Source organism: Euprymna scolopes, chromosome 31, assembly GCF_053919585.1.
Source record: "Euprymna scolopes isolate OS-2025 chromosome 31, ASM5391958v1, whole genome shotgun sequence".
Lineage (NCBI taxonomy): Eukaryota > Metazoa > Mollusca > Cephalopoda > Sepiida > Sepiolidae > Euprymna > Euprymna scolopes.
The window spans coordinates 91764180-91831677 of NC_136512.1; the positions used below are offsets into that span (position 1 = coordinate 91764180).

The 67498-nt window shown below is 34.5% G+C and overlaps 1 protein-coding gene across 1 annotated transcript; it reads right to left on the reverse strand.

Annotated features, from left to right (window-relative positions):
- Positions 1-48876: 48876 nt before the first annotated feature.
- Positions 48877-49269, reverse strand: LOC145255571 (uncharacterized). Its single transcript, XM_080114026.1, has one exon. It carries the CDS (start codon positions 49267-49269, stop codon positions 48877-48879), a length of 393 nt encoding a protein of 130 aa, XP_079970152.1.
- Positions 49270-67498: the final 18229 nt, after the last annotated feature.

Consider the following 67498-nt stretch of genomic DNA (forward strand, 5'->3'; position numbering starts at 1 on the left):
GGTAGTACATCTAAATCATTAAACGACCAAGTTCTCTCCGATTCTCTTTCCTCTGATCTTGAGCACATGGTACAATGGGGAAAGGAGTGGCTGGTTACTTTTAATGCATCTAAAACGAAGCTTCTCTCTTTACATTATCAACGTTCTGATCCTCATCTGGCATCAGTTGAAATGAATGGCTTTCGTCTTGAGGAGGCGTAAAGTTTTGACAAGCTTCTAGGCTTGACCATTACTCTTGATCTTAAATGGAACAGGTACATCAAATCTGTTGCCAAGGCCACTGAAAAAATGATGGGATCTTTCTATCGATCCAATAGATATCTCACTGCTAATACAATTCTCTGTCTATATAAGGGCCAGGTACGTCCAAGGATGGAATACTGTTGCCATATCTGGGCAGGAGCTGCTAGAAAGGACTTGTCCTGCCTTGATAGAGTTCAAAATAGACTTCGTAGCCTCGTAGGAGATATCCTTTTCTCTTCCCTGCAACCTCTATCTCACAGAAAAGATGTTGCAAGTTTGTCTCTGCTTTATCATTATTTTCATGGAAAGTGTTCGACTGAGCTTCAATCTATGGTCCCCCCTCGCCAAACTTTCACAAGAAACACTCGTCTAGCTGAAAACACTATCAATAATTCCCCCCACTCGTTATCTGTGCCTAAACCTAAACGTAGATTTCATGAACAAAGCTTCTTTCTTAGAACTGCACGCCCGTGGAATTGTCTTCCGTTTTCCTGCTTTCCAGCTGACTACAACATGGTTGTGTTCAAGTCTAACGTAAACAAGCTTTTGATGAGCCGTTCCACTTGCTAACAAATTTACCGAATTTCTATTATTATCGATTACTATATTGTCCAATTTCTACTGTACACTCTTTAACCCTTATCCTCGAATGGCCGTTTGGCCTTAATAAGTGGTAATGCCTATAGAAAAAAATATAGACATATTTTATAAATTTATATGTTTAAATATAGAGATAGGTTTTTAAGACAATATACATGCAAACATATACATAATAACATATATGTGTCTATATTGGTAGAACATTCCGTTCCCATAAGGTAAAGTACTTAGTTATCGTTTGGAATCAATTATGTTGTTGGTTTCCTTATGTAACGCTGCTTTACGATAATACTTCTCGTAGGTATATATCAACATTCCAATTATAAGCGTGCTTGAGCCATAGATATTTTTAGTTTATCATTTTTGGGTGCTTCATTAATAATCTGGGAAGGAGCTGCTAAAAACAGCCTATCCTGCCTTGACAGAGTACAAAATAGACTTCGTGGCTTAGTGGGGGATGCCCTTTTCTCTACCCTGCAACCTCTCTCCCACAGAAGAGACGTTGCGAGCCTATCCTTGTTTTATCGTTATTTCCATGGCAGGTGCTCGTCTGAACTCCAATCTCTGGTCCCCCCCTCGCCAATCTTTCACGAAAAACACCCGTCTAGCTGAATCCACTGTGAAAAATTTCCCCCACTCTTTATTTGTGCCTAAATCAAAACGTGGATTCCATGAACAAAGCTTCTTTCTTAGAATTGCACGCCTGTGGAACTCTGTTCCTTCTGCCTGCTTCCCACCTGACTACAACTTGGATGTCTTCAAGTCCAAGGTTAACAAATTCTTAATGAACCGCCCCCTTAAGTAAACACTTCAATAAATCTCCACACTAACGTAATGTACTTGCAATAACCCTTATCCCTGAGTGGCTTCCGGGCCTTGATAAGTGGTGACCACCGTGTAAAAAAAAAAAAGTATGCAACGTGCACCCACCTTTATCCAGTTGGTGGGATATTGTGCTTTTGTTCATTTAGTTTAATATTAAATGGCAGCGTTTTAGATTATGTTGACGGGTAACGAGAAGATGGCTCCTTCTTTTGTTTAGCAAAGTTATTTATGCTAGCATATTCTTCGACATTTTTCGCTGAGTATAGTTATAAATTATTAATTAGCGAAGCGTCGGTTTTTTAGTAAGTATAATTATTAAATTGTGGTGTATTTTTTTTTAACTTTTCCTTTAGTTCATACCAGTATAGACACATATATGCTATTATGTATGTTTGCATATATACGTTCTTAAAAACCTATCCCTATACCGAAGCATATAAACTTATAAAATACACCTATATTCTAGTATTTAAGAAAATATAAACAACGCAAATGAAAGAATAACAACCACTGAAATTACGTTTATATATATAGATATGAAAACGTTTGCTTTATTTATAGATATGAAAAAGTTTGCTTTATATATAGATATGAACACGTTTGCTTTATATATACATATGAAAACGTTTGCTTTATATATACATATGAAAACGTTTGCTGTATATATAGATATGAAAACGTTTGCTTTATATATAGATATGAAAACGTTTGCTTTATATATAGATATGGAAACGTTTGCTTTATATATAGATATGAAAATGTTTGCTTTATATATAGATATGAAAACGTTTGCTTTATATATAGATATGAAAACGTTTGCTTTATATATAGATATGAAAACGTTTGCTTTATATATAGATATGAACACGTTTGCTTTATATATAGATATGAAAACGTTTGCTTTATATATAGATATGAAAACGTTTGTTTTATATATAGATATGAAAACGTTTGCTTTATATATAGATATGGAAACGTTTGCTTTATATATAGATATGAAAACGTTTGTTTTATATATAGATATGAAAACGTTTGCTGTATATATAGATATGAAAACGTTTGCTGTATATATAGATATGAAAACGTTTGCTTTATATATAGATATGGAAACGTTTGCTTTATATATAGATATGGAAACGTTTGCTTTATATATAGATATGAAAAAGTTTGCTTTATATATAGATATGGAAACGTTTGCTTTATATATAGATATGAAAAACTTATAAAATACACCTATATTCTAGTATTTAAGAAAATATAAACAACGCAAATGAAAGAATAACAACCACTGAAATAACGTTTATATATATAGATATGAAAACGTTTGCTTTATATATAGATATGAAAAAGTTTGCTTTATATATAGATATGAAAACGTTTGCTGTATATATAGATATGAAAACGTTTGCTGTATATATAGATATGAAAACGTTTGCTTTATATATAGATATGGAAACGTTTGCTTTATATATAGATATGGAAACGTTTGCTTTATATATAGATATGAAAAAGTTTGCTTTATATATAGATATGGAAACGTTTGCTTTATATATAGATATGAAAAACTTATAAAATACACCTATATTCTAGTATTTAAGAAAATATAAACAACGCAAATGAAAGAATAACAACCACTGAAATTACTTTTATATATATAGATATGAAAACGTTTGCTTTATATATAGATATGAAAAAGTTTGCTTTATATATAGATATGAAAACGTTTGCTTTATATATAGATATGAAAACGTTTGCTTTATATATACATATGAAAACGTTTGCTGTATATATAGATATGAAAACGTTTGCTTTATATATAGATATGAAAACGTTTGCTTTATATATAGATATGAAAACGTTTGCTTTATATATAGATATGAAAACGTTTGCTTTATATATAGATATGAACACGTTTGCTTTATATATAGATATGAAAACGTTTGCTTTATATATAGATATGAAAACGTTTGCTTTATATATAGATATGAAAACGTTTGCTTTATATATAGATATGAAAACGTTTGCTTTATATATAGATATGAAAAAGTTTGCTTTATATATAGATATGAAAACGTTTGCTTTATATATAGATATGAAAACGTTTGCTTTATATATAGATATGAAAATGGTTGCTGTATATATAGATATGAAAACGTTTGCTTTATATATAGATATGAAAACGTTTGCCTGTGTAATTATTTTGAACACCACGTCAGAGTGGAAAATATACCTCCCAGTATACCACGTTTATTTGAATCATATAAGTTTGTATACTTGTTCACTGACTATTAATTTAACCAAGTGGATGTATATTTTATTTTGAAATAAATAAATAAATAAAAACGAGAACAAATGGACGGATGAAAGGGCGAGGAATAACATGAATAAAGCGTCTCAATAAAAACAGGGGATAAGGAAGTCTCTACCAGAAAAAAAATTAAGACTTAAGATAAGAAAACAACAACGATAAGGTTTTGATATTAATTCAGATCCAAGCAATATCTTGGGCCAATAAACAACCGCAAAGTTTAAAATGAAACCAATACCTCCTCGCTGTGACAGTTTGATATCATGGTATCGTACTTCCCACCTTTTCCTTCTTCCATCCAACCCTGCTGCTTTTCTTCAGCACACCTCCCTCCAAAACCTCTATTGTCCACATTCACAAACTATACACTCCCGTTTATTTCAGCCGATAATCACACTCGAATATATTTTATAACGAATGCAACCTTGATTCTCGTTTCATTAACATCTGCTTTTAGGTTTGATGATGTGGTCTCTTTAAATCAAAATTCCACTAAACATGTATGTACATATGTAATAATAATATTTGTATAATAAATGACTGTACACCAACTCTGTCCTCCATTGAGCACTCTTTAATATTCACGCGAGTTTCATCAGATTTACGTCTAAGAAAACCAATCCATACAACAATTGTACACAACACACACACATACACATACATATATGTATATATATATATATATGTGTGTGTGTGTATGTGTATGTGTGTGTGTTGTGTATAATTGTTATATGGATTGGACATACACATACATATATATATGTGTATGTATGTATGTATGTATGTATGTATGTATGTATGTGTATGTTGTATGTGTGTGTGTGTGTTGTGTATAATTGTTGTATGGATTGGTTTTCTTAGACGTAAATCTGATGAAATTATATATATATATATATGTATATATATATATATATATATATATATATATATATATATATATATATATATATATATATATATATATATATATATATACCAGTGGATACTCTAGCCTATTATTGCTACTCGTGCCCCACTGCCCTCTGCCAATTTCAGTTCCCAACCCATGGTCCGTGGATCCAAAGTAAGTCATCATAGTTGCTATTGCGTGACTCTCCATTGTATACCATAGATTGACTTACGTACCTTGCCAGTATCAGTCCATGATTGTCCTGATTTAAGCGTGAAAATCAAGCAAGACCAACAATAGAGTTTTTCCTCAGATTTACTCGCACATAACCAGTCAATTTCATTAAACCATTTGGATTGGGACGAACAAGTTCTAAACTTATTCACCAATAAAGGAGTTGGGCGCTCAACTTTGATAATTTCTCGCTTCTCAGCTACATTTCTCCGGACAAACGATCTATTTTTTAATCCATTTTGAATAACATTGACCGAGTTATTGGTCGTACCGGGCACGAGTGGTACTAATCGCATCTCCGACCCTGATATATATATATATATATATATATATATATATATATATATATATATATATATATATATATATAAAGCTGTGTGTGTGTGTGTGTGTGTGGTCACGAATAGACTCCTATATGGTTGACTATTTTAAAAAACTGATTGCATATAATCATAGATGTATCGAGACACAGGAATGGGTATGTTTGATCTAGCAGAACGATGGGTCATTAAAATTGTAGGGTCTGCGTTCGCACCTGGTCCACAAAGTATGGAAATAAAAAATTTAAAAATTAAAAAAAAACCTTTGCAAGTGTTTTTGATATAGATGTACATAAGAATACTTTGATAAGTATGTTTTAACTTAAATAGGGATGGTATAATAAAATTATGGGGTCTGCGTTCGCGCCTGGCCTCCATGGAATAGAAATAGGCACAAACTTTAATAAAGACTTGTCATATCTATCTGCGTAAGTATACTTTGATAATTATGTTTCAGTTTGAATAAATATGGTATGATAAAATTATGGGATGTTCGTTCGCACCTGATCTCCATAGAATGGAAATGTGACACAAAGTTTAACAAGGTGTTTTAATATAGATCCACAGAATATTGTGATAAGTGTTTCAGTGTGAACAGGTATGATATAATAAATTATTGGGTTTATCTATTTTATTTTTACTTTCATCATATTTTGCTTTGGTTTTGATACCCTCAAATTCGAAGCTATATCTTTACAACCCTTCTTTTTCATAACCTATCATACTTTCATAAATCAGGGTCTATTATATATATATATATACTAGCAGAAGTACCGTCATTGACTGGGTTCAAAAACAGTCTACAGAAAATGGACTGTGATTGATGAAAGTATGATAGGTTATGAAAAGGAGGGGGTTGTAAAGAGATAGGTTTTGATACTCAAAAATTTTACCCTAATAAATGTTGTACAAAACAAGAAGCGAGTCGAAGTTATTTCCTGTTTTTTTTGCTTTTTTTTTTTGTTTTTTATTTTGTTTTTTTTTGTGTTCACTTTCCGGCTGGGGCCACAACGTGTGTAAAAATGTAGAACGTCACAGGTCGAACACAAACAAAGATAGACTTTATGTGCGCAAAACCTGTTGAATATATACACTAAGTAATGGATATCGGATCTAAGATACCTGACATAACCCTTAGTCGAAATTCATAACACCAGACTGATTGACACATACACCCACCTGGACGGAAGAAGAAACATCTGCACGTTTCATACAAATAAACCTGCAAAGTTCACTTGCAGACATAGTCGATGAAAATACACCCGTTACCAGATGACATGGCCATATTGCATGATAAGACAAACTATTAGGATGGTCTTGCAGTTGTAGAAAAGTGAGTGTCCAAAATTGTTATATTAACTAATCTGAATTGCTAGCGAGAGAAAACTATTGCTTAGTGTGTTTGAGAGACCAATTTCCATCAGCCAAGCAGTATACACAAGATCTACAGTATATACTATTATATTTTATACATAAGTGTTTGTAATTATTCTTTTAAATAAAGCCGCAACATATAGCATGAGACAAAGTGATTATTTTCCGTACAAAAAAGCTGGTATTAAACCAGAATGTATTTTTAAAACTGATGTTATTACATATATTGATTCGTCTCCATGGAGATATTGATCGATAATAAAGGAAATATAACTTGATTTGGAGAAGATAATTAGATATATCAAAAAGATATCGACTAATTACTTATAATTCGATATTTATTAAGACGAGTTAAATTTAATGGAATTACATTGAATCTCACATGATTCCGTAGACAATCAAAACAAACGACGTCAAATATACTTAATGCTCTCTAGTATGGACGATATAACAAGGTGGTGTGTTTGCTAACAGCGGGCTTAGGTGTGAAAGTAACACTTAGAAGATAGGTCGACTGATGGTGTGGAGGTAATGCTTAGGAGATTGGCTAATTGATGGTGTGGTCGTGTGAAAATTAACATTAATTGAAAAAATTAGAACGAGGGATCTTAATCTAAATAATTCATGTTTTTTTTTGTTTTTTTTTTAGCTTCCTTGAATTTTTGTTTACATGTTGGATGTTATTCTCACAACGTTTCAGCCGATGTAACGCCTTATTTCCTTCAGGTTCGTCTCTTCGAACGCAGCAATCTTTATGTCAAACTTAGGGATGTGATTTGAAGTTCAAATGTAAACAATATATTTAATCGTTTAAAGAGGGTAGCTTGTTGCCGTTCAGTCTGCTATGCTACCCGAATTGAGAATTGAGTCTCTAATATCCTGATTGAAACTTAAAATTAATTATGCTTAGCAGTAGCACTAATATTCGATACGAAACTGGTCCTTGCGATTTCTGGGATCGGCGAGACACACTAGAAGAAGTTCGGAGGTTACATCGGTCGAAAGGTATAGCACTCAAAATAAGAACCGCAGACTGAATACACCAAACAATATGAATTATAAATCCTCATAAAATAAAATTTGAAACAAATAATTTTTCCAGAACATGATCAGAACATTTTGTTTCTCGAATGATTGAGAATATTCGAGAAATAATCGAGGAGATTCCAAGATTCGTACTATACTTAGAGGATCTTATTTCGTGGATTATAAGTTTTCCAATGAACTACTTCAGGGTTAGGACCAGCAGCCTCTGTGTACTTACAAGGGCACACGGTCAGCAGCCGTATTTGAGTGTAAGAGACGGATTACAATGCTACCTAAAAGACATTTTTACTTAATGGACACCACTTATCAAGGCCCAGAGGCCACGCTAGGATAAGGTTTAAGTAGATACTGAGACAACGCCATATTATTGGAATTTAAGCTTAACTATGCACCCAAATCACCATCCATGCTAATAATATACATAGATGAATATAACCTTCATCTTTAACAATCATTTGCTTTTGTTCTTACTATGGTTGCGTCGCTACAGCCTACTAAAATTTTTAGGGGGTGGGGCAATCATCTAAAAAGTTACCAAAAAATGGCTGTAATCATATTTTTTGTCATTTAAAAATGTTTAATGTCTTCTTTCCACAGGTCCTTTAAAATCATTTTACAATCTGTCTACACAGACTTTATTCAAATTTAAAATGATGACGTCATGTGTTTTAAAAGTAATATTGTCTTGAAAAAACAGTTGTGTTCTTGTCAAAAGTAGACATTTTGAAAAACGTTTTCGTTCAAAATAAAGCACCGTAGAAAAACTGACCAGATCGATACAAATCACAGACAACAGAGGAGATCTATTCAACACGTCCTTCGTTACAAAAAAGTAAACACTTCGTAAGATATCAGTAACCACTGTTTAATTATATTTTTTAACCCATATCATATTACATGTAAAAGTTAGATACTCTTAAACAGGCTCTTGTATTCTCCTGTACACTTTCTCTTTGAACTAGATTGTGGAACAATAAAATTGTCGCTCTAGAAAAGACAAGATGATTCCATTTCCCTTTGATGAAAACCGGGTTTCTTTTATTATTTCTGTTGCAGACCATTTACTAGTTGGCCAGTTGTGTACAAATCCCAAGAGCGATGGGAGTCTTCTATCATGTCTGAAAGTGAAACAATGTTCAACGAGCGAGATCAGAGATGCGCCACTAAACAACTCATACTCTCTACCGGTCTAATTTATGACAACATGACCATTGCCAGCACCATCAAAATGCAAATCCGGACGGTCTAACGCTTGAGCGCACAGCTCAACGCATCGGACAACTCACGGTTATGGACTTTGGTGTGGTTTCAAGTGAGGGCCACATCATGCCGCTTCACATCTTCAAATTCGGCTTGCAAGTTGACACCAAAGTGTACCTGTATGTGCTGAAGAGTGTGGTGATCCATTGGTACAATTTAGTGGGCGCTGGTAGACTCTGGGTGTGGCAGCAGGACTCGGCGCCGGCCCACAAGTTCAAAGAGACCCACGCTTAGCTTCAGGAGTGCTACGACTTTGTACCCGTTCTCTCACTGGCCCTCTTCTTCCCCAACCTAAACCCGGTGAACTACTTCGTTTGGTCATACATCGAGAACATCATCAACATGACCTCCTACAACACCGAAGACAGCCTGATCACCGCCATACGCCGATTATTCACCCAGCTCCCACCAACGTTTGTGGAAAAGACATGCACCCAGTTCCGGATCGGTATCGAGGTGGTGATTGAGGCTGAAGGCGGCTATCAGCTCTACTATATAATCAAATTATCTGAATTGATTTTTTCAATAAAAGTTTTAAAATAAAGGTGTAATTTTTTTCTTTTAGGGCGACAATTTTATCGTTCTACGCTGTATATGACGTCATATTCGTTACTACAGTGCGCAGCAGAAATATCTCTCACATTTTTACATGCAATCTTCCCAGTCGCGCTTATGCAGTTTCTGACAAATCATTAATTTATATGGTTGGAACTACGTATCAGTGTGTAGAATTCTTCAGACTGTTCGATCAGACAATCCCAAGGCCAAAGCATGTTTGCGAGCTGAACATGTAGGAGACTGAGTAACAGAAAGTCACACTCTTATATTTTAATGTTCTTATCTCACGGCTGTATTTAACGGACTATTGTCCTCTGATCCCTTAATGTCTATTTTAACGGCCTGTGACTCGTCTAGTTGGTGTGTATTACATGTAATTCGCAGTAAATTTATAATAATATACCTGTTGCTGTGCGGCCTTCTGTCTTTTGGACGCTGTCTGAGGAATTCACAAACGTCTTGGGGAGCTGGATTCTGTCTTAACAAGCCGCATGCAAGACAGACAAAAGGCGATGTATGTTTATATATAATGGTTTATTTCACTCCCAGCCATCTTGGCTTCTGAAGCATGGGGTGGGGGAATCGCCGATCGAGGACTTGTGACGTTTCTCTGCACCTATTTGGAGACCGTCGCCCCCTTGTGGGGGAGACCCGTTTAGCACATCTTGCTTGTTCTGTGTCTCAAATCCAACTCCCTAAAATTAAATCAGCTTATTCAAACCGGTACCCCTGGCATGTTACTTCCGATCCCAATTCGGATACTTCCGGTGCAAACTTATTGGTCACTAAGTTTGATACCTGCTACAACATTAGTCTTTGACCCTTTCTGCACCTGCAATGCTCACCCAATTGAGGACGGGCCATGCAACCGGATGCCAGGCATTCACCCACTATCTCACATATTCAAATCGAGTGATCATTTTTAAAGAGAATAACCGCCCTTTTAAGTGTAATTATTTACATCTCTCTTGCACTTGATTCATCGGGTATATTTGCCAGGTAACTCTTGAAATTCTTTTTCATTACTTCGGTTGTTTGTATAATTATTGGAATGATGGAAAATTTCTGTAATATTCCAGTTTGTTTTCATGTTATTTATAAAACCTTGGTACTTCGTTATTTTTCCCTTTTCAGCCCAATTTACTCCAGCATTATTGGGATCACTGACTTCTACTAAGGTTACTTCTTTCTTTTTTATTGCCCGATATTACTAAGCCAGGCTTAATAGTTCAGTTTAAATGTCGCACGTTTTTAATGATAATATTAACACCACTTAATATCAACTCCGTGAAAGAAATTTAAAAAAGAACTATGAAGAACGATATATGTTTTCTTGTGATGGAAACAATGTTCTTTCCACTGAAATCTTTTTTACATGCTATATGTTTGTATGATACTGTATTCAGTGCAACAATTTATCATGTAGGATTCTTTTCTCCAAAAACATAATTTCCAATACTTATCACGTGAACAATGTGCTTGCTTTATATATCTAGTTGACAAGAAATTTCTTGCAATTTTTAACTTTTAAATTCCGATGAACATGTCTCGGCTTAAACAAAAAATTATTGAACGAAATAAGCAGCATCCGGTTTGAGGAGTAACTGAGTTTTACGAAAGTTCACGATAGTGCGGTTGGGTGCGGTTTGGTGCGGCAGTTGATAATAATCCATTTAAGACGGTTGCCAGTTAGACACAGTCGAAGACAATTACGAATTTGACGTAGTCGAAGGGAGGTTGTGGCCCGCAGCACATCAGCGAGTTGAACTGGCGGCAAGCGAGGAACACGGCCTCGATAGATTTTTCCCACGATTGTGTCACACACATGTCCCTAAAGCCCAACCGACATGTATATTATGTGTTGGATTTTTTTTTAAATTTTACTTGGAAATCCGTGCGCATTCCTTCAACAGTCGCCAATATTTGCAAGAAGACGGGCAGAAGAGAACACGAAGGACAACATGGAAACAATGATGGGGTCGGTGGTGTTCGCGAGGCGGTATATGTGATTGTCCCAATATCACTATTGACGCTTCTGGTTCATTTCTAAACACATATTGAAAGCTTTTTCGCTCTGATATCGTATGGTTTTCATTTGGCAACTAACTCTGAAAATAAAATATCTATGTGGCAACTTGAATTTTATAAAGTATGCTCAGATTTTCTTCGAGAAATATGTGTAAGACTTCTTTAGCTTTCAAACTGACATTAAATCACAGTATGGTAATCTGTGATTATATTTATAGTTGTATTGCAATTTTTGAAATAAAGCACAGTGTAGCATTAATCTAATCTGTGGTTATATTTATAGCTGTATTGCAATTTTTGAAATAAGCTTTTTAAAGGTTTAAATATTTAATGCCAAACTTCTTTTTCCTTTGGAAATTAATTCTCACGGGAATTGATCATAGAGGTGACGGTGGCCTATTTGTTAATGACACGGACTGATAACATTGGTGTGCCAGGCTCGAATCCAGTTCATAGAAATGTTTTCACATAAACTGTTGGCTATCTTCAGGTGATCCGTTCTATAGGTACTCGATGTATTTCTGACTAGACACCAATGCTAACAATAGGATCACCTGATTCATACGAAATCAATGAATAGAAATCGATTTGTATTATATAAAAAAATGATTTGTATAATCTCACATACACATACATATACACACACACATATATATGTAATTATTTATATATGTATGTATAAATTATACACACATGTATTATTGTACGTTATTTTCAATTTTCTAACTACAAGTGTATTCAAATGCTTATTATATATATATATATATAATAAGCATTTGAATATATATATATATATATATATATATATATATATATATATATATATATATATATATATATATATATGTAAAAGAAATTTAGAAGGCTGTCACAATGCGAGGAATGGATTATAGTCGCTGTTGGTAAGAGGAGACGAGAACAAGTGGCGATTTACAAATCAATAAGTACATATATATATATGTTTTTTATTATTATTTTTTATATATATATATATTTATTCAGTTGTATGGTAAAATGTCTTACTTGTTTTCATGCGACGTGTTCCATTATTAATTTCGGAAAAAAATTCCCTTTTCAAATGGTGTGCTTAACAGGTCGATTCAAAGCATGCTGGATGAAGATATATATAATACAAATTGCCTATAACTTTCAAATAGAAATGTATTGCTCCCAGGTAACACCATGTTTCCCCGTTGGTAATAAATCAAATTTTGTTCAAGCATCTCCTTTCTTCTCTCGAGATGTTCCATTCCGATTGAATTAAAAAAAAAAGAAAGAAAATGGCGTACACTGATTTGAACGACTCAACTAATCAGATTGTCGTACGTTTCAAAATAAAAAAAAATAAAACGGAAAATGTTGCCAGAATGCTGTTTTCTTTCTTTACTTTTTCTTTTCTTTTGTTTTTGTTTTGTTTTTTTGTTTTTTTTCTAATCTGCGCACATCCGATCTGCAATCTGTCTTGGATTCATTGTGTTTATAGTATGTTGACTGCCATAAATATTATATAACAACTGACATTATTAGCATTTTCCATTTTGACTTTATATTTTTATATTTATTACCAGATCGACCTTACGTTTCACCAGTGTTTGAAGGTCCGAATCCGACTCAATCTTCCAGTATACAAATATTTCTACTCTGACTCATAGAATTCAAAAAATTATCCGACTCCACTATATATATATATATATATATATATATATATATATATATATATATATATATATATATATCAAGGCCCGGAAGCCACTCAGGGATAAGGGTTATTGCAAGTACATTACATTAGTGTGGAGATTTGATGAAGTGTTTACTTAAGGGGGCGATTCATTAGGAATTTTTAACGTTGGACTTGAAGACATCCAAGTTGTAGTCCGGTGGGAAGCAGGCAGACGGAACAGAGTTCCACAGGCGTGCAGTTCTAAGAAAGAAGCTTTGTTCATGGAATCCGCGTTTTGATTTAGGCACAGATATAGAGTGGGGAAAATTTTCCACAATTAAAGAAATGCATATATATATATATATATATATATATATATATATATATATATATATAATTAAAGAAATGCAGCTTTGTCTGGGTATGTGAATTCCTTCCGTATAGACTACGAAATAGCAGAACAGATTTTCTTTAAAATTTACAGAACTTTAGTGTATAAGTCTGGGAGTTATCTCAGTTAAAACGGTCCTAATTATTGGGTTTGAAACCGACGGTAACAATGACTTGTCTCATATAAAAATTTTCTGTAAAAAAAAGATAAATATAAATACGCTCTTATTTTCGGATTTTTCTTATAATTGAGCCCTCTGCTGGATTTCTTTAAAAAAAAACAATTGTGTACACATACACATATATATATATACATATATATGTATGTGTGTGCGCGTGTGTGTGTATGTGTGTGTGCGCGTGCGCGTGTGTACACAATTGCTTGGGTTTTTTTTTAAGATATCCAGCAGAGGGCTCAATTATAAAGAAAATCCGAAAATAAGAGCGTATTTATATTTATATTTTGTTTACAGAAAGTTTCTTTTTTATATGAGACAAGTCATTGATACCGTTGGTTTCAAACCCGATAATTAGGACCATTTTAGATACCCATATCAAGCTCTCTTCAGGCAATACGCATTGATGATTATTTGCTGAAGAGAGCTTGATATGGGTATCTAAAACGGTCCTAATTATCGGGTTTGAAACCGACGGTACCAATGACTTGTCTCATATAAAAACTTTCTGTAAACAATATATATATATATATATATATATATATATATATATATATATATATATATATATATATTAAATTGTTGACTCACTATCAATAGATAACTGAACATTATGCGATTTATGTGTTTGTGAATGAATGAAATAAATTGCAACGTGGTCTTATTTTCTCTTCTTTCCACGAAGACAAAGTTAGACACTAGGTCTCTTTTTAATGGGGAAAGAATACAGCTTCCCTCAAGAGGTCCACTCCAGATTGGCACAAAAAAACTTTTAATATGCTTCGTTCTAGAAGGAATTCTTCCTTACTGGCCGAGGACAAAAAAAAAACAAAGTTTAGTATAAAACAGATACTGCACTTTGCTCCTACCCAAAAGATAATGTTACTTCTTTTTATAAATCCACTGAACGTACGACAACAATGAGTTCTTTGAAGAAAATCATTTTTATATTCTTTTGGAAATGTTCGCTTCCGCCCAGTTTTCTGTTCTGCTTCGATGCAAAAGTTAATACATTGTGCTCGTTCGGCGTTTAGCAACCAGCATTCTGCCATTTTTTCGGATCTTGTCTCAAAGATTAATCGTCATCGCATGAGCCAAGAATGCCACAATAATAATTTGGTAGTCTTACTTTTTGTTGTTGTTTTTGATGTTATGGTGGTTAGAGAGTCTTTGTCGAGTGATCTAATGTTTTTGTTGGCAGGTTTCATGACAAAGCATAAAACATAATCTCCAATAAATCAAACGTAAGCAAAAGGCAAGACTTGTAAAACTTAACATAAGATTTCTTTAACTATTTTTTAATAGAATGAAAATACTAAATTAAGTGTCGTAGTTTATGTTATATATCCCTCCTGTCTCTCTGTTTGTTTGTCTGTCAGACCGTTCCCCTTTCCCCCCTACTGATCCGATCTGGCTGAGATTTTGTATGGACTTTTGTTCTGAAAAGAGGCAGCGAACTAAGTAGCAGAGACATAAAGCTTAATATGGAGTAATATTTATGTTCCCCTTTTTCTCGAACTCTACTGGACCGATCTGCCTAAAATTTTGTATGAACCTTTGTTATGATAAGGTGTAACGAACATATATATTGGTTTACGTCCGATGCACACTGTATAAAAGTGTGAGTAAACGACGCCAGTAGTTTGTTTCGGTCGATGTAACCTCCGACCTTCTTCAAGCGTATCTTGTCGAACTCGGAAATGTTTCTGTCGATCTCAGGAATTTGGAAGGAATTTCAAGCGGAACCCTTTATTTACTTCACAGAGGTAGCGTGCTCTTGTTCTGTCAGCCATTACTGGATAGAGGTCCTAAGTAATTCGCAATTGTATTTTTCGTTCGCCCACACTGAATCCTCAGTTATTAAATATAGAATAAAGATAGGGGAATAAATGGACATAAAAAATAAGTACAACAATAAAAACATATAAAGGGACAAATGAAAAACAAAGAAAAGAAATAAAATGAAAATACGATAACAGAGAAAGTACACAGTAGGATAAAGTTGTTGGAGTCCGAGGAGTGGAACGATTAGACGATCACTTGAGCCATCAGGTATACAATGAAGACAAATGTTTAAAGACACCAGCTTCCCTACACGACGTTATAATGTTTACACTTATAATTTGTTGTTCATGGTAGTCTGTAACGATAAACAAGGATAAATAACTTTGCATTGACGAATACAGAGTTTTTTTTTGTTCTTTTTTTTTACATAGGCATCACCACATTATCAAGGCCAAGAGGCCACTCAAGGATAAGGGTTAAAGAGTGTACAGTAGACATTGGACAATATAGTAATCATTAGTAATGAAAATTTGTTAAATTTGATAACTTATATGGAACGGCTCATCAAGACCTTATTTACGTTAGACTTGAAGACAACCATATTGTAGTCAGCTGGAAAGCAGGAAAACGGAAGAGAGTGCTGTTTATTTAAATACAGTCAACAGACAGATTTTTTTTAATAGGTTGTTTTAAGCAAAACAATATTACATACTTAATTGTTATGCCGAAAATAGTAATATATCCAAAAATTATAAAACATCATCGAGTAGACATTTATTTCTAGTTAAAAGTAATTTTTAAGGAAACTTAGATAAAATCGCATTTTTGCTAGATGTTAAAAAATACGCAGTAGGAGGCTAAACACAGGGGACATTTTTTTTTTTTTTTTTTACATAGGCATCACCACATTATCAAGGCCAAGAGGCCACTCTAGGATAAGGGTTAAAGAGTGTACAGTCGAAATTGGACAATATAGTAATCATTAGTAATGAAAATTTGTTAAATTTGATAACTTATATGGAACGGCTCATCAAGAAATTATTTACGTTAGACTTGAACACAACTATATTGTAGTCAACCGGAAAGCAGGAAAACGGAAGACAATTCCACAGGCGTGCAGTTCTAAGAAAGAAGCTTTGTTCATGGAATCTACGTTTAGGTTTAGGCACAGATAAAGAGTGGGGGGAATTATTGATAGTGTTTACAGCTAGACGAGTGTTTCTTGTGAAAGTTTGGCGAGGGGGGACCATAGATTGAAGCTCAGTCGAACACTTTCCATGAAAATAACGATCTTTTTCGGAATGATGGCCTCAAAAAAAAATCTTACCAAATGAAATATTTTTATACTTACCTTCACCCCCAAACAAGGCATGTTGCCACTTGGACGTAAGGGGATACTAATTGGGACCATGACTGAGAAAAATTAAGATGTTGGTTTACGGTTAATTTAAACTTCTGCATATCAGTACAGTTAGGGAAGCAGACAGCAGGAATAAAATTCCAAAGTTTAGCTGTTCTAGAGAAGAAACTATTAGAGTAGAAATCTTTCTGGCATTTTGGCACTTCAGCATTTTAATTTTAATTTATCAATTTTAATTTTAATTAATATATTAATTTTAATTAAGAATTTTAATTCTGAATTTCAATTCTATTGTTTTTAACAACATGCTGAAACTATTTGACAAAAGAATTGTCGTGCCAGAATCAATATCGATTTTATTCAAATATTAGTTTTTCGCCCAACAAAAATAAGTAAAGTCCTTTTTTGTAGGGTGTTTGTATGACAATAATTTCGTGAAAGAATTTACTTGGATTAGTTTAAATCGAGATATAGTTTCATATTTTTTTAATAACATGCTGAAACTATCCACTAAGAAAGCTGACGGACCAAAAACTAATTTTGATTGTTTATGTAAAAAGCTATGAAATGAAAAAGAAACAAACTGATAATTTCTGGTGTGATATTAGCCATGGTCAGACTATGCCGGCTTTTTCGTAGGGAGGATCTTTACAGGGAATATCAAATTCCCCAAGCACGCACGCACGCACGCACACGCACATACCCACATAGATAGATAGATAGATAGATAGATAGATAGATAGATAGATAGATATGCGTATGCATCAACAAGTATCCCAAATAGCCACCTATCTGGTACTAGCCGGGATACACGTTTTTTCTTTGTTTTATTTGTTTTTTTGTTTTTTGTTTTGCATTTTTACCCCAAACAAGGCACAGTGCCAGATATAGGAGGCTACTATCCCAGCATAATTTGTAGGGAGTTGAGCAACAAGATGCCTGTTTACATTACATTTGAACTTCTGCATATCAGTATAGTCAAAGTAGAAGGTACTTCCAAAATCTATCAGTCCTACAGAAAAAAAATACACCCCGTACCAGAATTATATTTAAATCGATATTTTTTTTTAATTCAATTTTCACCCCAAACAAGGCACAGTGCCACTTTGAAGCAGGGGGCTACTATTAGGGACTTAATTAGTGGGGTCATTATGAAGGGAGATGAGTAGAAAGATGTTTGTTAACATTACACTTGAACTTCTGCATATCAGTGCAGTTGGGAAAGCAGAATCCTGGAAGGGAGTTCCAAAAACCTGCAGTTATGGGGAAGAAACTATTGGAGTAAAAGGCTTCCTTGCACCTAGGGATCTCTACTGTAAAGGGATGAGACTTATTAGCTTGTCGGGTTTGTCGGAGGTAGGTACGTCGGGGAGGTACAAGTGTTTGTAGTTCGTCAGAGCATTCACCATTAAAGTATTTGTAGAACAGGCAGAGGGATGCAACATCTCGTCGATGGGACAGAGGCTGAAGCCTAGATGACAGTTCAGGACCTATCAGGTTGGCGACTCTCTTTTGAACCCTGTCCAGGAGCGAGAGACAAGCAGCAGATGCACCAGCCCAGATGTGACAACAGTACTCCATACATGGGCGAATGGTTGCCTTATAGAGGTATAGGATACTGTCAGGCGTAAGTAGTTTTCTAGCACACTAGAGGGAACCAACCTTCCTTGCAGCAGCCTTGGCAATGCTCTCAATGTATCTATTCCAGTTCATATTCCCTGTAAACGTTAGGCCGAGGAGTTTAAAAGAAGTACTTTCAGGCAATGTATTCTTAGCCATTGCTATTGGTGGTAGAAAAGGTTTCTTGTAGTTATTGAAGGAAACAAGCTTAGTCTTGGCAGCATTGAATGTTACCAACCAGTTTTGCCCCCATTCCACTACAGATTGGAGGTCATCCTCTAGTGTTTCTGCCATTTCCTTGGATATGTGTTCATTTGTTTTCCCCTCATATCTGTTATAGAGAATGGTGTCATCGGTAAATATACCCATCTCCGAAAAAATTTTATCAGGTAGGTCATTTATGAATATCAGGAATAATAGAGGTCCAAGGATAGACCCCTGCGGTACTCCTGCATTTATGTCATATTGTTTGGATGTACGACCGTCGAGGACAACTTAGATTTTTCTATTACTTAAGAAGGATTTAATTACATTATGAATTCTTCCAGTGATTCCATATGATCTAATTTTCCTTAAAAGACCATCGTGCCATACCCTGTCAAAAGTCTTAGATATATCAAGGGCCACCGCTCTACCCTCCTCTGTTTTATCCAATGAACGGTATATACGTTCAGAAACTATAGTTAAGATATCTGCTGTTGAACGGGCTTGCCTGAATCCATATTGTTTGTCAGTCAGGATTTTAGCAGCTGTTAGGTGCTAGACTAGGGCTTGATTAACTAATGACTCAAATATTTTGGCGAAAAGCGGGAGGAGGCTAATGGGGCGATAATTTAGTGGGTCAGTTCTTTCACCAGAAGACTTGAAGGCTGGTACCACAGAGGCGGTTTTCCAACAGTCGGGAAAGCAAGATTCGTTAAGGCATTTATTGTAAAGTTTGGAGAGAACTGGAGCAATTTCGGCAGAGCATTTTTTAATAACACAGCCGGGATGAGATCTGGTCCACATGCTTTTGATGTGTCTAGGTTTTTTATAATAGCATGTACCTGAGAAGAGGTGATTTTCAAATCGTCTAGTGTGGCGTCTGTTCGCAGAGGAAAATCAGGGAGTGTTCTAACTCCGATAGTCTTCAATGAAAATTTGTGAAATTTAGCACGTTATATGGCAACACTAACACAGGCCATATCTAAAATTTGAAGCTAATCTGCAAAGTAATAAACAATTGGCAGCCATTTTGGTGATTTGCATATTTTTTCAGCGTGCTAAGTTTATCTGCAAACCAATGCTAAAATATGGTGAAATGCTAAAAGATCATCGAAACATTGATTATTCTAGGAATTTGTAAATTGAGAACAACAATAATAAAGAACAAATAACTTCAAAATGGTTTCATAGTACAATCAATATCTTATATAATTGCCATTTTTATTGACAAGAGTAAAAAGCTTTTGGTCTATTGAAGATATCAAACTTTCGATTTCATCTGATGAAATGTCTTTGGCAGCAGTTAGAATAGCATTCCAGAGGTCATCCTTGGAGTTGTACTGCCATCTTCCGGAGTAAATTTTTTGTTTCAAGATGCTCCACAGGTTTTCGATGGGATTTAAATCTGGAGAACAGGCTGGCCATCACATTATTTTCCTATGTCTGGCAAAAACTCTCTCCAAATATTCAGTGGCTATCCTTGCAGAATGAGACGGTGCATTATCATACATGAATACTATCTTTTTCTGGAATGCGAAATTATTCTTCTTTTTATGCCAGGGTTCCAAGCGTTCCTTAATGAAGTCAATGTAGAGTTTGGCGGTAATTTTCACTCCATCTGCGACTCTGAATGGTCCGACCAACTCATTGCCAATGATTGCAGCCCAGAACATCACACCATCACCTCCTTGTTGACGCCTGATCCTTTGGGGATGTAGATCCTCATTATGGTACCATCCTCCCCTCCACCCATCGGGTCTATCAAGGGTCGCTCGACACTCATCGGTGAACAAAACAGTTTGAAAATTCACCTTCATGTGATCTCTTACCCACTCCATCCTCTTTTTCTTGTGAATATCCTTCAATTGAGGACGGACCTCTGGCTTTCCAAATTTTGCAATCGTCCTCAGGATATGGCAACGAGTTGATTTGGGCACATCCGGAACGCCAGCGTTTTCCAAAACGTTTGCTAGTTTCAAGTGAGTTACGGCAAACTTCTCTCTTGATCTTGCTCATTTTTCGACGTAACAGATATGATTTCTTACGAATTTTCCTTTTCTCAGAACGCCCGTTGCAAAGTTTAGCGTTAGTACCATATGTTTTGATTATACGATGATCGCGGTGTAATTCTTTGGCAATTTCTAAGGTGGAAATCTTATTATGGAGCCTTTGAACAATTTCAGAGTTCTCAGCTTGATTTAAAGCATATTTACGTCCCATCTTGCATATAAAATTGGAACGCTGAAAAAATAAAAACTTTAAGTCACCAAAATGGCTGCCGTTTGCTCGCTATTGTGCAGATCAGCTTAAAATTTTATATTTGCGCATGCGTTAGGGTTGCCGTATAACGTGCGAAGTTTCACGAATTTTCATTGAAAACTATCGGAGTTTAAACAAAAATATCGATTTGCACATAATTCTGGCACGGAGTGTATTAGAGTAGAAGGTTTACTCGCATCTGGGAATCTCTACTCTGTAGGGTGGGATTTATCTGCTTGTCACGTTTGTCGAGGGTATTTATGTCGACGGTATTTATGTCGAGGGCATACAAGGGCATGTAGTTCGTCGGAGCACATACCATTGAAATGCTTATAAAATAGGTAAAGGGGATGCAAGATTTCGTCGATGAGAATCAATGCGCCAACGTGATTATGTTGTAAAAAGCTATCAATGCCAAAAATTGGGAAATAAATTTACTTCACTGTTGGTTTCGACAACACTCACAATATAATAATATCTCATTGTGAGTGTTTTAAGTTTAATTTTCTTTGCCGAAAAAAAAGTGTTTATAGAAAAAATGTTGGGTAAATATTGATTGACGAGTATCTGCTTGGATTCGCTACCGAATATGTGTCCATGGTGAATCAACATATGCGTAGAATAAGATAAAATTGTTTGAATGCGAAAGTATAGATACAATGTCCACCTTTTTGTAATTTTCTTTTTTCTCAGTTAAGTAATTGCCGGAAATTTTTATAGGAAAATATGATGACAGCTTTTCAGGGAGACATAGGAAGGAGGAGGCAGAGGAAGGGGGAGACATAGGAAGGGGGAGACATAGGAAGGGGAGACATAGGAAGGGGAAGACGTTTTTGTCTGTAATTTGTTTATGTGAATATTATTGTTAACACCAATTATATGACTTGTGTAGTTGATTAGTTTCTATATTGAGAGTTCGATGGATATGCGTCGTATAAACAGAATGAATTACTTCTCCTTTTCTTTTAATGTTGGTTCCGGAAATGTCCTACGCTCGCTTATGTGTGTGTCAAATATTATTATTATTATTATTATTATTATTATTATTATTATTATTATTATTATTAATCATAATAATAATAATAATAATAATAATAATAATAATAATAATAATAATAATAATAGAGGTTTATCTTTAGAGGGAAATGATTTTACCAGGAAGGGCACGTATAGCACATACTGTATTTATATGAGACTAATAACTTGTTCCCCTGCATAGCCATTACTATTTTTAAACGAGAAGAAAAGAAAAGAGGACTGTAAGAATTAGTCACCTTTGTTGATGAATGCATGGCGTACGGGAAATGGGTGGAGGTTGGTAAGTTGTGACACCCTATCCTTTTTTCTTCGGAAGATAACTTATTTTCGGTTTGATGACGTTCTCATTGTCGTTTGGCTAATTTGGCATGGATGCTAGCCTGTATGGATGATGGGGAGGGAAGTAAAAAATAATTAAAATACAGCACATGTATGTTGTGCATATATATATATGTGTGTGTGTGTGTGTGTGTGTGTGTGTGTGTGTGTGTGTGTGTGTGTGTGTGTGTGTGTGTGTGTGTTTATATTAGTGGTGGAACGATTAATCGGAATCGAAATTGAAAATTGGAATTTTTGGGGGTATCGGAATCGGCATCGGAATCGTAAAAATTTGTGCCTATTTTCCAATGCTAAAAAACGATTCCTTTAATTATACTTTTTTTTTATTTTTATTTTAAAAAATATCTCCCACTGCTGGCAGTAATAATAAAATAATAAATATTTATTGATTTTAAACGTCAATTAAAAAAATTTTAAACGTCAATTAAAAAAATATCTCCCACTACTGGCAGTAATAATAAAATAATAAATATTTATTGATTTTAAACGTCAATTAAAAATATATTAAACGTCAATTAAAAAAATATCTCCCACTACTGGCAGTAATAATAAAATAATAAATATTTATTGATTTTAAACGTCAATTAAAGCTAAACTCTATAGATCATCCCCTCACAATTGTGTTTTTACTTTTGCGAAAATATATGCATATTTAACGTGTGTGTGTGTGTGTGTGTGTGTGTGTGCGTGCGTTTGTTTGTTTTTGTTGTTGTTTTTGTTTTTTGTTGGTTTTTTTTTTTGCGATAATCGGGACAAAATAACCACTTTATAGTTAAATATTTAGAGATTTATAAAGAATCGGCGTCGGAATCCGAATCGGTAATTGTATCGCAATCGAAAATTTAGTACAGTATCGGTAATTGTATCGGAATCAGGACAATATTGGAATTGTCCCATCGCTAATCGCTAGTGCATATACATATATAACTTTCATATATCTCAAGTGGAATCTCATAATTTTCTGATGTATCAATTAACAGTATTTACTGCAACAGTGTTCAATACGTGAGTAGAGCAAGATAGTAACTTATGAAAATATACGGCAATTAAACGCTTAAGCGCTTAACAGTCATATAATTCATAACTTTTTGAGGGGGCATCTTACTGTCGAAACATAGGTTGATCTACGTAAAATATTTTTAATGCTTATATATAGATATGTATGAGGTGCCTTCAAGAGGTTTCCAAATTTTTTTCTTATGAGCACTTTCATTGACAATACACATATGAAACTCTAGTCCTCTTCAAAGTAATCTTCTCCGATTGCGATGCACTTGTTGCAGTGCTCAAACTTCTGGGGGGGCCCGTGGAAATCCTCTCGTGTGAGCGTGTCAATGACCCTAGTCACAGCCTCTTTCGTCTACTCAATAGTCTTATAATGACAGCCTCTAAGGTTTTCCTTGGGCTTAGGGAATAACCAAAAGTCATAGGGAGCAAGGTCTAGAGAATAGGGTGAGAGAGGAATTGTCTTTGTGCCCATTATGGTCAAATAGTCTGTGACAAGGATAGAGATGTGGATAGGGGCATTATCATGATGAAAATGCCACTGACCCGATTTGAAGAATGCTCGCCTCCTCTGTCGGAAACTCTTCCTGGTCTTCCTTAAAACCTAAACATAGTATTCCTTGTTGAGTGTCTGTCCAGTGGAAACGCAATGCAGATTATGGCCGTGATGTCAACAAAGGGGATCTGGGAGAGCCAGCATGCGTTCCAATAGGAAGTCTGTCTTTTGGTGTCTGGGCCATCGCAGTAGATCCAGTTTTCATTGTATGTTACCAATTGAATTGATCAGCTTGACCATCTCCCTGCTGTCATGACAACGTCTTTCTTTCATATCTTCTCTGAGCACCCTTGAAACAAAATTCGCACAAACTTTCTGCATCTTCAATTCCTCGCGAATAAGTGTGCCACAGTCCCACACTGACATCAAACTGTGCACTTGTTGTCTCTATAGACACACGACAGTTCTTATCCATGAAATTCTTTATTTAGTCAATCGACTCCGGTGTTCTGACTTCCTTACTCATTCCACATTTCTCATCATCCCTCACAGACTCCCTGACTTTATTGAATCTCTTATGCTACTCAAAAATTCGATTCATGCAAGATGATCCAAAAGGAGTCTGAAGCATTTGATACGTTTCTGAGGCATTTTTTTCAAGTTTAAAACAGAATTTTATTGCATATCGTTCTTTTTAAGTGTCCTCACGTCCAGATTGCATTTTTGAAATTCACCAGCAGTGACAAGCAGACTTTAGTAGGATACATGATCTACATTAATGATCTTCCAAATCACATCCTTACATTATTTGTAGACATTTATGCTGACGACACTACCATTTATGGTAGCACATCTAAGTCAGTAAACGACCAAGTTCTCTCCAATTCTCTCTCCTCTGATCTTGAGCACGTAGTACAATGGGGAAAGGAGTGGCTGGTTACTTTTAATGCATCTAAAACCAAGCTTCTCTCTTTACATCATCAACATTCTGATCCTCATCTGGCATCAATTGAAATGAATTGCTCTCGTCTTCAGGAGGTCTCAAGTTTTGACAAGCTTCTGAGCTTGACCATTACTCCTGATCTTAAATGGAACACGTACATCAAATCTGTTGCCAAGGCCGCTGGAAAAATGGTGGGATCTTTCTATCGATCCGGTAGATATCTCACTGCTAATGCAATTCTCTATCTATATGAGCCAGGTACCTCCAAGGATGGAATAATGTTGTCACATCTGGGCAGAAGCTGCTAGAAAGGACTTGTCCTGCCTTGATAGAGTTCAAAATAGTCTTTGTAGGAGATGTCCTTTTCTCTTCCCTGCAACCTCTATCTCACAGAAGAGATGTTGCGAGTTTGTCTCTAATTATTATTTTCATGGAAAGTGTTCGACTGAGCTTCAGTCTACGCCCCCCCTCGCCAAACTTTCACAAGAAACACTCGTCTAGCTGAAAACACTATCACTAATTCCCCCCACTCTTTATCTGTGCCTAAACCTAAACGTAGATTCCAAGATTTGCGAGAGGAGACCAGAGATTGGAGTTCAGACGAGCATCTGCCATGAAAATAACGATAAAACAAGGATAGGCTCGCAACGTCTCTTCTGTGCGAGAGAGGTTGCAGGGAAGAGAAAAGGGCATCCCCCACTAAGCCACGAAGTCTATTTTGTGATCTGTCAAGGCAGGATAAGCTGTTTTTAGCAGCTCCTGCCCAGATATGGCAGCAGTATTCCATCCTTTGACGTACTTTATTTAAAGACATGTGCGCATGACTATATTTAAAGATATGTGCGCATGACTTTATTTTGACATTCGCGTATTTGTTTTAGTCTTTCATGGATTTGCCATGGGATCTTATCTGATTCAGTAGGAAAGCCCTTGATATGCCCTGTATTTAAGAACTCGGGTGATAGATCATCTCCCTCTCAGTACAGACCAATAATCTCCTATGCGTCATGAGTAAGTAACTAGAGTCCATATTAAATAAGGAAGTAGTCAACCGCTCAGCAGAAATACCATCTTTAGTGACATGCAATATAGTTTTCGTTCTGCGTGATCTACGGCAGATGTGCTAACGGTTCTATCTTATAGGATTAGTGAATCTCTCGACAAAGATTTTCTCTCTAGGGCAATTGCTCTTGACATATTAAAGGCCTACTTCACAAAATTTCCAGGTACGGTATAGCTGGAAATGTCTTCTCAATTATAAAATCATTTCTCTCTGATAGGCTCATAAGAGTAGTGGTTGATGGCCATAAATCAGATGCTCACAGTATCAATGCTGATGTCCCTCAGGGTCCATCCTGGGCCCAACTCTCTTCCTGATCTACATCAATGGTCTCCCAGAACACATAGATCATTTGTTGACATCTATACTGATGACACTACCATCTATGGCAACACATCATACGCCGTAAATGGCCAAGTTCTCTCTGATTCTCTCTCCTCGGATCTTGAGTGCGTGATACAATGGGGGAAGAGGTGGCTGGTTACTTTTAATACATCTAAAGCCAAGCTCCTATCTTTATATCATCAACGCTCTGATCCCCATATTCCATCAATTGAAATGGATGGCTCTCGTTTTGGAGAAGCTTCATGTTTTGACAAGCTTCTGGGCTTGACCTTTACTCCTGATCTGAAATGGGACACACATATCAAATCTGTTGCCAAGGTCGCTGAAAGAACGGTGGGATCTTTCTACCGCTCCAGCAGATATCTCACTGCTGATACAATTCTCTATCTATATAAAAGCCAAGTACGTCCAAGGATAGAGTATTGTTGCCACATCTGGGAAGGAGCTGCTAGAAGCAACTTATCCTGCCTTGACAGAATACAAAATAGACTCCGTAACTTAGTGGGGAACGTCCTTTTCTCTTCATTTTCTCACAGAAGGGACGTCGCAAGCCTGTCTTTATTTTATCGTTATCCACGGCAAGTTCTCGTCTGGGCTCCAGCCTCTGGTTCCCCCCTCGCCTGTCTTTCTCTAAAAACACCTGTCTAGCTGAAACCACCGTCAATAGCTTTCCCCGCTCTTTAACTATGTCTAAATCAAAACGTATATCCCATGAACAAAGCTTCTTTCTTAGAACTGAACGCCTGTGGAACTCTCTTCCGTTTGCCTGCTTCCCAGCTGACTACAACTTAGTTGTCTTCAAGTCCAACATAAACAAATTCTTGATGAACCGCCCCCTTAAGTAATCCAATCTACTATATTTTCATTAATAACGACTAGTACTATATTATACCATTGATTACTGTACACTCAATAACCCTTATCCTCGAGTGGCCTCAGGGCATTGATAAGTTCTGACTCCTATGTAAAAAAAATATATATACTTTACCACAGAGACTGCACAAAATGTCGCAGTGAACTGTGAAGTTCGATATCGACCTCTCTCGAACTGAAGTGTTTTAGAACTTCAGCATTGACCCCTTCGAACTGAAGTGTGATTGGAACGTCTGGCATTTACCTCTTCGTAGTGAAGTGTACCTGGAACTTTCGGCATTAACCCTTCGAACTGAATGTTTCAAGAACGTCTGGTATTGACTCTTCAAAGTGAAGTGTGTCTGGAGTATTTGGCATTAACTCTTTCTCACGCGTGTGTCTATGACGTCCGATATGGTCCCTTCGTACTTAAGTATGTTTGTAACGTTCGACATTGAACCCTCTGTTGTAAAGTGTATGTGCGGTGTTCGGTATTGATCCCTTCGAATTGAAGTGTGTCTGAAACGTGCGGCATTGACTCCTTCGCATAAGTGTGTCGAAACGTTCGGTATTGATCCCTTCCGCAAATCATGGCGCAGAGTATGTAGAGAGTTCAAGGGTGAGGCTAACACATGATGTGTATTTTATATTCTAGACAATAGTAATTTAATCATGCAAGGACCAGATTTCACAAGACGATCATCAATAATGGTAATGATTACTACGATCCAAAATATCTTCGATCAAGAGTGGAGATGAACTTAGATATATTTTTGAGTTTACTCGCGTTTTTTTGTTTTTGCTTTTTTGTTTTTTTGTTTTTTACCTTTTCAACCCTACTATTATACATTTTGACACTTTCTCTCTGATTTTCTAATTTTGATGATCAACTCGCGAAACTCGGGCCCCGAATTATAATACTAAGTATACTGTCGCGGAAAATGGACCACGATCTCCAGACACCAAAGATCAGTGGCGGCAAAATGCCTTCCGTTCGGGACCAAGTCTTTAATAACCTATTTACTGAACTCCGGCCTCGTTGATATAACATTTCACAAATTGAAATTTAATTAAATGTTTACCATTAAAAATTCAATTTTTATTGTTCAATAAGACAGATTAAAACATTTCACTTCAATCATTATCTCAATAGGCTTACACATTCGTTTACGTTAAATTAAACTGTCTACTCAAGAAGCGATGCTGTTCTGTTTCCGACAGCTTGCAGCAAGTATTGATTAGTTGTTCATTAATATTCTTTGATTGTGTTTTGACATTGAAGAATGGATAATAAATGAGACACATATGTGAAGTACCGAATAGTATGTTACAGAAAGACTTATTTTTTGAAGAGTACTTACTCGTGTCTTTTTCGCTTTTTCAGACTTGGTTGTTGACCGGTTTGACCTTTCCTTCTGATTTTCTTAAGTAATTGATGGTCGACTCAAGAAACTGGGTCTCGAAGGATGACACTATGATTGTACAGTACACAGTGGCATCAAAGATCAAGGGCGAAAAATGCTTTACGTTATTGTTTGATCTTCACTGTTCAAAACCTTTTTACGGAATTGTTATCTAAAAATTGGTCGGATTCGACATTGCTTAGTATCCCAAATAGCCACCTATCTGGTATTGACCGCCGGGATACATGTTTTTTGTTTGTTTTTGTTTTATTTTATAGTTTTTTTTTTTTTAATTTTCATTCCCCCCAAAGAAGGCACAGTACCACTTGGATGTAGGAGGCTACTATGTGGACATAATTTTCAGAATACTATGTAAGGAGTTGAGCAGCAAGATGTCTGTTTACATTACATTTGAACTTCTGCATATCAGTGTAGTCAACGAAGCAGGAACTCGGAAATGATTTCCAACTTCTAGCAGTGCTAGTGAAGAAACTATTATAGTAGAAAGTTTACTCGCATCTGGGGATCTCTAATGTGTAGGGTGGGATTTTTCTGCATTATTATCTAGAGCATATGAATATTGTTTCCTTATCTGGTTCATGTGGTTTATGCGAAAACCCTGGTCTCTTTAGCATGTAAATGATATTTTAAATCCGTCTATCTAATATCTTTGTTTTTCAGTAGTATTAATGTTTTCAAACATCAGAAAGAAAACTTTGTCTCCAACGTCAAAGCAGTCGGTTGTGACTGATTTCGCATGATTTTAAAAAAATCTATTAAACAATGTTTTAATCTTCCTTAAAATACTGCTTGTGTTGTCGTAAGGTAAGATGGCACATTTCTATTTGAGGTATTCCAATATACTTATAAACATTCTTGAATGAACTTTTCAGTAGACGTTCCTCTCGCTCTCTTTGAACATGTCTACGAACTGTTCTGCCTTATCATTGCTTCTAGCATGATGCGGTGCGATCGTGATATGTTCCACTACAAATGTATAGCAGGATATTTTAAATTAACTGGATGTGATTTCCCTTCTGCTTTCTGTTAATATACAGTCCACAACCCTGAACTAGGTGAATAATTCATGTAAAAACCTAATGGTTACTTTGTAGTTTGTTACTTACATTTTAATATCTCCGGCTATTTTGAGAAACTATTTTGAGAAACTGTTTAATACTATTAAATAATAGAAACCATACGGTGGGTCTGAAAGATCTATGTGAAGTCTAGACCGTGGTTAGTCAATTTTCGACTAGTGACCGAATTTTATAGGTTTTATACCTATAACTGTCATTTTTGCAAACCTGAGTGATTTTACTCTAGGGGTCTTGCTCTTTAGATTCCATTTTCTGGCTCTTGTGTCCATCATCCTATCGTAGGGGAAGATTAATATGGTGTGTGTGTGTGTGTGGGTGTGTGTGGGTGTGTGGGTGTGTGTGTGTGTTATAAGTGGCTATTTATTATACTCATTCATTCTCATCAGTGTTAAGATACTCCCTGTACTTCTACTTTTATTGCTATAATTTTATTTCAAATATCTCAATAAATACATCGTTTCCGAAACGATCGTACAATTTATTGATTTTTTTTGTTCTTCCTTATAAAACCGATTTTTTTTATTTTTAATTTTAATTATAAATTATCAATCATCTTACTCAATATTAAAATAGCTCTAGGATATATTTGCCTATCGAGCTTATTATATATCTACATTAAAATGTGCACTGTTTTTTTTTTATTTTAATTGTATTAATGAATTTACTAATACATTAAAATATACAAAAAAACTATATATATATATATATATATATAGTTTTTTGTTTAAATTTCATTCAGAAAAACATAAATTTTCAGAGTATAGATTTATTGTTTGAATAACGAATACCGATATATATATACACAAACTTAACAAGTTTTTTTGTAAATGTTAGATAGAAGGCTTATCACTATGATTTAAATTCAAATTTATCTACGCTCCCCAACAATGTAATTAACTTTTTAATATATTTTCTTTGTATGTGCTAAATAATAATATTATTTCGAATTAGATCAAATATTTGCTAAGGACTTTTCGTCTTGAGAGATAAGTCTACATCGAAAATCCATGGGTTAAGAAAAAAATCTGATCTGTATTCTTTATTCAAACAATAAATTTCTACTCTGAAATATGATGTTTTTTTTAATTAAATTTAAACAAAAATTATCTCCCAAATTATTCTGTAAGACACGATTAATCAAGCTCTGTTCCTATTCACCTCAGGATTCTTGCATGGCCACGGACAACGCCAGATCCAAAGTGAGATTCAATGTACTGCATCTCATCAGGGACGTGTTCCGACATAGACGCGACCACAGGTCGTCGCACTCATGAAGTGTGCAATACTGACGACCTAACCATATTGGTATATATATATATATATATATATATATATATATATATATATATATATATATATATATATATAATCACCTCTTAATGTCTAATATATGTAGGAAAAGCAGTTCATCTTTCGTAGAGGCGTGATGTCCCTCAACAAATAGGTTGTTCCGAAATCGTGTCTGGGGAGTCGGCTAATTTCAGTTAATGTTTGTAGATGTGATGTCTACCGCCTGCATACCAGCAGTAACTAACTTAGTTGTATAAGATGCGTGACTTGTCACATAGTCGAACGTAGAACTAGATAAAAAAAATATAAAAAATTAAAATCGAGGCATAGCCAATGGATTGTGCCGTGGCCCATAAAGTTAGTTGTCAGTATTGTATACTTCATGCGTGCGACGACCTGGGTTCGCACCTACGTCGGAGCACGTCACTGATTAGATGCAGTACATCGAAACCCACTTTGTCCGGCGTTGTCCGTTGTCGAAGCAATTGCTCAATTCCTTCTAATTCTAGGTTCTAGCTTTAGCATGAAAAAGTGCATGTACACCGATATATATATATATATATATATATATATATATATATATATATATATATATATATACGAACAAAGAGTTAATAAAACATGTTAAAAACACTTTGAAATGAGTTAAAAACATATTTAATCTGAAAAGGAAACACTAGATAAGTGGATAGTCCTTAATCCGCGGTGATTTGAAGAAATACTTTCCTTCTCATCAGAGGGTAGGAATTAGCAAAGTATTTGATGAAACAACAAGTAAGTCAAAGATCTTACTTGATAACAAAAAAAGTGAAGCAGAGGGAATATAGTGAAAAAAAGGTGATTACACATGAATGGATAGTCTGGTGGAAGATAAATACTCCAGTGACGGTAAAATTCAAATACATAACTTCAAGAATGTTAATTGAATTTCCATTTGCACAAGTAAAATCCAAGGAAATCCCGTAATTGGAAGATGGTCCATAATAATCCAAAGGCAGAAATCCATGGAATAATTCACAAAAATTTGTACAAAGAAAAAAGGAAAAAATTACAATAATATTAATAAAAGAAAATAGGATATGCTTTTCACTCTACTGCCGTAGCATAAATATAAATAGGAAAGACCAAGGAAGAAAAAGAGGAGAAAAAAATGGTGATAGAGTTAATGAGTGTTGTTCGTGTTAGGATGGCTGTTAGGAGAAATATTATTATTCTCATTATTATTATTATTATTATTATTATTATTACTAGTTGTATGATTGTAGATGGAGGGGCTGCTCGAGTGGTGTATTGGATTAGTAACTATATCAGATGGAGGATGGGAAAAGAATAACTTGAAGACGAAATATTAGTGTCTGTTATGGAAGCATTGCGTGGGAGCTCAGTAATAGTGCAAGAATATATAACATCTTTATGGGTGCAAATTATTATTGAGTGGGCAAATATGTTTGTTATTACAATTACAGTTAGTTTTGGGTTTAATTGAGAAAGAGATTTTTTGGGCTGATTTAATTTTTTTGTTATTAGATGTTAAGATTCTTTGTGCTAAATTAGGCATTGTTGGATAAGAAATCCTGATTGAATTTTTATTGAAAATAGAACTATATCTGTGTGGGTATTTGAAAGAGTTTTGTACACTGTTGAAGAATTCCTTAGGCATATTAGTTTTGACATTTAGGCTAAATGGATGATTAAACCAAATATTTGTCTTTCTCATGTTGCAACTGGGTGGGTTAGAGGTATTGCGATTAGTATTTTGGTTTGGATTATAAATGTAGACTGGTTCATTGTTATTGATAGCGGCAGATCTTGTTATTTGAACTGGTTTCTTACGAGTCATATTGCGTGTGATTACAGATTTAAGGCGGCCTACAGGAGGAGCATAATTGTTGTATTTAATCTTTTCCTTGTGTCCTGAGTTCCATAAGGCATTATTGAAGAAAGTAGCATTTTGATTAAAAGTTTTTTTTTATCAGCAGAAAGAGCAGAAATTCTTCTAGAGACGGATGGTACTATAGATTTTATAATTGAGTTGGTGTGGTTAGAGGATTTATAGACGTATAAAAGCGTAAGATTAGGTTTATGATAGGGGCTATGAGTTTCGGTGTTAAGATAAAGTGTAACATCTAGAAAATTTGAAGTTTTTTTGTTTGGTTCGATAATTATAGAAAGGCCAAAGTTATTGAAGCAGTTATGTAATTTTTTAATTGTTTTGTTGTACTCTCTTGGCCTGGCTGTTGTAGTAAAAAGGGCATCGTCTCTATAAACACCCCCTTGGATATGTTTAAAGTGGTATTTAAGTTCTTTCAGTAAGAAGAGTCCCACTAAATCAGTAACTTCTGCAGAGTCAGAAGCACCCACCAAGATGTCAAAATTATCAGGGGTATCCTTTCTAGTCCAAAGCTTATTGTTAAATTGTATAAGGGACTTTCTCGCTAGGAGAATTAATTTTATTTCTAAATTAGTTAAGTCAGAATTTCTTTTAGCAAAGATAGGAGCTTTATTTAAAATGATCGGAGAAATTGATTGATAATAATTTTGGATGTGAAATGTTATGAAGTTAAGAATGTGTTTATTTTTAAGGGAGACAAACCAATTAATTATGGAATCTGAATTCAGCCAAAGAGGGCTATATATATATATATATATATATATATATATATATATATATATATATATATATATATATCAGAATCAGAATACTAAGGTGAATAGGAACACAAATTTATTAACGTGTTGTATCGAGTCTTACGGAATAATTTTGGAGATAATAAGGCAATCTCAGCCAAAAAGAGAATAGCCCAATATACTTGATAGAGCAAATTAAATTTATAGTTTGTGTGTATATAAGCTACTATATTTATATGAACGGAACAATAGGATATCTAGTAGAAGTAAGCCGAACCTTTATCTGTGTGCCATCCAGACATTAGCTAATAAAAAACATTAATCTGCGAGCAGGAATAACAATCTGATTGGTTAGCTAGCTAGATTAAACATCATTTGTATTTTAAAAAAATAAATAAACAGATAACATGAATTCCATGCATTTTAATCTGACGATCCCTAGGAGAATTAAACGCGAAAGATTATGTTTATCTTAACGCTCTTTGTCGCTTACATTTCTGTTGCCACTCTGAAATCGACGAAGTCATCTTCTGACTGTGCTGATATCAACTTCATCTGATTCGTGAATGTTCAACAGGTGCTGGTGAGTGTTGATAGATTCATTTTTTCGGTATGGAGGAATTTAATGGTTGATTTCTGCTTCTGACTCACGTCCATGACACGAGTTGCTTTCTTAGACTCTCACACCGTCAATATCTGCAAGAGATATCAAGCTTTTAGATCATATATGCATAAGTTCAATTAACATGAAAATGAATTTTAAATCCCCTCTGATCCATTCGGGTTGGTTAAAAATAGGAGGCATTACGTTTGGAACGTTCATCGTACATTAATTCCGTTGTACTGAAAATAGATAGCACAAGAGTAATAAACATAACGATCATATTTCAACCGCGTCCGAATGATTGACCAGCATCTACCCAGCAGGATGAGGGAAGTAAATGCGAGGAGGAGGGGGTGAGATTGGGTGGACTAGATCAGGTCGGGTTGTGTAATTTCGAGTTTCAAGAAATCGATTCTCCTGTTCAAGAAGTCTTTCATATGGAAGTAGATAGTATGTGTATGCGGGCGGGGTGTTTAATACGCGTCCTGCATGTGGGGGTAATTGGCGATAGATGAGAGGGCAAGAAGAAATTAAGAGAAAACGATAAAGGCTGAATTGAAAGACAAATGTAGAAACCAAAACAGTAAAAGATGTGCGGAGGAGAGGAAGAAAAGGGCATAAAATAAACAAAAAAAAAAAGAAGAAAATGAAAGACAAAAAGGAAGAAGTAAAGAAACGATGAGATGGTAAAAAGAAAAAAGAAAAAAGAAGGAAGGAAAAATTGTAAAATAAAAATATAAGTAAAGTAAAAAGAAGGAAGAGAGGAAGAAAGAAAGAATGAAAAAAATAAAAATGGATGAGAAAGTACACGGGATAAGAGCAAGAAATACATAAACGGGGCGCACAGATGTATGGAGTATTATTGCCACATCTGGACTGGTGCATCAGCCACGTGTCTCTTGCTCATATATAGGGTTCAAAAAGAGTCGCCAACCTAATAGGTCCTGAACTATCCACTAAACTTCAACCTCTGTCCCATAGCCGAAGCGGGGTATCCCTGCGCCGGTTTTACAAATATTTCAATGAAAAGTGCTCTGACGAACTCAAACCACTAGTACTCCTCGACGATAATGCCCTCGACAAACCCGACAAGCAGCAAAATCCCACCTCTACACTGTAGAGATCCCTAGATGCATAAAGCCTTCTACTCGAATAGATGTTTTCTTCGGACTGATGCACTTTGAAATTCCCTGCCGGGCCCCTGCTTCCCTGATTCTCCTGACATGCAGAAATTCAAGTAAGCAAACCTCTTGCTGCCGAACTCTCTGAATAGTATTTCTGCAAATATGGTCCCAAATAGTAGCCCCTTATGACTAACTTGATCTGTGCCTTGTTTGGGGTGGAATGACGAAAAAGGAAGAGAGAAAACAATGGATGGAGAACAAAAAACATGATGAGAAAAAAAAAACGGATTAAAAAAGAATTAGAAAAAAGTATATATATATATATATATATATATATATATATATATATATATATATATATATATATATATATATATATTATGTTGTGTCTGCACAAATAATTAACAAGAATACGGAAAGTAAAGGTATAACAATAATATATTAGGCAGAAAAGTTATATACATATTTACATGTCTTCAGATATACTTCAGTTGGAGATATTCCGGCAGGTGGCGTGTTGCGTGTCTTACTGGAAGCAACATAGGCGTCTTGCCTATTTGGCGGTCGTTGCCGAACTCTCCCGGTATTGGTGATTGATACCTTTATATATCTCACTCACCCACCTATGTTAATAAGTGTGCGTCTCCACAACACCCCCCCCCTCCCAAGATTTGAAGTCGTGTAGATTTCAACATCTTTTTCTCTTGGAGGTCATTATAATTGGTTCTGTAAACTTTCTTTTCCTTCTTCTCGGTTCGGGCATGGTTTGTGGTGGTTCGATATCAAACGCTTCGTATAGTATATAAATTGGATCTTCCTTTTCATCAGGTGTGTCATGTTCATTTTCTTTTATATGACGTTTTCTCAATTGATTTTGATGTCTTTTGTGTATCCCTTTTTGACCTTTTATCATGTAGACCAAGTCGCCGATACTTTTATCTGCCGCACCAAACTCCCAATATGAAATGTTATTTTTCATACATTTAAAATATACACGATTACCAAGTGTAAACCTTTTATGTGATGTGTGCGTAGTTTGATGGACGATTGCTTGCTTTGGTGTTAATTTATCAAATGGTGATTTTATTTTTCTAGCAAACATTAATTCTACCGGCTATAATTTCGACGGTGGATTTGGGTTCTTAGTTATCCTGTATATTTGCAGGAATTGTTGTAATGCTTTATCCATCGGGTTCCCTATTGATTTTCTAAGTGCACGTTTTATCGTGTCTACGAACCTTTCCGCTAATCCATTTGATCTAGATGGAACGGTGGTGTAGTTATATGTTTTACCTGAAAAGTGTCACAAAAGTCCTTGAAATCACTTGATGTAAATTGTGTTCCATTATCTGTGACTATAATGTCTGACACACCAAAACGTGCAAATATTGTGTTATTTGTCGTCGGGTTCTTGAAACGCTTTACTTCAGGCCATCTGAAAAAACTACCTACTACGATTAGGTAGTATTGTCCTTCGGTCAGTCCAGGAAAGTCTATATGAATGCGTGACCATGGATGGTCAGTTTTTTTCCAAGGTTTATGGACTATCGGTGGTGCTTTTGCGGCTAACACACAACATTTACACTTGTTTTCTGTTAGTGTAATATCCACATCCATGTTACGCCAGTAAACGTAAATCCGCATAAGTGCCTTCATCCTATTTATACCCAGGTGTCCTGTATGAAAATCACGTAAGATCTTTTTCTGCAACTCTTTCACTATATAATGAAACATCATTGCATACGGAAAATATGCTTTGCGTTTTTTCATCATTTTCCCTTATTTTTTTATGTCTGTGATGACATCATCATTTTCAGCCTCCCTTTTTACATCGGTTAACATGACTGGTAATTTTTGTATTATTTTCGCCACCATGTTTATTTTCCTCATAATTGGAACGTATAGCTGCAATTACTGACTCTTCAAGGGTTTCCTCCATTTTCGGTATAAGCCTTGACAGGCCATCCGCATGACCTATTTTTTCGAACCCAGATGTTTTATTTGAAAGTCATAATTAAGCAAGATCGTACCCCAACGGAGTAGGCGATTTGCCGTATATACTGGCAAGCCCTTTTTTGAACCGGAGATTGTCACTAGGGTCTTGTGATCTGTTTCCAGTATAAAGTGTCTCCCGTACAGGTAACGGTGGAATTTCGTCACCGCGAAAATAATGCTTAACCCCTCTTTTTCTAGTAGTGTCCTTGAGGCGTGAGCTATAGGTTTCTTCGATCCATCTGGCAGGATACGCTGTATACATGCTCCTATACCATACGAGCTCGCGTCGCTCGCAACACTTATTTCTAATTTTGGGTCGTAATAGGTTAAAAATAGATCGGACGTCAGCGTCTTTTTAATTTTCTCAAATAGGTCTTGATACTCTTTTGTCAATATCCATGGTGTTTCTTTCTTTAATAACTCGTTACGCGGAGCTCTTAGGTCGTGCATTCCTTTGATAAATACTTGGTAGTAGTTTGCGAGACCTAAGAAGCTCTGTAATTAGTGGGCGTCTCCACAACAATATATATATATATATATATATATATATATATATATATATATATATATATATATATATATATATATATATATAGTGCAAATTTTTGTTGAAAATTCAAAGACTCGCGTTTTCTTTTTTATAACCTTCATTTATTTCCTGGATTTTTCCATTACAGCTGTTACATTAATGAGTGGCAATTTTACGATTTATGTTTCCGTAAAAATATCCTATCCCCACCAACTTCTTCAGATGTTTATCCATTAGATGTTTACAACAAATGGTATATTTTTAACATGCTGGACATGGTATTCGGGTAAAAAGATTTCCACAGCCATGCTTCCTCATTTCCTCCATCTTTTGGTGTTATGTAAAGATAGTTTTCCGTCTTAACCCGTACTTGCGACTAGATGTAATCCACGGGTGTTTGCACAGAAACAAATATGTAATTTCACGCACTAGAGCAGATTAGGAAAAAAATGTAAGGGAGGTAATCCTGGATAAAAAATGATACCACGAGAGTGACCTCTCCTGCATCAGGTAATATAATAAGAATTCAAACACTAAGCAAAAAACAATATTAAAATAAACACGCATAAATATGGGAATAAAATTATATAAAATTATATGATAATTGAAAAAAAAATAGGAAAAACAGGGAAAATCAAAATAAAAATAAATAATTAATAAATAAAAAATAAAAATACGAAAGTACGGGTTAAAACGGCTCTATCTGGGACATAATTTGCAGGGGTGCTATGTAGGGAGTTGAGCAGCATGATGTCTGTTTACATTATACTTGAACTTCTGCATGTCAGTACAGTCAGGGAAGCAGGAACCCGGAAAGGAATTCCAAAGTCTAGAAGTCTTAGGGAAGAAACTATTAGAATAGAAGGTTTTCTTACCTTCATTCTTTGGTCCAAAATGTGTGCAGATTTTGTCAGTGGGGTTCGGATTTCCAGCTATTTTCATGTACTAAATGGAAATAACTCTGATTTTTTGGCGATTGCTGATTTCTCCTGCAACCCTCTTGTCTCTAATGACGCTGCTATATCAATGTTGAAACGTAACCGTTCTTGTCAGACATGTTCTGTTCGTCTCTTCAGTCGAGCATACCATGACGATGAAGTAAGAAGCTATTTTCCCGATTATACTTCATATTTTGGATATACGTATCAATCCGTTTTTGTTTAGATACTTTATGCTTATTACTGAAAAGCTGTGATAGAGCGAAACAGTTTGTCTGTGGATGACAATAAATGTTCTTTATCTTGGGTTAAGCATATTTGGTAAGCGATAAAGAAAATGCCACCAACGCATAAAGTAAGATTCGTGTGTAAACAAATAGAGCTTAGGCCTTTGGAACATTGTAAATTCACATACCCATCTTAGAAGCAACCAAATAACGTAACGGTTAGAAGCGATGACTGTCGCTTGAAGTAGTTGCTAGTCTAACCATACTGAGGAGTTGTGATACAGCGAAACAGTCTTCTGTGGATATACTAGCAGGAAAGCCCGACGTTGTTCGGGATTAAATGAGGACCAACAAATGTTCTGCCCTTCAATACTTTTATTGGCCTGAAATCGTCCATTTTTTATTCAAATCTATTGTCTACCACATGCCTTCCTCCAGTGACTAATCCATAATACTTTTCAATCTACATTGCACTGTAGAGAATCTAATATTTATTTTATGAAATTATTTGTAAATGATAGCTTCACTTCATATTTAAAATGAAAAGGTTAAGTATCATGGTTCAATTGTGCTTTAAAGATAAATATTAAGTTCGAACGTATCCTTATCAAAGAACATGCTGCTGATTTTATGAAATTATTTTTACGTAACTTGAATTAAAGTTAAACGTGCAAAAGTCAAGTAGCGTGATTCAGTTGAGCTCTAAAAAGAAACATTTATTTCGAGCGCGCCCCTATCTTATAAAAGAATCTGCAGTTGATTTTATAGGCTGGGCTTTTCAGCTTGTGCGGTGAAACTTTCCAATGCACTTGTCATGTTAGGTTGTATAAAAGTGTTAACTTTGCTCAAAATCGTTCATTAATCGGATTTTTTCGCTTATCGATTTTCGATACTTACTAGACGCATTCCGATACAAAATCTATGTAAGAACACTCCCAAACACATATAGTACTTTCTTGCGATTCTTTTTTAAATTGGCCCAGCAGTTTGCGAGTTCATAGGAAACGAACACACACACAAGTGAAGAAACAAAGTTCCGTTTATTAAATAGTTGATATAGATATATATCAGAGACAATCATATGTATTTATACATCAGAAAATAATATATGCCTGTGTGTGTTCACTTCAAATTAAATTACATAGGAATGAGATAGTTTTATAGATAAATTATCAACTTGCAACAGCTCTGTATGTGTGATTGCTGGTGTGTGCTGAATATACGTACCAAGTTTTGTTGCTTTTTTCTCAGAACTTGACCATAAAGTTCCCTGTTTTGTCTCTCTTCTATTAAAATACAGCTGCGCTGTTTCGGATGTAAATTAAATCAGTTTTTCGATTTTCCTCATTTTTTTTTCGACTATTGGAAGCCATCAATGAGAATCACGAAGCGGTTGATTTAATTGTAAGGAATTCGGACGAAATAAATTTTGAAGGGACAACAGATATACTGAAGCAAATTTGATTGCGTCGATATTAAGTGCGAATGAAACTACCATTTACAAGCGGCATTTTTTTAAGTAAAAGACGTTTGGTGTCGCCGGAGATTGTTTCCATTTTGAGCGGGAAAGAAATGAACAAAACTTGGTGTAAGTGATCAAAACCAAGTTCATCGTCTAATGAAGTTTTTTTTTTTTTATCGATGAATATATTTCGAAATAAGCATTCACTCTCCACGCCCTCTTTCTCACACACACTTCGTCTTTGAATAATTTTCCTAATGCACTATAAAATGTCGAATTCAAATCTGATCATGTCTACAATCATAGAATTCTTATTATGAACTCTATTGTGTTCAATCGCACGATAGATATAATATGAACACCAAGAAGCTATATATAAATTACGAACTGTTATACTATTGTGTAGTATTATCTTTATATGCCTACCCTAAAAAAAAACATTAATACTATCATGATTTATTTTTTATCCAACTTATATTAAGTAAATATTTAATGCTATTGCGTTAATTTCTGGTGATCTGAAATTAGAATACCAGCCGTCGAAGTCGTGACTTTGTGACAGGATTCGAATTTCACGACTAGCAGTAATTATCACTTCCAACATTGATTATTGCGGAAGCATAAAACACTCGTAGGGATAAAAAAATAATTGCTAATATTTATTTTAAGAAATATTAACGTTATAAATCTTGTTTAAGAAAATAAAAGTGGGACTTCTATAAGGAATTAAGAAAAGGCAGGCAATCTAAGCGAAAATGCAATATCCCAGCTTCGTATCGTTGAATACTCTCTTATTGTTTACTGATTATGCCTGCTCGTTCAGTATGTATATATACTTAATTTCCTTCGATTCTTGTGTTAATTTCTAGTGGTCTGGATGTCGAATACTAGACAAGGGTGCCTTCGTGACTGATTTTGAATTTCTCGACTGACTAATTATCAATTCCTACACTGATGCGTGCATAAGCATGATAGACTAGTGCTTGTAGGTATAAAACATTGTAGCATAAGGAATTGCCATTTGTAATTGTGTCTAACAAGGGACTCTGTGGAGTTTGGCATCGAGATGTCTGTTCACATTATATTTAAACTTCTGCAGGTTACTACAGTCAGAAAAGCGGGAAACAGGGAGTAAATTCCAGTCTAGCAATCCTTAAGAGAAAACTATTAGAGTAGAAGGCTTTCTAGCATCTACAGAACTAAACAGTGAAGGGGTGAGATGTTGCTTGTTGAGTTCCGCTGCCATTATGCTCGTCTACGTCTATGTTGGGGAGCAAACCTTCCTTCCAAAGCTGATCCGCAACTGGCTCGTGATCCACAGAAACCGTCCACATTTGAAACCGTCATACCTAGTATCCATAATACTCCAAAGTTACTAAACATGACCAGCTCCTGCAAGACTCACAGCCCCCCCCCCCAAAAAAAAAAAAAAGATTTGTTATAAGGGAGCATTTTTTCATTGTGCTTTCCCGCCGATTCTACTGGAAAACGGAAAACCATTTTAAAAAATATTTAGGAAAACCACTCCCAAAACAACAAAATAAATAACCGTTTATGTAAATTCAATATTGTCTACCCCTCTCTCAAATTCTAATATCATATGCTGACCATCGGTTTAAAAGATTTCATTCAACCTTCAATATTGTTTTTTATCTTTTAATTTTTTAAACTAGCTTACTTCATTCTCTATCTGTTTTTTTTATTTATTTACTTTGTACACAGTGTGCAGCTTTCCAAAAGAAATATAGTAGAACCACGTATACGGCATTAAAAATTAGTAACAAAATACAGTACAGTATATAATACATATGTATATAATCAAATGACATTATAAATAACACCGAAAGGCGGGGCAAATACTGTAACCAGGAGCCGGTAAAACATCATATTCCACATTGTAACCTGAAAATCTGTATCCTAGGGTCACCGTATCCCGGGGCTCTACTGTACATACATACCAATACATCACAAAATTATATTTACAATGTTCAAATACATTCAAATACATTGTTACTAGATATTTCAGAACTTAAAAAAAATATATGCAATACATAAAATACAATTAAAACATTTTCCGTCCTTAATTTATACAAATACAAAAGATAAATAAAATCTTTACATGATACAACAGAACAACAATATGAAACGCTTCAGGTTTGCTAAAACATTTCAATTGTCTGGGTGTCCAATAAATATCTTAAAGATTCCCAGTCCTTCATTTAGAAACAGTAAACCATCAGGTCTGTTCAAAATTGAGAACGCAGAATCGCATTCTTGGGTAAATCCACTTTTTTTTCCAAAATACAATATAAGCTGAAATGTTCAACCAGGAACAAATTCAATTTCACAAACAAATTCAAAACATTTTAGTTTAAAATCAAATACCAAAACAAAAGAGTATTCCATTAAATCAAGTGTTGCTTTTGACAAACACATGTAATTTGATTGACAGCTCCAAACAAAAACAAACCTTTAAACAAAAACAATAAAGCTACAATTTCAATACGGTTCTCTTTTATTCTTTCTAGAATAACACAGTTATATAATATTTCATTTCTCTTCGCAACTAAGATTGACACTTTTTTAAAAATGGCGACTTTTAAACAATTTGTTAATGACCTAAATCCATTTTTCTTCTGTGTGTGTGTGTGTGTGTGTGTGTGTGCGTGTCTATAGTTTGTGTTTGCTTTTTTCTAATTAGTTAACATATTTCTTCTTTTTTATGCATATGTATGTGTGTTTACTAGTAGCCATGATGATCCGTGAACCGTCTTTCTCCCCGTGATCACCCACTTAGTCTGCCTCTCTCACTCCCGACTCTTAAATAGCAAATAATACGTTTCTTTCAAGCTCTGCCTCTTAAGTGACCTCTACGTCAGTCTACATCAGACTGTAGACTTCAAACTTATTTTTAAATTATTGTTTGTGTTCAAACATTATTTCCTATTGAAACATCTTAACATAAATAATTTTTCTTTAAATATTTATTTCGCTATGATAACATACATTGTTGCATTGTAGTTTTACAAATTTAATAACGATCATAATAATTATCAACGAGCACACCTCCGGCGTTGCCCGGCCAATATCTAAGGACGTAAGTTTTATAAGCACATCGGGGCAAATTACATTAAAGTGCTTGAAAGCAGACACAGGAATGCAACATTGCGATGATGGGGGTTGAAACTTGGCCGATAGTGCGGGTCCTATTAGATTTGAATCTTTTTGGGGGGGGCTTTGTCTGGGAATGAGAGATAAGATGTGCTAACAATACTGTATGTATGACCGAATGGTAGAGTTGTTCCTCCTGTTTTGAAGCAGCATTGGTAATGCCCTCAATCTATGTTCCAATCCATGTTCTTTGTGAATGTGAGACCGAGAAGTTTGAAAGATGGGCTCTCGGGTATACTGTTAATTTTATAAAATTATCCGTAAATGATGGCTTTATTTTAAGTTTAAAATGAAAAAGTCAAGTATCATGGTTCAATTGTGGTCTAAAAAGAAACATTCATTTCGAACGTGACCTTGTCTTATCAAAAACCTAACTGTTGATGTTATGAAATTATTTTTACAAAATCATTCGAATTAAACGTATAAGTACAAAAGTCAAGTAACACGTTTTAATTGTGCTATAAAAAGAAACGTTTATTTCCAATGCGCCTCTGTCTTATAAAAAGAATCTACAGTTGATTTTTAGGCTGAACCCTTTTACTTTTGCGGTGATAAAATTTCTCAAAAGCACTTCTGATCGACTGTATAAAAGTGTTTGGTTAAAATTGAACCGGAAGTCCTATATTAGATTTTCTCCTCCTTTTAGCTCTCCAGTAGAAAGTACTCGAAGTCAGGGTTACTTGCACCCGAGTTACTTTCGTGTGAGACAAATATCTTGCCACTTGAGCCACATACAGGAAAGTTTATAGAATAACACAGGTCAAGCAAAGCACGGCAAAGTCAGAATGTACAACATATCTATGTCTTCTAAGCAAGGGATGTTGTCATCTATCTATATAACTCTAGGACTTCTGGTATGTGGCTTTAATGGTTTGTGTTCGCTGCGGCCTAGTTAGTAGAAATAATGGGATATCATTTCACATTCAAAAAATCTTTTATGTGTTTGTTTTAACCAAGTGGGTATGTAAGATGACCCATGTGCGGGTCTACCCAACCTGGAGAAACTGATCTGCAGTTATTTTCATATCATCTGTCTAGAAGAATAAAAATGCTTATACAAAACCGCTGTATCCTAACTTCTGTCGTCTTGGCACCGAACCAACGAGAGAAGTAGACTTCATGAGTCTTGATGGATAACATGCCTTAAGCCGGAAACTCGAACAAAAGTATCCGATTTCCAAAGCTACAATCGTTTAAGGATTAGATAAGCTTTACCTATCGCGCAGGTTGCACTCCCTTATTGTTTATCAATAGAGATATCTTCACAGGGACATTTCAAAGACCCTCAGTACTTACTTTATTTCTTGACGCAGTTCAAAAACGCTGCCCCATCATGTTTCTATCTATTGATGAAATGTGATGACTTTTGCTTGCTACTTATTTTCAAGTGACTAGTCTAGACTACTCTTGTTCTAAGAAGTTGAACATACAGTTAAGACAACTGGTAGTGCAGGAATCCTAACTCTTATTTAACACTAAGAGCAGCTGCTATATCCATGGATGTATGATATTGAGATAACTGCAATACGAGCATGGAAAGGCAACATGCACTAATCTCGATGAGCTTTCATACCGCTACACCTCCACAAAGTTCGGCCAATATTCTACTCATGAGTAGTTTCTTTTATTGATACCCTACTTTGTTCAACCCCTCTAAAATCTGACCTCTCATTTCACGAGTGGTAATATGTCTTGTTTAGGATGAATTAAATTTAAAAAAAGAAATTATGTAAAATCAACTTTGATCTGGTAACAATTCCCATGCATGTTCTCTTATTGTATGAAAAAAAAAGGTTAAGGTCGTCAAATGAGGATTTTACTAGAGTTGGAATTCATCTTAATCAGTATTGACTTCTGTGGCACTATATAATTCTTTGCTGAGATGCGAAGATGCCTAGCTTATATAAAAACAGGCGGCAATCTCGTGATGTTCTTGACTAAGGTTTAGTTAATTTTTTGTGTTTTCATCAGTCCCCTGCATAAATCTCATAAATTATCTTGCTATCTTAACCAATTACGGCCTCAACAATTCATTCATCCAATTAAATTTGCCTTCCTCATCTTCCATTTTTTTTACTCGGTTCCTCTCGTTAAATCTTCATTTCTCAAACCTTTTCACATTTTTCTATTTGACTCCATCCATTAACTTTTCATTGATCCAATTTTTCATTGTTCTTTTATTTAGTTTCATCCCAAACAATTCTGAAAATCGTAATATTTTCGTTATTAAAGTTTTTTTTTTTTCTTTTCCAAAATTCGGTTAACACACAATTCAAAAAGCTTGAATGCCAACTGGAAATAGCTTGAATGTTTACAAGATAGATTTTCCCTACAACTAAATATTTAAAATCATATTTCGTATTCACTACTCAAATAAAATTTCCTCGGTATGGTTAACCCACACTAGTTTTTTCCAAGGAACGGTACACTTCCTTGAAGTGACATTACCTCAAGTAACAAAGCGAAGCTGGATACTCCACCAGACTAGCTAAATTCTTCTCCTGGCATCCAGTAAGAACAAGAGACCACAGGAAAGATAGATATATATATATATATATATATATATATATATATATATATATATATATAACATATTTAAATGGCCCATTGGTGGATGATTATTATGTTCTCAACTACTTTACTAACTTGTGATGTAAAAGAAAAACTTTAATGGAATATTCGAATATCTATGCATCTTATCTCCATATATAATATTTTGATTGCAGAAATCCCCCTCTGGGCCAAAGTACCATACGTTTTCAACAACAAATGCCACATACAAATTTAATACATCTAACCTGACAGCCACTATGTTATGTAGCTTACGACCACTATTTTTGTCACATTCACTCGTGATAATAAAATGCTACATCACATCCGATGAGCAACACCATAACAATCGCCACATCTACAGAGGAAGAAGTTCCTATTTTTCTCTCTCAATATTTAGTGCTCCCACCGCTACCAATTGAGACCGAGTCAAATTCTATTTTCCACCTATATTGTGCTTGCACCGCCATTAACTGGTTATTACATACATGCACATAGCTTAATCTTTTCATTTCCCGATCCAAAAGGAATAAATTCTCCCTTCTCAAATTCCGCCCATTTTGATTGGTTGATACCTGACTATTCGCATATTCCGGAATCCACTTCTACAATCAATAAACGAACGCTCCAAAAATTATACAATATGGCGTCGCTCTCTGCAGAAGAAAATCGTGCTAAAAAATAACTAAATCAACATATTAACCGATTCTCGTCGCTCTCTACATATTACAATCATGCTGAAAAATAAACAAAACATTAAGATTAATTAAAATAATAAAATTAAATTAAATATTTAAACTGACTGGCGTCGCTAAAAAAAAAAGTAAAAACAATGCTGCGTCAACCAGGCAACGCTGGTTAATGGTTCTTGCTTGTATAGAATATATATCTATAATATAAAGCTGAACGTCTGTGTGTGTGTGTGTGTGTGTGTGTGTGTGTGTGTGTGTGTGTGTGTGTGTGTGTGTGTGTGTGTGTGTGTGTGTGTGTGTGTGTGTCTGGTCACGAATAGGCTCCTATATGATTGGCTATTATAGAAAACTGATCACATATAATGATAGAAGATGTATCGAGACACAGGAATGGGTATGTTTGATCTGGCATAATGATGATTCGTTAAAATTGTGGGGTCTGCGTACGCTCCTGGTCCACAAAGTATGGAAATAAAAGAATTAAAAATTAAAAAAAAAACGTTTACAAGTGTTCTTTTATATAGATGTACATAATAATACTTTGCTAAGTATGTGTTAACTTAAATAGGGATGGTATAATAAAACTGTGGGGTCTGCGTTCACGCCTGGCCTCCATAGAATGGAAATAGGCACAAACTTTAATAAAGACTTTTCATATCTATCTGCGTAAGTATACTTTGATAATTATGTTTCAGTTTGAAGAAATATGATATAATAAAATTATGGGGTGTTCGTTCGCGCCTGACTCCATAGAATGGAAATATGTCACAAAGTTTAACAAGGTTTTTTTAATATAGATCCACAGAAAATTGTGATAAGTGTTTCAGTGTGAACAGGTATGGTATAATAAATTATGGGGTCTATCTATTATATTTTTACTTTCATCATATTTTGCTTTGGTTTTGATACCCCCAAATTCGAAGCTATCTCTTTACAACCCTTCCTTTTCATAACCTATCATACTTTCATAAATCACTTTTCAGGTCCAGGTTTTGGACCTGTTCATCGTTCCAAGGGAAAAATTTCCTATACAACTTTGTGGCACAGAAACCCAGGAATTTGCACTTCAATTTAGGAGGATGGACAATATAAACTCGGCAGCAATCTCCACTGGGCGTCAAGTCTGCTTTTGAATGCGTTTATCGTTTGTGCTTGTACAACGGAATCTGGGAGATCATTCCATGTGTTGACAACCCTCTGTGAGAAGATCCCTTTGTGGACATCTAGCCTGCAGTGTTTTTTACGATTTTGAGGCTGTTCCCCCTGGTTGCGCTGTTTTTGGCGATCTGAAAAGACGGCTTTCTTGTATCATAGATCCCATGGATGTACTTGTAGAGATCGATCATGTCACCACGATTTCCCCGATGCTCAAGAGTAGGCAGTCTCAGAGTTCTCAATCTTTCAGAATATGGCTTGTCCTTCAGTAATGCCAGCAGCTGGCTTGTTCGGCACTGTACGTCTTCCAGATCACTGCATAAGGTCTTATGGTGTGGCTGCCAGACAGAGTGGCCATACTCCAAGATAGGACGCACAAGGCTCTTGTAGAATTGCACAAAGACTGTATTCGAGAGGAAGTCAAAAATGCGGCGAATGATCCTGACAACTTTATTTGCTTTTGAGATGGAGTTAGCTACATGTTCCTTAGAACTCAGTTTGTTGTCGATGTCGATGCCTAGGTCTTTCTCATGATCATGCTCTTGCAGTGTTATCACTCCAAGCGAGTTGGCTTTCAATGTGTATTTAGCCTCTGATCTCCTGCTCTCTAGTTTCAGGATGCTGCATTTCTGTGGGTGAAAACGGAGCAACCAATCCTGTGACCAGTTCTGCAAGTTATCTAGGTCAGCCTGTAGGCTGTCTGTGGCTCCTGGGATGTCACTGCGTGTGAAGAACTTTGTATCATCTGCAAACAGCTTCATTTCACTTTGGCAGATTTTGGGTAGGTCGTTTATGTAGATGACGAATAACATTGGGCCAATGACACTTCCCTGTGGTATCCCGTCGTTACTGATGCTGGTCTTGATTTTGCTCCGTTTACTACTACACACTGTTGCCTAGCATTTAGGAACGCCTGAATCCAGTTGAGGACTTTGCCCTGGATGCTATATGACTCAATCTTTGTCAGGAGGCGACGATGAGGCACGGAATCGAAGGCCTTCATGAAGTCCATGTACACGATGTCGATACCTCCTCCTGCATCAAGAGTTTCTGTCCAGATATCCAAAACATCCAGAAGCTGAGTATTACAGGACCTTCCCTGTACAAAGCCATGTTGCTCTGTGCTAATAAGGTGGTTTTCCCTTGAATGCCTTATAACTTCTTCCCTGACGAGTTTTTCCATCACCTTACAGAGTATGCATGTGAGACTAATTGGTCTGTAGTTACTCGCTTGCAGTCGGCTTCCCTTCTTGAAGACAGGGGAGAGTGTTGCCTTTCTTCAGTCCTGTGGTACTTGTCCCTCTGGCAAAGATTTACGGAAAAGCAGTGATACTGGGTGTGCCAAGGTATCAGCAGCCTTTGAAAGAACAAGAGGGTTGATGCCGTCTGGTCCTGCAGCCTTGTTGGTCTGTAACTTCTTGAGTAGTTTCCGTACTTTTTCCTCAGAGATTTCAGATGTTTCTAAAGGTACGTTATACTCAGTAGGTGGTGGGTCGGGTAACAGACCATCATCTTCTCGTGTGAAATGCTATGGAAGAAATCATTTATTATATCTGCTTTTGCTTTGTCTGGTGTTTTGCTTCCATCTTCCATTTTTAGGTTTCCTATTCCCGATTTCGTTGTTGTCTTGCTTTTAATGTATGACCAAAATGCTTTGGGATTACTCTTAGCCTCAGCTGCTACCTTAGCTTCTAGACCTCTTTTTGCTTTCCTACATTTTTTGGTGGCTTTGTTGTTTGCCTTGAGATATTCGGTGTAGTCTTCCTTCTTTCTGATTTGATGCCACTTCCTGAAGAGTCTGTGTTTCTTTCTGACTGTTTCCAGCGTTTCTTTGTCCATCCATTTTTTGTATGGGCTCGGCCTACTGATTTGGTTGGTACTGAGCGTTGGACTTCCTGGTTAATTTTGTCCTTAATCAGAGTCCACATGCCGTCTACATTTTTGCCTTCCAGCTCTTTCTCCCAGTCTGTTTCCTGCAGTTCACCTAGGAGTGTCTCAAAGTCCGCTTTCGGGAAGTTGAAACGTTTTTGCTTGGGCTGTTTTGCTTTATAGTGGTCTATTTTGATAATGAGAGTGTGGCGGTCACTTTTCCTCAGTCCAGGTGCCATTGTAATTTCTTCAATAAGGTTTTCACGGTTCGTAAGGACCAGGTCTAACACATTAGGTTTCCCCCCTTCTCTATATCTTGTTGGTTCTTTCTGATGTTGTACAAGAAATGCGTGTTGAGTAGCTTTCAGGAATTTTGATGCTGAGTGGCCAGGACCGACTGTGCTGATCTCTTGTTTCCAGTCTATGTTAGGAATGTTAAAGTCGCCGATCAGAAGTAGGTCCATTTTTTGTTGCCTCTATCGCTTTGCTCATTATGGTATTTAGTTCCCGTGTGTTTTACTCAATGCTGTTTGGGCCTCTGTATACAAGGCCTACAAGGAGGGAGGAGTTATTTGCCATGTTGCAGTCGACGAAGAGTGCCTCTTTGAAGTCGTTAGTGTCCACTCTGTCACAGATTGTCGGTTTCAAGGCTTTTGAGATCAGCAGGAATATCCCTCGTCCATCTTGCTCAAGTGTGTGGAACAGTTCATATGCCTCTATATTTATTTCGCATTCATGAAGATCATATCGTGATCTTTTGAGTTTCAGCTCAGTTAGGCTTAGGATTGGTGGCTGGTGTAATTCTATCATTGTTTGTATTTCAGCATTTTTTTTTTGTTGTCACTGTATCCACATTACAATAAACACATGTTAAATCACTAACAGACTGCTCAAATGAAGAACTAGACGAAACAAACTCATGCTTGCAACTTTGATTAGAAGAAACACGAAGATATACATAAACATTAAAAAATCCCCTATTTTAAATACACCCCTCTTTCTAAACAAACATAATATAAGACTAAAACGAAAATCACAATACTAAAATCCAAGAATCCAAAAAATAAATATCAAAATAGAATGAAAGCACCCCTACCCTTACTTCAGAAGAGCCAGTCCCCCCTCCCCACACACACACATTAGTAACGACCTCGGACCACAGCCGCCTTCCTAAGGAAGCAAATAAAAATATACACATTCCCAAACCAATAAAAGCAAACACACACACACACATAAACACACACGCACACACACACACACACACATAAACACACACGCACACACACACGCACACACACACACATACACACACCCTACCCCACCCTAAAGGAAAAGAAAAACACATTAGCAGAAAGAGATAGCGACTGACTACAGCGAGGTCAAAATCTCCCTGGACAAACCAAATAAAAAAAGCCATAAAAAAGCAATAAAAATTCAGCATAAACACTTACAAGCCTCCACCCCTTGGAAAAACTTCAAACTAACTGAAAATCGCCATTTTTACACATTTGAAAATAATTTCTGACGAGGACGCATCAGACCGTCTGAAACGTACGTAAACGATTTCAATGACTTAAAAACATTATTACAATGATCCAAACATAATTCTCAATGAAAAACCAAGACACGGAATAATAAAATATTGTTAAAAAATACACATTGTTGTTGACTACTCTCTTATTCAACATCTTTCTTTCGTTGGAATTTATTAACCCATTTTATATAAATATATATATATATATATATATATATATATATATATATATATATATATAAGGACAGAGAGAGAGAGAGAGAGAAAGAGAGGGGGAAGGAGATAGGGGGACGGAGAGAGAAATCAAGTGTTTTAATTTCTCTTCACCGCAACCTCTACATTTGAACCACATTTAAATTTCTACAGGTTAAAAAACCAAACGCTTATTTTATTAATGTATTTTTAATTAAATTTTCCCATATAACTACCTTTTAGTGCCCGTTTGTTATTCTCAACGGATATTTTTCATAAATTTTCTTATCTAAAATATTATTCTTATCTAAAATATTATTCTTATTGCTGATTTGGACTTGATGTCTATTTGTTGATGTTGTACCTATTTTTTAATTTTAAATTAATATAATTTTTTTTATTTTTATAACCTCTCGAATTCAACGTTGGATTGTGTAAATAATTGTAATTTTAAATTCAGTTGAGTCAATTTTTTATTATTAATTTGACGTTCAACATTTTAACTTGATATTTATCTTATTTATTAAAAAGTGAAAATTCTCATATGAAAACGGTACAATAATTGGTTGATGTGTTTTAGCAAACATAATTTTCAAACCGTAATGTTTTTATAGGTAACTAGCGGGAAGGAGGCGTTCCCAGTCATAAAATACGCGTAAATTAATTTTATTATCACAGAGCCAATTTTCTATTGAATATTATATATATATATATATATATATATATATATATATATATATATGGTACTGATTTCAAAAGTTAAAAATGACCTGGTTCCGTCAGTTAGAATTGAAACCAAAGCATTTAGCACTCCAGTCGCGCTTCTTACCGTTTGAGCTGGCGACAAATAGATAAGAAGATGTAAATTAAATCATTTCAATATATAAATGGATTTATTTGCGCATACGCAAAAGTAATAGAAACTAGTGCCAACATTTTTCAGTGCGCGTTAATCATTTATTCGAACAAAGATTTTACTCGTTATAAATTATCTTTGGTGTATGATTATTATTTTCTACTGATTTCAGAGTTATCTGACTAGTAGTTTAAACGTTTATCGGTTAAATATTTACACACACATAAACACATCTACTGTTTTATCAATATTTCTAAATAGAATTTTAAAAAGTGAGTAAGCCATTCAAAGATGTGCAATACAAATTCTAATTTCTTTATTTTTTCTTTTCTTAAATAACATGTTCAATTATTTGTTTTGTTAATAGAAATTACAGTAAAATCGTTTTTGTTTATAATAAAAATGGTTATTTGCTATAAAACTTCACTGACGACCATTGACGTCGCAAAACGCAAAGAACCTTCGTGTATGTTTCTATTTGTTTATTACTACGACTAGAATTTTCATATTCCTCGCAACATTTCCGCGCAACGGATAAAGGCCCGCGTTCAACGAATAATGGCGTTAAACATCAATCTGTTGTAAGTGGCAGGTTGAAGGTTCAATTCCCACTACAAAAGATCATCAATAAGAATAAAATTAAATTAAAACATTACTTAACACTACTATTCGTCTATATTTGACAGAAATCGAACAATCTACGTTCAATATTGATTAAATATAATATTCTGTTCGAAATTACGTATAGATTTGCGAGTTTGACATAAATATTAGGTTTAAAAGATGCACATGAAGAAGATCGCAGGTTAAATCAGCCGAAACCTTGTGAAAATAATACTAAAGGTCACTATATCGTATGAATCTGAAAATTTTATTGTTGGCGTTGGTTTTCTCGATATTTTTCTAGTAAGAACTCTTTCTAGAATGACATCGGGGGTTACGGGATGGACCGTGTGATGTTTGCCAACATCCTAAGTGAAAGTGGAACAAATCGTATTTGAACTTAGAACACTCGAGTCGTCGGTTCGTGCCGTTAACCACTAAAGCACGATCACCTTCCACATTAAAGATGAGGATAATAGTTTTAATCCAAATAACAAAAATTATCGGTCCTATTTTTCTAAGTGTTTACCATTGCTGTTTTATGGCATATCAAGTATTGTTGAATAATTTAATACCAAATCCATTTCCTAATAGTTTTTATTCTTTAAGTTCTTAATGTGTGTAAATATGTATTCATGGCGGTTGCGTTAGCAATTATTCGTGATGCAATTTTCGGTCGTGACTCGGAAAGACTATTTTAGAACCTTAACTGATATGAAGACTTAGGAGACTATGCATCAGGTACTATCTCACCCTTTAAAAGAGGAGATGTTTTTTTTTTTCTGTGTCCATATTAAAGAGACGGTGGCGAATTGAGTATACAGCTTATTGCTGGATTATCCATATTTAAAACCGACTTTTTGGTCAGGGAAATCAAGATTATTCGAATCAATAGATGGAACCATTGCTTTCTAATTTGGTTGGCCCCCACCTTTCTTTCTTCTCTCTCGCTCTCTCTCTCTCTCACACACACACACACACACACACACACACACACACAAAGACGTGATGTTTTTAGTCATAGTCTTTTCTATAAATATTATACCATGTGTTTTACAGAATTGCTTTATTTCGTCACTGCTTCTTTTGTTCTAGCTCGTTTTGATCGTTTGTCTAGTGGTCTTCGCCACTTAGCTATTCGGATACCTTGTTATAATTCATCTTCCTATTCCGGTTGTTTCCTTCCAGGTACTGAATTTTTTGTGGTTTACTGCAGACTATTTTTCTCCTTCCTATAACCTCGATATTTTGAAGACAAAGGTCAATTGGCATCTTAAGCTTTTACGTTAATCATTTTTTGTTTTTTCTAGCTCTTAGATTCATGCCTTGTCTGGAGCTATTTAAATAATCATAAGTACTATACACAAGGTTTTAGTGATTCTGTTTGACTCTAGTACTCTGACAATTTCCTAAATTGCGATCTTGTTGTAGTTTAATGCTACGCTCATGCTGTTGCAATTGGGCATGTATGTCTTCAAAAATAGAATTAGTGTCTTGGCATGCATAATCAACATGCAAGGTGCCTTCAATAAGTATCCAAACTTTCTTTGTACAGACATTAAAAATTGTCGTAGACTTTTGAAAAATCACTATATTATTGCTATCCAGCTCATGAGATGACTGGTCAATTTTTATAATTTCAGGTTCAAATGAACAGCTGCGGTAGATATTGGAATATACCCTACTAAAGTCACAGCAGGAGAATTTCAAAAATGCAATCCGGGCGTAAGAAGAGCGGTAATCAATAAAATTCTGTTTGAAACTTGGAAAAACTGCCACTGAAACGTATGGAATGCTTTAGACTGCTTTTGGACCATCTTGCACGAAATGATCATCAGTTTTTGAGTGGCATAATAGATTAAAGGAAGGCAGGGAGTTTGTGAGTAATAATGAGGGTGCGGTAGGTAAAAGGAAGTCAGAACACCAGATTTGTTTAGCCAAATAAAGAATTCCATGGATAAGAACCGTCATATGACTATAGAGACAATAAGTGCGCAGTTTGATGTCAGTGTGCGAACTGTACACTTATTCACGAGAGAACGGAATATGCAGAAGCTTATCCAGAGGTGCAGTCCACAACTCCATCCTTCTCACAGACTATTTGATTAAGATGGACACCAAGACAGTTCCTCCCCCTCCCTATAGTCCAGACCTTGCTCCCTGGCTGTGACGAGAGTCATTGACACACTCACACAAGAGGCCTTCCATGGAGCCTTCCAGAAGTTGTTGGAACGGTACAACAAGTGCATTGCAGCTGGAGGAGATTACTTTAAAGGGGACTAGACTTTAACGTGTGTACTATCTATAAAAGTGCACATGTCAAAAAAAGTCTGGAAACTTATTGATGGCACCGCGTATATGCCTGAGAATGTTGTATAGTCTATGTTGGCTACCATATAACGATGTTTTATATACTTGCGATATGTATACATAATTATAGCTCTCATAACGTGTGTCTAGATATATGTTGATTCAAGATGGCTACCAAAACAAAAACGCGATGCTGCGTCTTCTAAGATTTGTTTTCTTTTTTTTTTCTAGCATTATATAGTCATGCATTTTTTTTTTTCAAAGCAAAATCATTCTATTTTTTTTAGGGGTATATGTATGAGAATGATCGATATTGAAATGATAATAATCGATTCCTCCTGCATAATGAAACTGACCTGTAAAAATGTATTGAAATATTAAAATTTGTAAGAAAATTATATGTTTAGATACTGAAATGTGTTATTCTTTTATATATGTCTGTTGTTATGTTTAACAAACATCGGGCTTCTAGGCAAAAATGGTTGGTATACACAAAGAGTGAAATATAATGAAAAAAATCATATTTTACAATATATATATATATATATATATATATATATATATATATATATATATATATATATATATATATAAGTAAATTCTTGGTACAGCAAAATGGAAGGAGAAATTTCAGAGGAAACATAATTTAAATCAAAAAGATCAAAGAAACAAAAAGAAAACGGGCAGGTGGAGTTGTTAAAATTTCCTTAAGGCCTTATCGTCTGACCCTCTAAGAGGAAACGTGAGAATGATAAATTAAAAGCTAAGAATCGAATGAGGAAAGAGGGAAATTGGTTTCAGTTGGAAAACCAGTGAGAGAAAATATATATATATATATATATATATATATATATATATATATATATATATATATATATATATATATATATATATATATATAATTCTCACTGTTCAGGTGGTTTTAAATCAGTAAATATTTCCAACTGATGTTTCAAAATCTTTTGTCTACACAGGCTAGGTCGAGAGTTATTAATGACTAACGCCTCAATGATATTGAGATGATAGTTCGACCTAGCACTGTATAATATATATATATATATATATATATATATATATATATATATATATATATATATATACAGAGAGAGAGGGAGAGAGCGAGAGAGAGAGAGAGAGAGAGAAAGAATAAATGACAAAGCACTTCATTCCAAAATTCATGATGTTGATCATCTAATAATTTATTCCTTTAATTTCGTTTACTTATACAATCATAAATTATAAGATGGTCAACATCATGAATTTTGAAATATAGTTTTTTGTCATTTATTCTCTATATTGCTCTGTAATTACATTGCGCTTCTTAAATAAGAATTGTTATATATTATAAGAAAATATATTTCTACAGAAATATATTATTATTATTATTATTATTATTATTATTATTATTATTATTATTATTATTATTACAAATTGCTTATTTGTATATTTGCAATAAAGCAAATGTCTAGCTTATTTTTAAATTTTTCCAAAAATTTATTTTCCACCCTCTAAATTATTTAAGTAACTTTAGAAATCATTAAATAAAATATATTTCATAACTTACTACCTAGCTCTACCTACGTATTGAGCATTGTTGAAGTAAATACTTAAAGTTTACGCATAAATTTATACTTTCGTATATTAATTTATGTGATTAAATGAAGTAGTTATAAAAATTTATATATGTGTGTGTGTGCGTGTGTATGTATGTGTGTGTGTAGTATTAAGTAGTTATCTATCATTATAAGTGCATAAAAACAATAATAGATCAAGGACTCCAAAAATTTATGCTAGAACAGTGCGCAGAAACCCGTGGCATAACGCATAACGTACTTGGTAAAAGTCAGTTGTAAGTTACACCTTTCTGTGTAATGTTATTATATGTGTTAACTGTGGAAAGTAGGACCAAGGGTCAAAACTTTTTATTATTATTATTATTATTATTATTATTATTATTATTATTATTATTATTATTATTATTATTATTATTATTATTATTATTATTATTATTTGATTTGAGCGACGGCATATAATGGATCAATTATTATGATTAGAAAAATAAACAATTAAATTGGGGAAAAGATGATTGACATATAAATCGCAAAAGGAATGTGAAAATAGAAAATAGATGTAAACATTATTTTTGGGTTTGCATAAACAAATAACTAGATTGGGGTCACATTAGGTTGGTCTGAGACATGTAATGATATGATGTAAAGAAACACGTGATGTATGTAGATTTGGGGAGATTCTAATGAGTCGTTAGCTGGACATCAGAGACCACGGACGACAAGATGACGTGCGGAGCTGCGTCACTCCGGACAGTCAAAATGTAAAGAACGTGTAATCTCTGAAAAAGCTGGTCAGACCATGAGAATAAATGTTCATAAATAATTCAGCTATGTGTTGTGTTATTTACATCTGTAAATAAAAACTATTGTCTACAATGTTTCGATGTGTCCACGTCAATCGTTCCCTGTTAGAACTGTTGCATAAGTGTTAAAATATACACACTAGACGATCAACTAAATGATACGACGTATATACATACACGCATTTACACGTTCACGAATATACAGAAAAAGATAAACCCAACTATTAAACATGTACGTCGTTATGGAAAATATTCACATACAACATATGACTCGTTTTATAATATATATCTCCCACCTGACTATATAACATCTTGAGGTTGAGGGTTTAATTCTCAGTGCCGGTGATATTCAAAACTACACTTGCAAATTACTAATAACTTCTACCTGGCAATGGCTGGTGGAATAAGAGCATTCTAACCTTGTTCGAAATTGCGGACAGATTTCCGAGTTTGGCAAAGAGCACCTAAAGAAGGATCAACAGAAACAAATCCTGTTATATTTTTATGTGTACGTTTTTTGTAGTCTTTTTGTTGTTGTTTTTTTTTGTCTTTCTGTGTATCACTTTAGATTGTGTATAAGTACAGTTGAGAGTCTGATGAAGTCTCGTATTTTAAAGATTTGAGAGCCAAGTTCAGAAGCAAATACGGTCGTGGTTTTATTTGATCTCGATAAGATTTGCAGACGGGATACCTAACATTGAAAATGAATTTATAATTTCTGGCTTTGAGTGTTCAAACTTTAAAATATATTCATGAAACTAAGAAATAAAAGTATTTTTATCATTGTCTGCAGTCGAACTTATCAACATCTTTATTTCTTTAATTCATGAAGTTTTCGTGAGAGTCTCAAGAGAGTCACATGACGCACGAGCAGTTCAATAGTTCATGTGTATTCGATTGATTTGGGAATCTATTAAAACTGAGAAGTGAGTAATTCAATAACAGATGGAGCCGAAAAGATGTGGCGTCTTTTCTTTTTGTGTTGGTATGGATTTGAGCCATGTCCAATTTAAGATGCATAGGAATAAATGAATTTAAAATGAATGAATTGTTGTTGTTAAATATTTTATTATTATGTTTTTTATTATTATTATTGTTTCTAGTTTGTAACTACAACTGTAGCTGAGTTTTATGGTGTTTTTATTAAAGATTTTGTGTAAGATGTTACTTGGGGGAAGTGGTTGTTAATTAATGCGAAGAATTTTTTCCTCCGGTTTAGTTTTAATCATTATATAAAAAGGTGGGTTAAACCAAATAATTTTTCTAGATCTGTGTTTTTTACTGCCCTTGTTGGGGGGGGATATAGTTGATAGTGGTATTAGTGTATCCACTTTCTTTTAAGGCTGCTTCATAAAAGGATTTGTGTTTATTGAAGATTTCCAGTTAACAATAATCATAATAATAACAGTAACACAAAAAACTGTAACTGCACAAATAAATCAAAGTGTCCATTTAAATAACAATGTCTGCAGACAGAAGTAGTCTACAAAGCCACAATCCTCCTATAAAAAATCCTAATGATTAAAAATACTTCATCGGACTTGCTGAACATTCATTTAAAGACCGATTTAGAGTTCATAAATGCTCCTTTAATAACCCCAACCACCCCAACAAAACCTCACTAACTACCTACTACCTAACCCTGATTCAAAATAACCTTACACCTACTATTAACTGGGAGATTATTTAAAAAATCTAGTACCTGTAAATTTTAAAACTCTCCTGTTTACTATGTCTATAGGAAAAATTCTTTATTATTAATTTCAAAGATAGAGATAAATTATTAAACATTAGAAGTGAAACGTCAATTATTTGCAGGCACTACAAATCTCACCTCCCTGGCAACTTCACATCCTAATAAAGTTCATCTAATATAACTTTCTCAATCTAATAATTGCAAACTTTAACACTATTACCCTACCTATTGAAGCTTATTACTAAAAAAAACTTTACATCCATTAACCATTATATCATAAACGGCTCCTTATCGCTTATATCGCTCTATATCCAATCATTCATATTGTAGTATAACAAAACACCTATACTTCTAATCATCTGTATTGCTATTTAATCCTAACTAAACCACATATCATTTTATTATATTATTTTACCTTTTAATTGTTTGGAGATCCCCCTGTTTTCTTTTATACTTTTAATCTTACACTTACTTATTATTAATTGAGAATTTGTAATTATTAATCTTTAAACTTCTCATATTTCCTACATTTATATGATTTTGTTTTAATTATAATTTCAAAGATCAAGATAAATTATTAAACTTTTTAAAGTTGAAACATTAACTATTTGCAAATAATACAATCCAACATCCTTAGCAATTTCACACTCTTCAAAAGTTCATCTAATATAACTCTCTTAATCTACTAATTACCCACTTTAACATTATTACCTTACTCACTTTAGCTTATGGCTAACAAATAAATTACAACCATTTACCTGCCCATCATTAATTGCTACTACTCTCCTTATCATTTAAATCTTTTATATCGTTTTATACCGTCCAACATCTAATTATTCATATTGTATTGGAACAAAAAAACATATTATTTAATCATCTGTATAGCTATGTAATTCCCATTAAACTCCACACCATTTCACTACTTTTTTTACTTTAGTTTTCGAAATAGTCACATTCTTTTTTTATACCGCTAAGCCCTTTAATTTTTTTAAATCCCATATTCCACATCAAATACTCACCTAGCAAAATCCCCCTTTTCTTAAATTTTCAAACTCCAAAATTCCCTCATATCTTCTATATTCTTCAAGCTATTCTTAATTTTACTTGGATCACGGAATTATTGCAAACCCAACGCAAATAATAAGAGGTTTATTTTTTAAATGTAATTAACTGGACGTATGTTAAATGCTTAACATACAATTGCTTTCTTATTCAAAACTTTTAGAGCTTTTATATAAGTTATAAAGGATGTGTGTTAAAATGCAATCAAATAGACGTATGTTAACATTGCAGCAGTGATAAATATCCCAGACAAATTTTTATGTTATATACCTCCTCCCAACATTCAAAAACGTCTGCCGTATTGACACGCTTAAACTCATTTCAAATACGTTAAACCACACCCATCACTTTTTAATTCAACTGATTTTGTTCATGGCACATATCTATTAGGGTAGGTTGATTTTCAACTTTTTTTGAAAAATGTAAAAGGTTGAAGCAGAGAAAGTTGCACAAACATATGGGAAGTTCAAATATAAAAAAAACTAGGTTTCTATCATCAGGCATCGGATGCTAATTTGATGATCGTCTACTTTGAGACACGAAAAAATCCTTATCTGTGAAAGATTTGTATGAAATTATTTAGTATTTTGAAGTTTCAATCATAACAAGTAGTTTTATATATTTAAATAAACTATATAATGACTGATATGCTAAATATTAAACAAAATTATAATTGCCCCCCCCCACTGAGGTGGCGGCAATTACAAAATTCTATTCTGCATTTTACTTTGTTTTATAACTGCAAAATTCAATTCTTTTTACTATCAATAAAAAAAAAGAAGTTTTTATTCTGTTTGGAAAAAAGTCTTAATAAAACCTAAAACAAATAATTTACCTACCTCTAGGCAGTTATCTATGCTTGTATAAAAAAAACAATTGGCAAGTAAAAAAGCTATTTTTTACCATAATATAAAAATTCTCCGTATAGGATCCCTTTTAAGCAAAAAATGGCCTGATTTTATGGCATAAAATCTTAGCAATAATGTCTATGCCTTGCTTCAAGTCCATAGATTGATTGGCAGGCTTCTGCTATCAATTTTACAGCCCTTTCCACACTTTGTGAATGTGCAGGCAAATCAGGTAACTCTGGCTTTCTGCCGCTCATCAATAATTCCTGAATGTCATCATCTGATAATTCTTCAGTTATTGTTGGCTCTGAAACTCCACTTTGAGAAAGGTCTATCAAATTTGACCAATGTAAAGCGTCAAAATGTATTGTTGATATTTTTGTAAAACGCTTTTTCACTGGTTCCTCACTCCTGTAAAAGAAAAGAGAAGTCAATTAATTTTATTGATTTGGACAAATGAACATAACTTTTATTTTAATTAATTTTTTTTAAATTTAATAATTGAAAATGAATGTATAAATGGAAATAAGCAATTTGATCAGTTTTACATGAATGTTTATTCACTTAACGGTTAAAATTCTTCTTATAGCTTCTTCCCTCACTTCCATTTCATCTGATTTAACCATAGAGAACAGAATATTCTCTGGCAAAAGGGCAAAAGGGCAAAAGCATTAAACTGAAGATTGCTTAAAGTAATTTCCTGAATTTTTGGAGGCTGCTTTTTTATTTTCCCAATCATTTTAAAAATATACATTTGCTGGTTATGTAATTTATTATCCAGTTTAATTTCAAACCAGCTAAGTTCATAAACTTCCACAATAAAACTAATCATCTGGTGAATTTTTCTGATCAATTCAGATGGACAAATTTTATGGGTCCTCAAACATATTAATCGCCTTGCCAGATTAAGCCATCTTGCCTGATTTAAAGGTCCGATTCTCCATGCTGCATACTGAGGGTCTACTTTACCCCTTGAAATACCAACAGCATACTCTAAAAGTAGTCTTTGGTCACCACTGAGATCATTTTCTGTTAGTTCAGAATACCTGCCCTCTAGAGGACTACTCACTGGTAAAAAGTCAACTTGGGGTAAATGATGGTAATTGTTTGCACATAATTTTCCGAGTTGACCCGTAAATAATGTTGGGCTTTGTGCACTTCCATCAAGGTATTTAAATAATGCCCTAAAAGGAAGCTCATACTGGTGTAGAGAACAGCCAATGGTGTGTATTTTTCTATGAAGCTTGTTTTCTAGTGAGAAAATCAGTCCTGATTTGCATCCAGTATTGGTGCTTGTGTTGTCTAAAAGGACAGCCTTTAAAGTATTGACACTCTCATACAGTTCTAGAACTTTGTGAACTTCATCCGCCAGAACAGCACCAGTTGCTCCAACAGTAGGGATCACTCTATGTGTAAGATACTCCCCCTTACTTCCACATCCCATTTCCTTCGTAAATGTTAAGTGATGCTCTTGTCCTTTAGCTTTTCTTCGATTTTTGTTTCCTTTTTCATCGACAGTTTCCATGTAAAATAAAATGTCTTTGTCGTGTTTCCCATCAACACCAATGCAGACAAGATTTCTAATTATTTGATTATGTTTTTGATAGGCGTTATTTTTTTTTCTTCCGGGTCTTGATAAGGTGGTCACTGTGTAAAAAAAAAAAAAAAAAAAAAAAAAAAAGAAAAAAAAAAGAAACAGACAGGAAACTCCTGTCTGCAGGAAAAAATTGTAATGGTCTAAGTTAATATTTTGAGGTTGTAGAATAATAAAAAAAAAACAATATATATATATATATATATATATATATATATATATATATATATATACCGTGTATATTTAGGCAGCATTTTTTCATTAAACAAACATTGTTAAAGAAAATAGAGAGATTTTGTTTAGCTATACTTTTTTATTTTTTCAATTTTTCTATGTTTTTGTGTATAGATCAAAGGTATTCATAAATAACCCATAGTTAGATCAAAGATATTAATAAATCTCCTTTGTTAGAGTTGTCCCAACACTAACATTATATATATGTGTGTGTGTGTGTGTGTGTGTGTGTGTGTGTGTGTGTGTGTGTGTGTGTGTGTGTGTGCATTTTGTCTTGTGGTGTCAGTTTGTCGCTAAGAGAATTATCATCTGATAATTCTTCAGTTATTGTTGGCTCTGAAACTCCACTTTGAGAAAGGTCTATCAAATTTGACCAATGTAAAGCGTCAAAATGTATTGTTGATATTTTTGTAAAACGCTTTTTCACTGGTTCCTCACTCCTGTAAAAGAAAAGAGAAGTCAATTAATTTTATTGATTTGGACAAATGAACATAACTTTTATTTTAATTAATTTTTTTTAAATTTAATAATTGAAAATGAATGTATAAATGGAAATAAGCAATTTGATCAGTTTTACATGAATGTTTATTCACTTAACGGTTAAAATTCTTCTTATAGCTTCTTCCCTCACTTCCATTTCATCTGATTTAACCATAGAGAACAGAATATTCTCTGGCAAAAGGGCAAAAGGGCAAAAGCATTAAACTGAAGATTGCTTAAAGTAATTTCCTGAATTTTTGGAGGCTGCTTTTTTATTTTCCCAATCATTTTAAAAATATACATTTGCTGGTTATGTAATTTATTATCCAGTTTAATTTCAAACCAGCTAAGTTCATAAACTTCCACAATAAAACTAATCATCTGGTGAATTTTTCTGATCAATTCAGATGGACAAATTTTATGGGTCCTCAAACATATTAATCGCCTTGCCAGATTAAGCCATCTTGCCTGATTTAAAGGTCCGATTCTCCATGCTGCATACTGAGGGTCTACTTTACCCCTTGAAATACCAACAGCATACTCTAAAAGTAGTCTTTGGTCACCACTGAGATCATTTTCTGTTAGTTCAGAATACCTGCCCTCTAGAGGACTACTCACTGGTAAAAAGTCAACTTGGGGTAAATGATGGTAATTGTTTGCACATAATTTTCCGAGTTGACCCGTAAATAATGTTGGGCTTTGTGCACTTCCATCAAGGTATTTAAATAATGCCCTAAAAGGAAGCTCATACTGGTGTAGAGAACAGCCAATGGTGTGTATTTTTCTATGAAGCTTGTTTTCTAGTGAGAAAATCAGTCCTGATTTGCATCCAGTATTGGTGCTTGTGTTGTCTAAAAGGACAGCCTTTAAAGTATTGACACTCTCATACAGTTCTAGAACTTTGTGAACTTCATCCGCCAGAACAGCACCAGTTGCTCCAACAGTAGGGATCACTCTATGTGTAAGATACTCCCCCTTACTTCCACATCCCATTTCCTTCGTAAATGTTAAGTGATGCTCTTGTCCTTTAGCTTTTCTTCGATTTTTGTTTCCTTTTTCATCGACAGTTTCCATGTAAAATAAAATGTCTTTGTCGTGTTTCCCATCAACACCAATGCAGACAAGATTTCTAATTATTTGATTATGTTTTTGATAGGCGTTATTTTTTTTTCTTCCGGGTCTTGATAAGGTGGTCACTGTGTAAAAAAAAAAAAAAAAAAAAAAAAAAAAGAAAAAAAAAAGAAACAGACAGGAAACTCCTGTCTGCAGGAAAAAATTGTAATGGTCTAAGTTAATATTTTGAGGTTGTAAAATAATAAAAAAAAAACAATATATATATATATATATATATATATATATATATATATATATATATATATACCGTGTATATTTAGGCAGCATTTTTTCATTAAACAAACATTGTTAAAGAAAATAGAGAGATTTTGTTTAGCTATACTTTTTTATTTTTTCAATTTTTCTATGTTTTTGTGTATAGATCAAAGGTATTCATAAATAACCCATAGTTAGATCAAAGATATTAATAAATCTCCTTTGTTAGAGTTGTCCCAACACTAACATTATATATATGTGTGTGTGTGTGTGTGTGTGTGTGTGTGTGTGTGTGCATTTTGTCTTGTGGTGTCAGTTTGTCGCTAAGAGAAAGATTAGAGAGATCGGGCTACTTTAAAGCGCGCCACCCTATATATATATATATATATATATATATATATATATATATATATATATATATATATATATAAATATATCTTTTATTCTTCATCTTTCATTTAATATTATTTGCTCTTCTTAATAGCGTTGAGCTTTTCTTATCTTGACAAGCATTCTTTCGTTAAAGATTTACTCTTTGATACGTTGCCGTGATTTAATGAGAATCAACGAATCGTTCATCCCCTTACATTTTATGATCATCGAAATCAGTGAAATTGACCTTTTTCCAATCAAATCGATTAACTGTCTGTTCTAGTTGGGGGCTTACAGCAGTGTACCCGGAGGAATCTTCATATGCCTCCCCGCAGAAACTTAGGGCACAATACAGTTTAGTTTGCATTGTACTGTAGAGAATCTACGGTTTATTTTATAAAATTATTTTTATATAATTGCTTGAATTAAAGATTAAAGTATAAAGTTAAGTATTACCGTTCAATTGTGATCTACAAAAACATTCATTTTGAACGCGCCCCTGTCATATCAAAGAACGTACTATTAATTTTATATGTCAGGCCCCTTTGCTTGTGTGGTAATGAAACTTCTCAACACATTCTATAGCCTAACAGCGCAAGTGCATTTAACTTTTGTCAAAATCGCTTGTTCCTTTTTTCATTGGATTTTGTCGATTATCGATTATCGATACTTATCTGAGACATTCAGATAAAAAAGTCTACGTAAGAACACTGCCATGTACATGAGTAAATTTGTGTGAATCTTTATTTAATCGGCCCATCCGTTTCGGAGTCCATAGGGAACGAACTTCTACACACACAAATTTCCCTTTATATAATAGATAGATAGATAGATATAAAACTATCATTATATTATCTTATCTATATATATATATATCTATATATATATAATTACTATTATATATATATTTAATATATATATATACATATATATATATATATATATATATATATATATATATATATATATATATATATATATATATATATATGAGATTACTTTACTTGTAAATATTAACACTTTAATATTTATAATATATTTTAAGTTTACCATTTTGATTACCTTGGTAAACTTATTGTAATTTTTATTTTATATATATATATATATATATATATATATATATATATATATATATATATATATATTTGTTATATTTGTTTATTGCTATATAAACATGCTCACATCCCGCTGCTACAAATAGCCACTTGTTTCAATCAAACAACAGATATCATCAGGTAGCGACTTGACTATTATGACTATAAATCTCGTCGTAGGGGGTTAATTTTACCCATCCTGGGACCGGTATTCTCTCTGTATTTATCAATGAAATTCGCAAAGAAAAAAGCAATCATGACTTACATTAGTGGCTCATCATGTCAAATAATTGAACGACAATGACATTCGACAAGTCAGCATTTCCAATAACGTTTGGAAAATACGTTCAGGCATTGTAATGAATCGAGAACATATTGAAACAAGCCACAAAAAATCGTTTCACATTCATCCGTTTTTGACAATAATGAAAAATATCGATCACTAAAATGGGAGTATATATATATATATATATATATATATATATATATATTTATATATATATATGCGCGTGTGTGTATATGTGTGTGTTGTTGTTGTTGTGTGTGTGTGTGTGTGTGTGTGTGTGTGTGTGTGTGTGTGTGTGTGTGTGTGTGTGTGTGTGTGTGTGTGTGTGTGTGTATTGCATAGGGGAAATGGCCAGGGGGCTCAAGTTGGCATGTAACATAAAGTTTGTTATGCTTAATAACATTAAACATTAACTGAAACCCATAGAAAACGACACAAAACACTTTTTCACAGCGGCCAGCTCGACATCCACCAAGTTCTTGAATACGGCGTATTCTTCTGAGATAAAAGATGTCCTTCCAATTAACGGTATCCTTCGCCTCCAAACTCCGGGAATGTGTTCAACATTGTCGACATCAAACCGACAGACATGTACGAACTCTACAACGTATCTGAAGGCACTGCAGCCGGTATAAACGAGTGACTATATAGACTTCATCAACACTGTCCACGAGTCTTT

Coding starts and splice junctions, on each gene's coding strand:
- LOC145255571 (XM_080114026.1), bottom strand. CDS start 49,269: ATGGAAAAACTCGTCAGGGAAGAAGTTATAAGGCATTCAAGGGAAAAC.